Below are 72,089 nucleotides of genomic sequence, written 5' to 3' on the forward strand. Positions count from 1 at the left end.
ATGCACATAAGAGCAAAAGAGTATAAGAGCTACGAATACAAATTAAGAACACAAGTGGAGAAACACAAGGCCACCACAGCAGTTTCAAATCAGTTTTTGTACTTATAGGATAAGGACCGGGATTAATGTTCTCAACTATGTGAAATCTTTCTCTTCCTACCTTCTCAAATGTAATCCTAGGAATTTTGTCTATAAACAAAACATTTCTGGGCCAGAAATACTTTCTCTCTTTATAACAAGTCTTCACATTATATTGAGTGCTGCAGGTTCCATCATTTTAAAAGGACAGAGACATAAATGATAAATAATGATATATAAATTATTACAATCAAAAATATTGTTTATGGAGTTTGGAGTTTGGAGCTTCAAGTATTGATTTCAGGTCCAGGCTCTGGATTTGTTTGGAACATGTGCAAAGTTGCAGGGCTGTTTCAATACGCAATCACCCCATGTTTCTCAAGTGAGAAGACAAGTCAGTAGGGAATGAGACACTGACCCATCGAATAAAACAATTTAGGTATATATGAAAAGGTTGAAACCTTAAATCTCAAAGTATCCTCTTCCTGTTGACATAGTCCTCTTCTGCCTAAAAGCCTTTAAATGACACACAAGTTATTACTGACCCTCCTTAAGACTTAGCACCACTCACTGCCTCCAAACCAATAAAAAACTTGGACAGAAGTAAGCCTACTTGGGAGGAAATAGTTTATAATTCAAAGAGTTTTTTAAAAATCTTGCTAATAAGTATTGGCAAGAACCTGGGGAATAAATGGACTCTACAGGTGTTATACCAAGAGAGGAAAATAGAAAACAATGTTGCCAAATCCATTCATATTGATATGGGTATCTTTGTCCAATACTTGAGAAGTAATGGGTTGGCTTAAGGACCTGAGAATGACACTATGTTGGTGTTATGGACTGAATGTTTGTGTCCCCTCCAAAATGCATGTTGAAACCCTACTCCTTACTGTGATGGTATTAGGAGATGGAACCTTGAGGAGATACTTAGAATTAGGTGACTAAGTGCGAAGATGGAGACCTCATAAATGGGTTTAGTGCCCTTATAAAAGAGACTCCTAAGAAATCCCTATCTGACAATGCTGGCGCCCTGATTTGGCTTCCAAATCTCCAGAATTGTGAGAAATATATGTTTGTTGTTTAAGCCATCCATTTTATGATATTTTTGTTATAGCAGCCTGAAAGGACTAAAACAGTTGAATAGTAGTAGTCTGGGCTCAATGATGACCTACAGTTAATAGAGTCAACATGCTGGAACTTAACTGCCATACTATATAGTATGGATTTCAAAGTTTCAGTAAGTGGGGATGTTTGGACTGGATCTATCGTGTGAAAGGCTCAGAAAAACAGTCCTTTCACCAAGTTAGTAAGGCATGAAGAAATCACTGGTAAGGGGGCTATCATTGTCCTTGGTGGTGATGGGCTGCAAATATGCAGTTAGGTTTCCTTATTTCAATGTGAATCATGGGATTCCAGAGGAGTATGGTTTACATCTGTCAGAGACAAGGTAGACAATAACTACAATAAACCAGAGGAATGGAATGGTATAGAAAGTACAGTAAGTCCCCCACATACAAAAGAGTTCCATTCCAAGAGCATGTCCAATTTGTTCATAAGTCCAACAAAGTTATCTTAGGTACCCAACTAACACAGTCAGCTATATAGTACTGTACTGTAATAGGTTTATAATACTTTTCACACAAATAATACATAAAAAACAAACACAAAAAATAAAGGAAACATTTTCAATCTTACAGTCCAGTACCTTGAAAAGTGCAGTAGTACAGCACAACAGCTGGCATCCAGGGGCTGGCATCGCGTGAACAGGCAAGAAGAGTTACTGACTGGAGGAGGGAGAGGAGGTGGGAGATGGCAGAGCTGAAGGATCCTCAGCAATAGGAGATGGAGGGCAAGCTGCAATGTCACTCACACCTGACGTGGATGGCACAGGTTCAGGTTCCTTGCTGGATTCAATTCTATCTACCCTCTTGAAAAAATGATCCAGTGATGTCTGGGTAGTAGCTCTTTTTTTCTCATCATAGATGACAGGGTAGCACCAGATTGTATTCTGAACGGCTGCTGCATCCTTCATGTACCGTTCTACGTTTGGGTCCTGTGCCTCAAAAACTAACAGTGCTTCCTCAAATAAAGAAAACCCCCTTGCCATTTCCTGTGTTGTGAATCTCTTCAGTTCTTCAGTTACTTCTTCTTCCTCTTGTCTCTCTTCATCCTTTCTCTGGGCCTCCAATTCCATCAGGTCTTCATTAGTGAGCTCCTCGTGTTGCACCACAAGGAGTTTAATGAAGTCGTCCTCTTGAAGATCTATCTGCAGCTTCTCACTAAGGGTCACTAAGCTGCTGAAGACCTCTTTGGACTCCTCATTCACCTTCCCAAATCCATGAAAATTGTGAACAAACTGCAGGCAAAGGTTCTTCCAAACCCCATTCATGGTGATGGCGGTAACCTCATGCCAAGCAAAGTCAATGTTTTTTATGGTCCTGTAGATGTTATAGTTGTTCCAAAATTGTCACAAGGTTATTCCTGATTCATCACTCACCTTTACTGCCTGATGAAAAATGTGACGTAAATAATATTTCTTGAAAGTCGCTGTAACTATGACATAGTATATACTATACCATGAGTGACATAGTATTTGGTGGCAGAGGCACTACAGCACTTTGACTTTGGGATGAAAGTCATCCATGAATGTGGGGTGGCCTAGTGCATTGTCAAGCAGCAAAAGACTGTTGAATGGAATGTCTTCCAAGCAATATTTCTCTACCTCCAGGATAAAGTGGTGAAAAAACCAGTTCTGGAAAATGGCCTATGTAACCCAGGCTTTGGGGTTACTCTTCCACACAACAGGAAGAAAGCCCTTGGCTATGTTTTTTTTTTTTTTTTTTTTTTGGCTATGTTTTTAAGGGCTCTTGGGTTCTCTAAATGATAAACTAAGAGAGGCTTCAGCTTCAGATCACCAGAAGCATTGGCACCAAACAACAGTTAGCCAATCCTTTTCTGCTTTATAGCTTGGCATCAACTTTTCCCCCTTACTGATGTAACTTCATTCTGGCATCCTCTTCCAGTACAGTCCTGCTCATCCACATTAAAAACCTACTCAGGTAAACTTGCCTTCATCAATAATTTCTTAAACCATTTCAGGAAATTCCTGGACAGCTACCATATCCACACTTACTGTCTTGCCACTTACTTTTACCTTGCAAATGTTGGCTCTAGCCTTGAACCGATGAAACCAACCATGGCTTGCGTTAAAAGATGAGCCCTCTGGGGGCTTCCCTGGTGGTGCAGTGGTTGAGAATCTGCCTGTCAATGCAGGGGACACGGGTTCGAGCCCTGGTCTGGGAAGATCCCACATGCCGTGGAGCAACTAGACCCGTGAACCACAACTACTGAGCCTGCGAGCCTGGAGCCTGTGCTCTGCAACAAGAGAGGCCGGGACAGTGAGAGGCCCGCGCACAGCGATGAAGAGTGGCCCCTGCTCGCCACGACTAGAGAAAGCCCTCGCACAGAAACGAAGACCCAACACAGCCAGAAATAAATAAACAAATTAATTAATTAATTATTAAAAAAAAGGCTGATGCTTGCTTTAAAAAAAAAAAAAGAAAAGATGTGCCCTCTGATTCTTCGCCACGTTTCATCTTCAAGTCTTCATAAAGGCTTTTAGCTTTCTCTTGAATCAGCATTAAACTGAGCAGGACTCGACACTGATGCTGATCCTGCAACCACACACTGAGAAGTTTCTCCATCTCCCCCATCATTTTTCCACACTTCTTGGATATTATTGTCAACATCATCGGCACAGCAGACTTCACACATTCCACGATCGTGCCCTTGTTCTTTAGAATCGTGCCGATGGTTGAACAACTCATGTTATAAGAATGAACGACATCTAATATCCTTTTGCCTGGCTCCACTCTCTCAATTATTTTCACTTTTGTTTCCATTGTTATCACTTGGCACTGGCACTTCTCAGCAGTACCTGCTACATCACCACTGCTTTTATGCCTGCTTCTAGACATCTGTGCTGGAAATAAAGATACTGTACTACTGTACTCTATACAGTACTGTACAGTAAAGTACACAAAGGCACAACCACTTGTACAGGATGCACGCTCATGACAATGTACACCAGACACGTGAACTAACTTAACGTGATTGGACACGCAAAATCATGTTCGCATTTTTGAAAGTTTGTAACTTGAAGGTTCGTATGTAGGGGACTTACTGTATTTTTAACTCATAAAGATTTGTTGTGATGACATTTATTGTGAGGTCCCTAGAAGTGAAACAAATGGCCAACCTTGTAAGGTATTGCTTGTATTATATGGAGGATGACTGGGAAAAAATACGACAGCCGAGGAGGTGTATAACTTGAATTTCCCAAGCAAAGATTTATGGCCTTTTACCCATTCTCAAATCTAAGCTGGTTCTCTGTTCTGAAGTACCGTTACTAAGGAGATGGTCAGAGGGCCCTGAGGAAGAGCCATGCAATGTGGTCTAAGGATGTACTGTGAATTTCCCCCAAACTATTACTGTCTTGCCCCAGGGCCTTGGCATCTCTTTTTCATCTTGTCATAATATAGGAAGAGGAATCTTGATCATTTAGATATCCCATAGAACATCACATGGGTCCATTACACTAATCATATTATAACCAACTGAACCTGGTACACGAGATGTAGAAAGCACTTTTGATCCCTTAGTAAAACATCACATGCTAGAATGCTGGAAGTAAACCCTATGAAGGCTCAGAGAAATATCACGTCAGTGAAATGTCTGGGAATTCAGACACTTAAAATATCCAAAAGTATCCAATCTAAAGAGAGGTATATGTCACTGTACCTTGTGCTACCTTTTCCAAACAAGAGACACAAAGCTCAGTGAACTTCTTTGTCTGTGGAAGTTTTGAGTGGAACATACGTCCATGACTCAGCAGCCCAATGATACTGGAGGTGACTGTTGCCAAGGAAAATGTTGTATAGAACCTATGCTAGGCCCCAATAGGAAAATCATGGCACTGATCCCACATATTTTGGTCCCTGAAACAACTATTTGAAGTGAAGCTCCTGGCTTACTACTGGTCCTGTTAGAAACTGAATGGCACACCATAGGTGACCAAGTGACTATACTACTCAAATTTTTTTTTTTTTTTTTTTTTTTTGCGGTACGCGGGCCTCTCACTGTTGTGACCTCTCCTGTTATGGAGCACAGGCTCCGGACACGCAGGCTCAGCGGCCACGGCTCACGAGCCCAGCCACTCCGCGGCATGTGGGATCCTCCCAGACCGGGGCACGAACCCAGGTCCCCTGCATCGGCAGGTGGACTCTCAACCACTGCGCCACCAGGGAAGCCCCCATATACTTCTCAAATTTAACATCATAACATGGGTAATATCAAAGCTACCAAACCTTCTATGTGTATAATAGCATTTCATTATAACATAGAAAGTATATATATAAGATAGGCCCAAGCATGTCCAAAAGTCACAAGATATCTGTAGAACTGATTTTTCTGGCCCTGAGGGAGACACCATACAATACTTCTTTCCTAGCTTCTGGTGGTTGCCAGCAATCCTTGACATTCCTCGGCTTATAGAGGTATCATTTCATTTTCTGTCCGCATCTTCATATCACTTTCTCGGTGTGCCTCTGTGTGTCCTTTTCTGTCTCTTATAATGGAACTCTCATTGGATTGAGGGCCTACTCTAATCCAGCATAATCCCACTTTAATTCTTGCCTAATTACATCTGTAAAACTTCTATTTCCAAATAAGTTCACAATCTGAGGTTCTGGGTGGATGTGAATTTTGAAGAGACACTATTCACCCTACTACATCACCTAAAGAGGGGATACATTTTATGACAAAAAAAGTGCATCAAAGATCTCAGTTCCATGGAATTCACCACTCTACCATGTATCCGACCATTCAGGAACATCTGGCTTTATAGAAGGGAAAAATGGTGTCACAGAGATGGCTAATAAGGAACACTCAATCTATTGAAGGGGTTATCTACAGGATTTGCTATTTGCTATCTCTCACATATCCATGATGCATAGGCCTGGGAAACAGAACCCTGTTAATATTATACCTAGTAACCCAGTGGATAGATACTTGATTCATATCTCTGTGACCTTGGGCTAAGTGCATTTTTATAGTTTTGGGCCTAAGGAAAGATTGATTTTATCAGAGACTAGAGAAACTGTTCCAATGAATTGAAGATTAAGACTGCTAGCTGAACTTTTAGGGCTTTTCATACTTCTTCACCAATAGGTACAGAAAGAGATTATTGTCCTGGTGATTAAGTTCAATTTCTAGGAGGAAGTGGACTTCTGTCACACAAAGAGCAAGAAGGACTATGTGTAGATCCCAGGGGATTCTCTGGGACACATCCAGTACTCCTTGTGATGGTTAATTTTATGTGTCCATTTTACTAGGCCGTTGGGCCCGGTTATTTGGTTAAACTTTCTGTGTGTGTTTGTAAGGGTGTTTGTGGATGAGTATAACACTTGAATTGGTAGACTGAGTAAAGCAGGTTGCCTTCCCCATTGTGAACAGCCCCATTCAATCCTTTGAAGGCTAAATAAAATTTTTAAATATCAATACAGTTTTCTCTCTGAAAGCCTGTCTCTGACCGAGGATATCAGCCTTCTTCTGACTTCAGACTCAAGCTGGAACTTCCAACATTAGACCTTCTGGTTCTCAGGCCTTTGGACTCAGAAAAGATTATTTGCTCTCCTGGGTCTCTAGCTTTCTTAATTCAGATGTTGGACTTCTCTGTCTCCATAATTGTGTAAGCTAATTTCTATAAAAAAAAAAAGAAAAAAAGAAAAAAATATATAAGATTTACCAATAGAAAGCAGGTAATGTTAGAGACATAGCTATAGACATAGATGTAGATATAGACATCTCCTATATGTTCTGTTTTTTCTGGAGAATCTAGATTAATACTCTTTCATACCCTATAATCCTATATAACAAAAAAGCTTAATAATCCAATAAAGATAAGACAAGACCACCAAGGAGGCATATCCTGCAGGGTTGAAGATTTTGTTCAGATGAGGGGCTCACAGAAGGCTAGGAAAACCGTGACATTGGTGGTGGAAAAATATCACTATTATTTTCAATTAGGCCTTGTTATCAACTAGAGAGAGAGAAAAAGATAACAGCCTGTATTCATATGACTGAATTGTGTCCTTTTCAATTTTTTCCTCTATGTGAAGACCACAAGTTGTATCAAACATTTTAGGTTTTGTGTGAGAGTGTGACTGTGAACTGTCATTATCTCATGCTTTGGAGACCTTATGCATCCCCTGTGTTAGGATCACATTTTCACCCTTGTGATACAGGACAAAGGTGGGAGCTGAGGAACAAAATATATACATTGTGCCAGATATCTCTCATTTGTCCTTCCATATCCACTCTCTACCCGTCTCTATTTTCCTTGTCGCCTTGCAAGATTGACCTATATGGACATCGTTGCCTGTGTGGCCTGACTTCTAGTTGTGTTTGGCCAGTGGGGATTCCAGGCAGAAGAGTAGAGGAAGGAGATTGAGGTCAGAATGCTTGTTCTTTCCCTGGGAAGGTGCCTTAAGTTAGCTGTGTTTATTGACATTGATTACTTGTTCTCAAGGTAGATACCATGTATGGCTCTCTCTCCTTTCTGTCTCCAGCAATTTCTCCCTCTACTCATCCTTTTGGGACTAAGGGCAGTGACAGTTCTGCTGTTGCTTCTAGCCCTATGTTCCTCTAGTTCTGCTACACTGTCCCTTATGGTTCACCCTCACATTTATAATGAATCTCTTTTAAATAAACCCTCCACAATAATGTTAATATGATTGTGCCCTCTGTTTCCTGTTAAGACCCTGACTGATAGAACTATGTTATATCTTAGATGATGTTGAGACTTAAACCAATGAAAAGACAAACAGGCTGGGAAGTTCTGTTTTTTTCCAAGGTAATGTTTCTGGCTTCTAATTAACTTCATCTTTACACTTAATAGTGTATCACTGACAATAAACAGGGTCTTGGCAATCTTTGCAGTTCTTTATCTCCTAGGAGATAAATGGACCCCTCCAATTTAACTTCCAATGGAAGTTAAAAAAAGACCAGGGAATTCCCTGGCGGCCCAGTCGCTAGTACTGGCGCTTCCACTGCTGGGGCCAGGTTTGACCCCTGGTTGGGGAACTAAGATCCCACAAGCCACATGGTGCAGCCAAAAAAAAAAAAAAAGGCATGGGAGGATAACAAAGACAGCAGGAGGTAATGGTGGTGGCTGACTCGCAAAAGTAATGCAATGGACAGGGTAATAAAATGGCAGAATAAACTATTAGACATGAGTAGTGCTTGTTGGGGCAAAACATATGAAAGCTGAAGATTTGCTATGTGGTTAAGGCTGTCGCTTCCCAAGAAAGAACTGTGAAAATAAAATATAGTCTGTATAATTATGTCATGCCCTCCCCACTCCTATCTTGGGAGTTTTGTTGGTTGACATAGCATTGTATATATATATATAATAAAATATATTATTCACCATTAATTCTTTAAATAGATGGAGATGTCAACTCTTTATATAACCATCATAGAGATATTGTCCAACATTAAATAATTCAAAATGCAATAAAGTATGTTTTCCCTTAGCAATGTTGTACTAGCTTGTTTTAGACCATTTTTCCATCTGAAAATAAGTAGGTAGGTAACATGAAATAATGCTAAAATAATTTTGAAGTCACTGGAAATCTTCAAAGGCAGTGAGGCCTTCTGATTCTGTGGAGCAAGAGTGCTGAGAATTGAGCCAGACATTTGGAGTCACTCATCCCTCAAGGCATTTACCAGTTTGAAAGGAGTGGTTGAGAGACTAGAAGTTCTGCAAAGCTCTCAGAAGAATTATAGGGCTGGATGAACAAAAGCCAGATTCAGGACTGACAAAGGAAGAATGGCTCTAATAGATACACCAGAATTTTAGTGAGGACCCCAAAGGACTGTTTGCTAAGAGTAGAGTAAATCAGAAATTGGCAAGACCTATAAGGAACTGAGGCCCAGTTTCCAATTCCTGATTGGATTAATATTAATATAATCATAGAACAAAATAGAAAACATAATTACAGACCCACATATGTATGAACAATTGATTTATAAAAAGATGGTACTGGGAGCAGTGGGCACAGTATGGTATTTTTAGTAAATGAGGATGGTTTCATTAAGTACCATAGGAGAAAGAAATTAGCAGTGACACAAACTGAACCATACACCAGAATTCATTCCAGATAGAGTGTAGATCTAAATGTGAAAAATAAAACAAGAAAATTTCTAGCAGATAATTTAGGAAAATATCTTTATAATCTTGAGTTACAAAAGACTTCTTGAACAAGATCAAAAATAAAAGCACTAACTACAAATTAACAGATTAATAAATTATATTAAAATAAAGAAGTCCTCTTTATTTGTAAACACTATTTAAGAGAGTGAAAATGTAGGTATAGGGTTAAAGGTATTTGCGATATATGAGACAGATTATTTGCATAATCAATCAGAGACTACTATAAACCAGTAAAAAGTTAAAATCAGACCACCCAATAGGAAAAAAGCAAGAAGCATAAGCAGGCATATCTAAATGGCCAATAAACTTATGATAAGCAGTTATATCTTAATAATAACAGATAAATAAAAATTAAAACCACAATGAGATACCATTACTTACCAGAATGACTAAAAAAAAATGAAGAATTACAAGTTTGGGGAAGGATATGAGAATTAGAATCCTCATAGCTGTTGGTAGCAATGTAAACTGGTACAAACACCTGGAAATATATCCTGTGATCTAGCAACTCTACTCTTAGACATGTACTCAATAGAAATTCATTGATGTGTACACTGAATGACATGCCTGAGAATGTTCACAGTGGTTTTATATGTTTGTAGTAATCCTAGTACAGGTTGATTTGTGTCTCCCAAAAAGAGATGTTGAAGTTTTAAACCATAGTACCTCAGAATATAACCTCACTTGGAAATAGGGTTGTTGAATATATAATTGGCTAAATTAAGATGAGATCATACTGGAGCAGAGTGGGTCCTTAATTCAATATGGCTAATGTCCTTATAAGAAAAGATATATAGGGAGAAAATGGCCATGTGATGATGGAGGCAGAGGTGGGACTTATCCATTTACAAGCCAAGGAAAGACAAGGCTTGCTGGCAAACATCAGGAGCTACAGGAAGCAAAAAGTCTTGTCTTCCATAGGCTTCAGAGGGAACATGGCCCTGCCAACACCTTGATTTCAGACATCTAGGCTCCAGAACTGTGAGCAATAAATTTCTATTTTTATAAGCCAGCATTTTGTGGTTATTTGTTATAGAAGCCCTAGGAATCTAATTTAATGCTCAAATATTCATCAAGAGTAAAATAGATAAATAGATCATGTCATATGCACAAAGTGAAGTACTATCCAACAACAAAAATAATATTGCTACATGCAGAAAAACAACCATAAAGTTGAGTGAAAGAAGCCCAATACAAGAAAGTATATACTATATGATTCCATTTATTTAAAGTTCAAAAACAGCTAAAATAAATCTATGGTGTTAAATGTCCAGATAGTGATTATATTAGGAGATGAAAGAGGGTATAATGATTAAGAAAGGGCACAAGGGGGCTTCCCTGGGGCTTCCCTGGGGCTTCCCTGGTGGCGCAGTGGTTGAGAGTCCGCCTGCTGATGAAGGAGATGCGGGTTCGTGCACTGGTCCGGGAAGATCCCACATGCCGCAGAGTGGCTGGGCCCGTGAGCCGTGGCCGCTGAGCCTGCGCGTCCGGAGCCTGTGCTCCGCAACGGGAGAGGCCACACCAGTGCAAGGTCCGCGTACCGCAAAAAACAAACAAACAAACAAACAAAAAAGAAACGGCACAAGGATGACTGATTTCTGATGTTTCACTTCTCCACCTGGATGATGATTATGTACGTGTTCACTTCGTGAAAATTCATTATATACGTTTTATACGTTTGTACATTTATATTATATAATTCAATAATAGGTTAGTAAATAAACTTACAGTACATTTGAAATGTCATTCACTAAAGAAAATAAATAAAAAGCTTGACAAGAAGAAAGACAAATGGTTTTAATTATCTAATGCCCCAGAATTTCTCTCTTGTTGCAATAATAAGCAATCATACTACTGAAGTAATAGAGAAGGCAAGTTTGGGGCCAGAAATGAACTCTTTTTTGGCTAGTCCATCCTCAGACGATACTACACACAATTCCTACCCCTTGTCTAAATGAAGTATTCCAGTCCTCCTCTTAAAGGAGCGGTACGGGGGCCTCTCACTGCTGTGGCCTCTCCCGTTGCAGAGCACAGGCTCCGGACGCGCAGGCTCAGCGGTTATGTCTCACGGGCCCAGCCGCTCCGCGGCATGTGGGATCTTCCCGGACCAGGGCACGAACCCGCGTCCCCTGCATCGGCAGGCGGACGCTCAACCACTGCGCCACCAGGGAAGCCCAGTGATGATTTTTTTGAAGTGTGGTTTATCAGGCTGAGCTGACATTCTGGCCTCATTACTCATCAAAGAAAAACAAGTTTAAACAGCAGTTTAAACTTGAACTATTGAAGTCTTTCATGAGTTTTGTAAAAATTTTCTCTAAATAAAATAGTTGGTAGATATGACTCACACAACCCTGAAATAATTAAGAGTTCTTATCACAGATTGTGAGGCGGAACTACTGAGGATGATGAGGCTATCCATTATTGGATTGTGGTTAAGAGCAGAATCTAGAGCCAACTTTCCTTGGGTTCCGATTCCTGTTCCACCACTCAATATCTATGTGAGTATAGGCAAGCTACTTAATTTTTGATGGTATCTTAATATAAAAAATCTTCCTTTTAAGGCTTAAGTAAGGCTAATTAGTTCACATAGCAAATTGTGTTGACACAGCTGAGATTTAATGCCAGAGCAATTTGAATCTGAAATGTGACCTTTCATATTGTTATGCAGGGTACAGCTCAGATATTACCTTCTATCATATGCTTTCCCTTGATCATCCACATCTAACCGCCTTAAGTATTGTGCAAATTTATGTGATAGTATTTCTCATGCTATTTTGTTATTTACGTGTGACTGATACCACAGATAGATATCAGCATCCCTCTGTGAACCCCAATAAACTGGGAGATCCTTCAGGGTAAAGGCCTTTTATATGTACATCCCCAGTCTACAACTGTGTGTCTGCACAAAATGATCAAAAAAGATGGAAAAATTGAATAGACTTGCATGAGTTAGATGTTTAGAAATCAAAACATATGCTCTATGAATCTGAAACATATACAACTCTGTCATTATGCTATGTTTCTAGGAGGTCTATGAATTAGTACCCGATATGTGAAAATAGTTTGTCTCTGGCAAGAATTTGATTCTATGATACCTTCTGTTTTAAACTGATTACTCATTGGCAGAAATGATTGGCCAAAATTTTCACAAATTCCCAACAAGTCTCAAGAACCAAATAATCAGTGGAGAACTATATGGTACACACATTATTTTAAAAGAAAATCTTCAAAGCATGAGAAGATGAAGTATATATTTTTCAGGGAGTTGTGAAAAGAAGTATGGCTTCTAAACTATTTTGTTTATGAAATAATCAAAAATACCTTTCTGATGTGAGTTATGTTGGAATTGTAAAGTATTTCAAATATGAGGTAAAGTGTTCATATAAAGAATTAAAGAGGATGGTTCTGAAATGCCATATAGTTCTGCATTTTTAGTGGTTCCTAATCAATGCATTCACTTTGATTTTACATCTATAATTTCGTTTCTTTCTACCAAACTCCAATTTCCAGAATGATGAGAACAACCTTGGTGGTGCTTTCTACTTTTCAGCTCTCATGATAACAATGCAAAGTATTCCTCTAAATGTTCTATAGTTGAACACTTATCTAAGCTGGTAATTCAGTAGTCATAAAACTATCCTGAAAGTTGAAAAAATTCACTAATTCTAGTCTAATACCTTTAGAGTTATATAGGATAAATAATTTAAACAGTTTCATTTGGGCCCTACACCAGAACTATAGATTCTACAAAGGAGTAATGACAAGATCACTGATCCAAACAGCTCTAAATCCACTTCTCCTTAAAACAGTTTTAAATCTCTTTAAACTAATCAGCCAGTAACTCAAATGAATTCTAAATATTGTAAACATGAATAAGCCAACAAATTGTTAATGGAATTGTTTACCATTTACTAAATTTGCACTATAAAATAATGTATAATAAAATTTGTACAAAGGAAAGTACCCCGATTTTATCATCTTTAGGTTCTTTGCTCTAAATTAATTGATAGTTGCAAACCTGAAGGTGAAACAAAGATTTTTACTTAATTAGATGATTTGTCCTGAAATTTTCCTATTATTTCTGAATGTATATATTTTTCTGTTGCTAAGAGGTTGGATCCACAAAGATTGGAGCAAGCCAACTGAATATATTTTGAGATATTTTGTAAATATCTAAGTATTTTAACCATTTAATTGACTATGTGTATGTATGTGTTTGGAATCGATTGTAATGCCAGTAATTGTGGGATATAATAATTATAAAGATTAAAAATAATGACAATAGGAGATAGTCATCTCTCTTTAAGGTTGACTTAATTGAGAAAATTTCTAAGAAGATATTAATCAACCAAAAATCATTTCAAGAAAAATAAAATTAAATAAAAAGATTTTAAGATCACTTTAGTTATTACCATAAAAGTAAGTAAACTTCAGACCTTATCTTTTAGCATAGATGTCAGTCTTGGTTCAAGTTGAATATGCTATTAATATTTAGTATCTAGTAACAATAAAAGACACAGCAAGCAAGAAATTCATAATTTCAGTTTGATTAAGTAAAAGTTGCTAGAATCACGACTTTAATTAAGAAATCCAGATGGCTCCAGATTTCAGGCATTGCAACATGCTGCCACCTTGAGAGGTGTCATCTTGGGTAGGTTTCCTCTTTTAAAATTATCACAGTTGTTCTCTAATAGAGAAAAACACCCCTGGAGCACAACTAATGACTTATGGGAAATTCAGTTTCTGATCGGACATTCTATTAAGTTCCAGAGCATGGTCTTAATATTATTATCTAGTATGTGATTTAATTATTCAGAAACAATGATTTCTGATAACCTGAACCTCATAGCTTATTGACCTATTTTTTCAAGAGCATTTCAACACTACACAGACTTGTCCTCTTGAAACAATAACAATAGTTCTACAAAGACAATGATTAATTTTCTCATTTTGGGGAGAGAAAAGTGGGGAGGCAAGACAGGGATATGGGATTGAGATACATATTACTATGTATAAAATAGATAAGGATAAGCAACAGGGATATCCACCTACTGTGGGTGCACTGGTAGGTGGGGCTGGACACTGGCCCAGCTGGCTGTGAGCCTGTGGTATGTGCGGTAGCTGTGGGCCCACTGAAGGGCAGAATTGGCTTCGTGTGCAATTAGTTGTGCAGCCCGGGAATTCTGCAAGCCTGCTGGTGACCAGGGATGGATTCACACGCAGCTGTTTGTGCAGCTCAGGTGGGCATGGCTCAAGTGCCAGCCTGTTGGACGGTGGGGCTGGGTCCCTGCACACCTGTCTGCTCAGCTGTGGGAGGGTATAGGGCTGCTTCTGGCCTCCCAGAGGATAAGCTGGAAGGAGGATTCCAAAGTGCTTGCCAAGGCTCATGTTATTCCAGTAGAATGAGTTCCTCCAAATGGCTACTGCCCTCAACGTTCATAGCAGCACTATTGACAATAGCCTAGACATGGAAGCAACCCTACTGCCCAACCACAGATGAATGGATAAAGAAGATGTGGTATATATATACAATGGAATACTACTCAGCCATAAAAATGAATGGAACCTTATTTGTGACAGCATTGATGGACCTAAAGGGTATTATGCTAAGTGAAATAAGTCAGAAAGGGAAAGAAAAATACTGTATGATTTCACTTGTATCTGAATATTAAAAAAAAATCTTAAAAATCAATAAACAAACATAACCCCACAGAAACAGAGTCATAGATACAGAGAACACACAGGTGGTTGCCAGAAAGGAGGGAGGCAGGGAGAGGAGAGAAATAGGTGAGGGGGATTAAGAGGTGTACATTACCAGGTGAACAATAAATGAGTCGGTGCTTTGTGACCACCTGGAGGGGTGGGATAGGGAGGGTGGGAGGGAGATGCAAGAGGGAGGGGATGTGGGAATGTATGTATAAGTAGAACTGATTCACTTTGTTATAAAGCAGAAACTAACACCATTGTAAAGCAATTATACTCCAATAAAGATGTTAAAAAATAAATAAATAAATGAGTCATGAGTAAGGAATTTACAGTGTAGGGAATATAGTCAATAACTATGTACTATCTTTGTATGGTGTCATATTATAACTAGGCTTATCGTGGTGAACATTTCCAAACATACTAGAAATATTAACTCACTATGTTGTGTAACAGGAACTAACACAGTGTTTTAGGTCAATTATACATCAGAAATAAACACGCAAATAAACAAACTCATAGGAAAAGAGATAAGATTTGTGGTTACCAGAAGAGGGGGTAGGGGAAGGGGAATTGGATGAGGGCAGTCAAAAGGTATAAACTTCCAGTTGGAAGATAAATAAGTACTAGGGATGTAATACTCAGGGTGTAATGTACAACATGAAAAATATAATTAACAATGTTGTATGTTATTTATGAAAGTTGTTAAGATAATAAATTCTGAGTTTCTCATCACAAGGAAAAACATTTTTTTTCTATTCTTCAGTTCTCTATATGAGATGATGGACATTCACTAAACTTATTGTGATAACCATTTCATGTTGTATGTAAGTCAAATCATTATGCTGTACACTTCAAACATATACAGTGCTGTGTCAATTCTATCTCAATAAATCTGGAAGAAAAAAGGGAAAAAATTATAAGGTGGTGACAAAGACATCACTGAATACTGAATGAATACCACATATATTTATAAATATCAATGTTTTTTAAAAGTATTAAAACATATTATTACATCTTGATTTCTCTGTTGTTTTTTTCATATCATCAATTACACAGGTAATGTTTCTTAGTGCTATTCAAGAATTTTACTTCATACAATATTATATTATTACATTGTACTCTGTTTTAATTTTTTAATTAAACTTTAGAATTTAGCTCTGTGCACTGAATTTTATAGCACTGTATTTAATCAATGAATTTCTATACCCTTTTAAAAGCACCTATACATTCTCAGAGTATGTGATGAATAGAACACATAGCATGATTCTGTACTAACAGTTGTTTTCAATAAATAAGCATGTTTTGACTATAAACTTGTGTTTTCATACTCTAAACAAATAAAACAATGCAATATAAATTATATAACATTTTTAAAAATGCAATTTGTGTCAGGATGAAAGAAAACTGGAATTTAAATAATAAATATAACGCGTAACATATCAAAAGGAAAAAATTCAGCAGATTTTATTGGAGTGAAATGATGCAAGTTTTAAATTGGGACAGCAGGAATGAAACGTGAATAGGTTAAGATGTTTCATCACCTTACAATGGTAAAAAAACCAAATACCTTTGGAATGAAATACCAAGGAAGGCTTTCCTTGTGATTTACACCATTCTATTTTTCTTTCCCTTGTTTTCTGGGTATGATCACTGGAATCACAATGTGAATTTCAACAGATGTAAAAACAGTATCAACCTGTCAAATAATGCGTGGAGGAAACCTGCTTTGGCAATCGACCTTATAGAGAAAGTTTTGAGGTTTTCAATGAACTTAAGATCAGTCTGAACAAATAATAACATCATATGATAGCTTTTAAATGGCTAGCAATCCCTTTAGCTGAATTAAGGGAACTAGAGCTCTACGGGATTCACATTAATTGAACTTTTCTGTTCAGTAGCAGATGTAATGTATTAAGAGAAGACCTGGAAAAGAAGACTATATTCACAAATCCAGAGGAAGGTGTTCATGATGATGAGGGTTCTAGTCATCATATCAGGGAACACACAAAGAAAAAAGTAAAACTTAAGAGATTGTGATATCTAGCTTGAAAAGAACCATCTTCTAATATCTGAATGGCTGCCAGTGTTTTTGTGCAGTTTTGCTTCTAAAATAAGAACTTCAAAAGTTGGGTGGAAGTAATAGTTGTCAGCTCACAATATATATGTGTGGTAGATTCCATTTTTGTTCCAATTCTTCATTCCACACTATATCCACACCCTTATCATGTGACTTGACAGTTTTTGTCACCAGAGGCAGAATATATTTCCCTGCCCTATTGATTTTGATCTTGTCTGGACAATGGAATTTGGGTGACTATGACACTTAGGCAGTTGAGAACCTAGGAACAGAAAGTTCCCCAGATGGACAAGATTGTTGAGGGATCTCCGAGTGCACGCTGGGGGGCTTACCAAAGTGCTGGCAGAAGTGTCGTGATGTCCCAAATTCTACTTTTCTCCTTCCCCAAAATATTTTCTCAGAGTGGGAGGTCTGGACCAGTGTGGGTAGAAGGAGAGGGGTATGTTCTCAAGGCAAAGGTGGCCTTGGCCGCTGCTAGGGCAGCTTCTCTCCTATCTTCCACCCCTACTCTGGAACTCCAACTACCTAGGCAGCAGTGTGAGTATAATCCAGGCACAGCCCTATGGGATCCCAATCCAGCCTCCATAGAAGTCCTCAATCCCTCTACTGTCCCAGAGGAGTCTGGCGTGGAGAAAAACCTCAGAGCACCTGATCAAGCTGAGGGGCCCTACAGGACTGACTGCCCACAAGTCAATCCTGGATGAGCCCCCCAAATTTTGTTGTCAAAACTCAATACCTGATCACCAGTGCAGAATAGAAATGTGGAGACGGAGTTTTAGGTGAAGTAGAAAAGAGTACCTTTTAGTCCTTTGCCAGGAAAAGGGGGCCACAGTGGGCTAATGCCCTCAACACTGTGCATCCCACCCTGGAGGGGGTAGTGAGGCATCTTATAGTGTTCAAGGAGCAGGGTGTGATCAGCTCGTGGACATTCTTCTGATTGGTTGGCATCAAGGTGAAGTTTCAAGCATCATCAACCTTCTGGTTTCAACCAGTCTAGGGTCTATGTGCTTGTGGTCAGCAGCTTTCATCTGATGGGAATCTACTTCCTGTAAAACAACTTGGGAATGTGAGTCAGACCTTTATCCATACCTTTCAGGGAACCGTGAGTTCGGTGGTTCTGCTATGTGAAGTATTTATAGTCTAAAGTGTTACCAGTTCCCCAGCCCAACAGCTATTCTTTGTTTCTCTATCTTCACATTTCCCAATTATTAACTCTTGAGTCAGCTTTTTACTTCAAAAGACAAGGACACACTATTTCAACACCAGAACTTTGCTCTTAACCAACAAGTTATACTGCTTCCATAGATGAGATTTGAGAATATTGTACACTCTTACTCTCTAATAGTCTCAAGGCATATGCCTTGCCAATTAATTATAATAAAACTGAAATCCATTACTAGGTTTAAAGGGTGAGATTGTCAAGAATGGAGAGAAACTCAAGGATAACCTTGAGGATAGGACAAGTGTGATTTTGTGTCCATTAGTTACATTTTTCAAACTGCAAACAATTATCCACTTAAGGTCACGAAATAAGTAATAATGTCACTTTTTGGTGGAGATTAACCGCAACAACAAAAGCATGCACGTATTTTCAAGAGAATATTTTCTTGCCAATGTTGGGATTTAGTTTGTGTCTATGGTATATGTTGACTTTAACAAGACTATCCTCATATTATTTATTTCAATGAGCTAATGGTGCATTGTCATTTTGAGTGATTTTTTAAAATTAATTTTATTGAAGTATAGTTGATTTACAATGTTGTGTTAATTTCTGCACAGCAAAGTGATTCAATTATACACACATATATATATATATTCTTTCCCATATTCTTTTCCATTATGGTTTATCACAGGATATTGAATATATAGTTCCCTGTTCTCTACAGTAGAATCTTGTTGTTTACCCATTCTCTATATAATAGCTTGCATCTGCTAATCCCAAAATTTCAGTCCATCCCTCTCCCATCCTCCCTCCCCCTTGGAAGCCACAGGTCTGTTTTCTATATCAGTGAATCTGTTTCTGTTTCATAGATAAGTTTATTTGTGCCATATTTTAAGTTCCACATATAAGTGATATCATATGGTGTTTGTCTTTCTTTTTCTGACTTACTTCACTTAGTATGATGATCCATGTTGCTGCAAATGGTATTATTTCATTCTTTTTTATGGCTGAGAAGTAGTCTATTGTATATATATACCACATCTTCTTTATCCATTCTTGAGCTATTTTTACAAGATAAATACATTTAATGACAATAATTTTTATGTAAACCAATACAGTAAATATTGAAAATAAATTATGTCATTTGATCTTCACAAAAATCTTATGAGGAAAACATTAATCCTTACTATAATGAGGGAATAGAACTTAGAGAAATTAGGTAACTTATTCCAGATAAAACAACATATAGGTGTCAGCCAGGTAGTATTCTAGCCAAGTATATCACCTGTTTCTTAACCAATGATATCTCTGCCAATAATACAAACTACTGCAGTTTATAACATGAGGAAAGAGCATTTGCTTGAGATCTTGTGCCAATGCTATCCATGTAAGTAGTGCCCAAGAGTGGCCTTCAAAAAATATATAATATGTATTGTGTCTTTTAGCATCGTCTTGTGCAGCAAGGTGGAATTGCAAAAAACTTGAAATTTCCACCAGATATTCTTATGTATCTGAAAATGACATTCATAAAATTAGTGAATTTTTAGCTCATCAACAAATAAAATTATTTTTATTTAGAATCAGAATAAATAACACTAATAAATATGGCCTTACTATTATGTTTTTCAGTATTTGAATGAGAAAAAAACAAGGATTTCTTAGCTGGTAGTTTCTATCCCACAAACATCAAAAAAGGAAATATAGTCTAATGAATGAACAAAGAAAAATCTTGCGGACATTGTTTGGTTAGAATCTTTCACATGTAATTGCAGACTACTTATATGCCTGTAGTTCTTTACCAGAAGAAAGAGAGAGAAAGAAAGAAAGAAAGAGAGAGAGAGAGAGAGAAAGGAAGGAAGGAAGAAAAAGAAAGAAAGAGAGAGAGAGAGAAAGGAAGGAAGGAAGGAAGAAAAGAAAGAAAGAAAGAAAGTAAGAAAGAAAGAAAGAAAGAAAGAGAAAGAAAGAAAGAAAAGGTCACAAAAGGAAAGTGTAGACTTTGATTGAATTGGCTCCCTGGGAAGCTGATCTAAGGTAGGCACATATATGAGCTTCACGTGAAGGCAGTACTCAGATCAACTCTGGGGAGAACCCCAGGAAAGGCAAGAGAGGGGAGTGAGGCAATTTACTAACCCTGAAACAGAAGGCACAGTGATGGTTTTGTGGATATTTATAGAAAGAAGACAAGAGTCGCCACATAGAACCTTGTTCCTTCATCACAAAGACCGTATTTTTTTCTCAAAACTGAGATTCCAATTGGGACTTGCCCACCTGAAATCCAGGAGGTAGACAAGCATATTTTCAGTTCTTCCTGAACTCACCTACTCTATCTATCATCACTTTTGGTCTCACCCAGGACATTTATGTCATCTGCTGAAGCATCTGTCCTCAAACCTGTCCTCTTCCTCCCACTTCCCAGGAAATCTCTATTTGTGAGTTTTCTTTTTAATTCTCTAGCTTTCCTATAATGGTTTTGGTTTTTAAAAATGCTTACTTATGGGGGAGGTGGGAGGAGAGAGCATACCAAATCCTCAGAGACTGAACTGCCCTTGAAGACGGTGGACATTTGATCTAAATCATCAAAAGTCAAAGTTGTATTTGAAAAGTCCAAAAAGAACTCTATGCTCAAGCTCATCAAAAAGCAGTATTAAAACTCATTTAAAAGCAGTTTTCAAATTAAACATTTAAGAATTCAAGCTCTGAAATTATATGAAAACAACCACAAATTCTCCCACATGGAGAAGGGATGGGCTTGAGTTATGTCTCACAAGGGCAGATCTGAGGGCAGTTTTTTGTTTTGGTTTGGTTTTGGTTTATTATTGAAGTGTAATTGATGTACAATGATATGTTACAGGTGTACAGTATGGTGATTCACAATTTTAATACTTGATTCATTTACAAGTATTATAAAATATTGGCGCTATTCCCTGTGTAGTACAATATATCCTTGTAGCTTATATTATACATAGTAGCTTGTACCTCTTAATTCCCTGCCTCTATGTTGCCCTAATCCCCTTCCCTCTCCCCCCTGGTAACCACTAGTTTGTTCTCTGAATTGGTGAGTCTGCTTTTTTTTTTGCTATATACGCTAGCTTGCTGTATTTTTTAGATTCCAGATATGTGATATCGGACAGTATTTGTCTTTCTCTGTCTGACTTATTTCACTCAGCATAATACTTTGCAAGATCATCCATGTTGTTGCAAATGTCAAAAAAGAATAAAATTTTGCCATTTGAGGGCAGTTCTGAGAGCCAAAGGAGATGAGAAAGCTTAGGTAGAGCGAAGGTGACCTGGGAGACTAGAGGTATTCAAACTCAGGCTGGGTGACCACCTGACATTGATCTTGTAAAAAGATGTCAGCTTTCAGAACCAGGTTGCCTTGGATGACCTTAGGATTTATGTCATCTGTCTGTATGCAAACAGTTACATTTAAATATATTCAATTAGAAAAGTATATACGCCTTTGGAAAATTACAAAAAGAAATAAGTGTTTAGGAATGCTTGGATACATGCCTTTTTGGTCTACTAAAATCCAAGTTTTATTTACCAATCAGACCTCCCCTGGCCTTTCATCATAATTTATAGAATCACACAACAAATATTCATTCATGGAGGACATGAAGACAGCCAGCATGAGTGAGGTGCTAGCTCTGCTGGCTGGTGACCAACAAAGTATGAGACCCTGACCCGAGATGGCAAATTCAACAGGAAGAATGGAGGTTCATGCCCTGAAGTGTGACTGGTAATGAACATATAATCAGCCACTTAGTTACAATAGGGAAAAGTGCACGAGCACCAAAGACCCAGATCCTAAGAATGTGGAACCTTCTTTGAAATCTTTGAAAATATTATGAAGGCTGTAGTTAACATGGATTCGGAAATCTGAATGCAATATTTTGAAATAAGGCTAAAGCAACTAGGGGTCCAGGCTTGGTGAAAGCATCAGATGCCCGTAGAGTCACCAAAAGTCTGGAACAAAAAGGGATAAACAACAAGTTGTAGCTTTAGATGCTGAATTTTGATGCTGAAGGTTTATATTCCCTGCGTTGTGTTTGGGGTCAGTGGCTTTGGTGTAGGCAGGAAGAAACAGAGTCCTGCCCAGATCGACAATGACCTCTGAAAGTTTCTTATTTAAACACACACTCAAGTGTATACTCCCTCTCCCACACTGTACTTTGGACTACTTTTCCTCTCTCTGTTGCAGCCAAAGTAAATACTATAGTAAAAGTCCATATGATCATTCCCAAACTGATAAGAAGAAAGAAATCTATTTCCTTTTTACAGTATTTTCTAAGCACTTGTAGTCAATGAGGGGGAAATTTTAAAAACAGCATCACTATTTATTTATCGCATTTTGTTATTGAGTTATTAAGAGTTCTGCTTGCTTTTCCCTCAACACTCTCCTTGTTTGTCAATTTGTTCTTGGTCTTCTGCAGCTAAACTTTAACTCTTTATCCATAGGGTACCCGGTGTATTTTTTTCCTCTGCTAGCCTATTATCTGTATACATGACGGCTTTAAATGCAAAGACCTGGACCAGGGAGACAGATGCCCTCTCCATATCTAGCAATTTGAACTTCAAGGAAAGCCTCTGATTGGTACACAGGATCATTCACAAAAGGACCCCTACCTTCCATGATTGCCCAAAATGAAGGAAACTGAACTTGAACATCGCCTTTATAAGGTACATTCATGTAACTATCAAATCATGTGAAAATTACTTAACTAGACGCAGGTCAATCTCAAAAAGCTAAAAAAACCCCACTGTGTGTCCAAATCAGTTCTCAGGACTCAACCTTCATGCTGCCTGCAAGATAAGTGCTGACCCACATACACCTGACGAAAACCACTGCCTAAAAATGAAGGTAAATTAAACACAAAAGAAAACACACACACGCACACCTTTCTCTAAAAGTAAGTTTTCAACATAATCTTACTTTCTGGTGTATTCCCTCATGGTTTTTCAGAGAACATTTTAGAATGTCTTCCCCAGACTTACTAATGACCTGTTAATGAAGTGACACAGACTGCACTTACATAAATTATGGAGTTGCTGAACCTAGCGTTAAAGTTTGGTACATTTCAAGGATATAAAATCAATCATCCTGATATTAATAACTGTCACTTATATGCCCTTTACATCTGTGCTACTTCTTGGTCCCTCCATCTTGATGAGTGTCATAGGTGACTTTGGAAGCCTGGACATTCCCATACCCGATTAAACTATTTTCTCTGTGCACTTTTCAAAACTCAGTTTTCTCTAGGGCAGTTATTTTTGGTTAAAAATGCCCAGGTGTGCAGATCACTGTGGTCAGTGAAAACCAAGAAGTAAGGAAAAAGGGGAGCTGCTCCTGAATAGGCTATAGCTTCTGAAAATGAAGATGGTAGCACCACTTGTCTGACAACCTAGAAAGACAGTCAAAGGCATTGCAGAACTTGTTAAAACCTGACTTGGCCATCTTAATCCTTCAGTTCCTCACAGACTGACTTTGGATTCTCTCTCTCTTTCTCTGTCTCTCTCTCTGTCTCTCCCTCTATCTCTCTGTCTCTCTCTCTTTCTCTCTCTCTCTCTCTCAGTCTCTCTCACTACCCTTTCAGAATTGCATATGAATAAATGTACTAATTAATTTTTTGACTGGGCAATCAAAGAAGGGCTGATGAATTGAGATCAGAAAACAAAATTAAAGTGAGGCAGTGAAACCTGCAAAGAAATTGTAAAAAGGAATGCATTTTATAGTTTCTGATTCCTCACCAATTAGCAGTAGAGCCACTTTCAGTACCATCCCTCCACATCCAACCTATTTTCATCCATCTCTCTAACCTCACCCCCATCCCCTTCTTTAAAACTAGGCTTCACTATTGCTCCTAAAGTTTATATTCACTAGTCATCTCTATGCATCCTCTATCTTCTTTATAATGCCTTGGACTAAAAAAACCGTTCAGGAATTTTATATGAAACTTAGCAAATTGAGTAACAGCCCACTTGCCTATGAAAGTAAAGAAAGATGTTGGTGCCAAGAGAATACAAGGCTTCCATCCCAGGAGCGTGCTGGGCAAGATGTGGTGTGACAGACATTACACATACACAAAAGCCAGCGCAAGTGCACAGCCATGGGCTTTCCAGGTCTTGCTATCCAGCTTTTCTCCTGGTATACAATCACATTGACAAACAGAAGCAGTAAATGATGAAGGAAGGTCAGGTTTTATGTGAAAGAGGGCAGTCAAAGTACGAACCAGCTGGCTGGTGGAAAGCAGACAAAAGCAATGTTGCTTAATTATTAAAGTGCTAATTCTAGTACTATAATACTGTTTCAAATCCTTGTTCTGCCATTTACTAGCTGCATGACCTTGGGCAAATCACTTATAACTTTATGCCTCAGTTTCCTAGTCTGAGAAATGGGATTAATAGGGCCAACTTTATCCTTGTGTTATGAAGATTAAATGGTAAAAAGTGTTTAAAACTTTAATACATAGTTAGGTCTATATCAGTGTTTATTATTTTAACATATGAAGCTAACAAACATGTAAGTATATTTGAAAGTTCTTAGTGTATCATTTTATTTCAGCTCAGTAAAATAGCTATGCTCTTAATAAAGGCCCTGAGTATTAAGAGCACATTAAACAATGGTTAGTATCCTTTGTTTAATATAGTGGGATGGATATAATTATTTTAGAACCATTTTAGAAGTAGTTTCTCAAAAGAGAAGCGTAAACAAGGAATACTATTTTTCACTCAGAAGATATACTGATTTCCTTTGGGGGGAAAATAACTTATAAAGCATAGCTTATTTCCTAATGTTACAAGAATAAGCAGTGCTACATATGAAGATATAAATGAGAGAGAGGTGGAAATATCATCACTGCCAAACTGATAATGCACTGAAAAATGTGCTTATATTTTGTAGGATATATTGGGGTAGCTATATGGAATAATGATCCTTTACAGGGTGAGAGTACATTGTGAACTTTATTTTTGCAGACTTCAAGTACTTATTTGCAATCAATTAAAAATGTATTTGACATCAGCTGTGAACTAGATGCTATGTGGAGTGCTAGGGATACAAAGATAAATAATATATATTGATACAGTCTGTATTTAAGGAACTGTCAAGCTGGTAGGGAGGAAAGACCAAGAAATTGTGATACAATGTAATAATTATGAAAATAGGTTTATACTAAGCACTGCTGTAACACAAAGGAAAGAGTAAGCAATTCTTCTGTAGAAGCTGGCAAATTTTGATAAAAGATATACTGTATCGAATAGTGTCCCCCTCAATTCATTACTACCTGGAACCTGTTGAATGTCATCTTATTTGAAAACAGTGTCTCTACAGATGCAATTAAGATGCAAGTTAAAGTCATATTGGATTAGAGTGAGCTCTAAACCTAATCACTGGTGTCCTTATAATGAGACACATGGAGACACAGAAGCACAGATGCACACAGAGGGGAGACGTCATGTGAAGACAGAGGCAGAGATTGGAGTTATGCTGCTACAAGCCAAGGAATGTGAGAAGTGCCCAGAAACTGGAAGAAACAAGGAAGTACTCTCCCCTAGAACCCGTGGAGGGAGAGTGACCCTGCTGATACCTTGATTTTAGACTTCCAGCCTCTGGAACTGTGAGACAAATAAATTTCTGTTGTTTTTTTTTTTTTTTTTTTTTTTTTTTTTTTTGCGGTACGTGGGCCTCTTGCTGCTGTGGCCTCTCCCGTTGCGGAGCACAGGCTCCGGACGCGCAGGCTCAGCGGCCATGGCTCACGGGCCCAGCCGCTCCACGGCATGTGGGATCTTCCCGGACCGGGGCACGAACCCGTGTCTCCTGCATCGGCAGGCAGACTCTCAACCACTGCGCCACCAGGGAAGCCCATTTCTGTTGTTTTAAGTCACCCAGTTTGTGGTAATTTGTTATGGCATCTGTAGGAAACTAATGCAGATAGGCTTGACAGAGTAGAAAGGATTTGAGCTGTTTGGGGTACTTTATATAGAATTTTTTTCATATGAATGAAGGGAGAAAGGTCATTGCAAGAAAGGAAATAGGATGTGCAAAGCTTGCAGGTGAAAGTAATGTGGACTATTTAAGGAACCATAGTGTCTTGACAGAGGTAAGACCCAGAGTTCCTAGACGTGGGGTTCATAGAGGTATTTACTTCACACTTGTCTCTTTACAGGGAGGCTGACTGCACTGAGACTTGCCTCAGGGTGCACATGAAAGGCCCATCAAGGGTGAGAGCTACCTCCTTTATCTTCTAATTGTCCACACAACATTTGATTCACCCATATTAACCATATCGATTCCCTAACAGTTTTGTTTTTCTTTTTTGCATGAATTTCCCCTAAGTCTATAATACCTTGGATCCTCATTTAGCTCTTGAATGATTTTAGGACCTCCTTTCAAGATATCCTTATCCAGATACTGCCTTCCCCACTAGATTCTGAGCTAGTACACACATATTCACATGTGTAATTGAGAAGTATGTCCCATATCCTAGTTATACAGAAATCATACCAGCAAGACGAGTTCATCCTAGAGGTATATTAGGCAGGTAAAAAAGAGAGTTGTACGACATATGATGAGGGCCTTCTATTTCAAGACATCAAGAGTTAATCATTTTCATCCAGGAAGCGGTTTAAACCAAGCTAAATAACATTAAATTCTGTGATCTAGAAAGCCATCCTTCAGAAGGAATAGAATTACTCTAGGGGCTGAAGGAAATGAAGTGAATGTCAATTTCATCTTCCACTTTTGGTCCCCGGAGGTTCCACAGGTTTGTTGTTTGTTTTTTACTATTATTTACATACTTATCAGTAGTTTCTCTCTTTGACTATTTGAAGAAATGAGTCAAAGAAGAAATGGATTGTGAAAAACTTTATTTGATGACCAATTACATCTTGTCATTTAATCACCTAGGCTGCCAACAGTAATTTTAATTAATAATTACTTTTCAGATTTTGCTCATACCAATTCATTTACTATCATTATAGGTGAATGGAACATAAGTTCATTTTTTTTCAAGAATATTCTTACTCTCTGGGCCAGTGCTCTATATTTCCTGATGTATTTGGCAATAAGGAAACTCTAGGTGTCAATAAAGGGTTAATGTGGGATAAAAAGACAGAAGAACCATATCCAAAAATTCAAGTTGATCAAGTTAAAAAAAAAAAAACTAATTTCTTATATTTTGTTGCTTGTTTATATTGCTAAGGACAGAGGACCAGGGAGAGAGACCTTAACAATTCGTCTCGCATAGACAGTGCTCTGACCTCTCCCTCTGTCTTCTCCAAACCTTCCTTGAAAAGGCCACCCACAGCAGACCTCTGTTAGAGGCATACTGGGGAACAATGCACAGGTTAGAAATCACACATGGGAGAATGCAGAGAAGGAAAAAGTAACAACTGCAGGAAAGAACACAGTAATGGGAATACAGAGGAACTTGAATGAACTGTGAACACAAGCACATCTAGAAATGTTTAGGCATCTTGGGAAGGACACCAGATTGAAAGTAGGATGGTAAACCTGAGTCTTTTTAATTAAAAATTAAAGTTTGAGATACTTCCAAAAAGACAAAGAACTCACAGGTGCTGAAGCTATATATGGATAATTTTATAATGCAGAAGTATGTAAAAAAATATTAGGAATTTCAGAAAACTATTATCTTTCAGAGAGAAACACATTAAAACTTTTCATCTTCTAAATTTTTATATTTCCACAATTTTATGCAATAAGCCATAATTTTATAATGAAAAAATGTAAAAGAGGTCTGTTACAACTTCAGGATTCCCCTTAAATTGGACTGTGATACTGTTAAATTATAATTATCCCTATGCTTTGCAATGCAACAAAACATCTTCATTTATATAGATTCATTAAGAGAAAAAAACAAAAAATTAATGCACTTATGTCTTAGCATTTAAGTGATCGTCAGACATTCCTGGCTTTAGCAAGCCAATCTGAAAAATTCCATAGCCTCCCTCACTCTCTGGATATCTAGTTCCTCAGCTTGAAGAGGAAATGAAATAAACATGAAAACCCTGTGAATATCCCTGCCAAGGCCAGCTCCCTTTAGAAGATAAGCTAACAATATCTACCTGAATTATTCTATTTTTCTGTTGTTTCTCAGGTATCTTGACATTTAAAATACCTAAATATCTGTGATCAAGTGTTGTGATATTCACATCATCTGAGAAGAGGAAGGACAAGAGAGAATGGGTAAAGGACAAGTGTGGAGACAGAAACTGAAAACCAGAAAATAATACAAATGATAAAAGAAGGCATATGAGAAATCTATTCATAAACTAAGCCCATTAAAAGTGGTTAGTGGGGCTTCCCTGGTGGTGCAGTGGTTGAGAGTCCTCCTGCCGATGCAGGGGACACGGGTTCGTGCCCCGGTCCGGAAGATCCCACATGCCGTGGAGCGGCTGGGCCCGTGAGCCATGGCCACTGGGCCTGTGCGTCCAGAGCCTGTGCTCCACAGTGGGAGAGGCCACAATAGTGAGAGGCCCACGTACTGAAAAAAAAAAAAGAAAAAAAGAAGAGGTTAGTGGGGGACAGAGATAAGTGTGTTTGAGGGTAGTGTTATTATTGTGTAGTTTTTACTGAGCTAGATGTTATTTTACAATCCAACCTTGTTCTTATTTTCTAAGAACCTGCAGGGAGGTCTATTTGCCCCTAATCGTCAGAAAAGTCACTTGAAACTTTAGGCACGGTCTCGCCATCTAGCTGCAAAAATAATCCCGAGCATCTCTGTAGCCATCCCTGAGGGATATGCAGGAGCACTTAGAGCCTCCTGGCTCTGCCCAGGAATTAGAATGAATCCTCATGACTTCCTGGATGCAGTGCTATGCTTGTTCTTTCTCACAACTCCAGAAACTGCTCTCCCACATCTTTATAACCTGCCTGACTCTGTCTGAGGAGATTTCCCACATCTAACCTCATTCCTGCTGGATCTTTTGTACTCAACATTCCATCCAGATCTGTCCAAACTCTGAAATTTTGTTCTAAACCACAGTCTCCATGTTCATTCCTGTCCTGCTGCTGAATAAGTCTTAGTAAGATCTGGAGGAAGAAACAAATATTTGCATTCCTTTGGAAAATCGACATAGTCTATATGGGCAAACCAAGGGAGAATACAGAAATTAGAAAAATAAAATAAAATAATATAAATAGATATAAAGGAAAATTTCCAATTGTGTTTTGGCAGGAAGAATTCTGGCGATCTCTTTTTCTTAAAAGAATCCCATAGTTTCTTTTTTAAAGTATTATATTTTAAATCTAAAATGCATTCCAAAAAACTGAGTCCTACTTGTACTAAAATTTTGCAACAAGTCCTCAAGAAACAAATGTAACCTAATCCTAGGTTAAGGACAGATTTATTCATTGCTTTTTATTTGCTTTAAGGTTGACTGTATGAAGCCCAAAATGTTAAGGGAAAAAAATCAAATATTCAGGAATTTTAATCCACATTATCAAGAAAATTATTTAATTATTTATTTTAAGTAAGATTAGTCAAATCCACTAACAAATAGGAACTCCATATCCAAGATCATCATGGTAAGAACTATCTAAGATTTTAAAGCATTAAAATTCTTCATTTTTCTGTATTCCATTTCTATTTCCCCATTGGTGGTGAAACTCAGAAAATGCAAAGAGCCTGTGTGCATGTGTTTCGGGAACAGCAGCCAAAGCATCATGGGATGAGGGGATTGTATACCATTCAGCAGTTCTCTTAGGTTACCAAGTATCCCAAATGACAATGTAGTGGTTAGGAGGCTAAGAGTTGAGACCCGTAAGCTAAGTCTCTTACTTGTTCTAGCAACGAGGGGTTACCATAGATTAATCTAAGTTTACATATCTAATATAATGCTAGAAGAGACCCAAACCATTTCCCTCAACACACACGCCATGGAAGAATCTTTATTATTAGCAACTCTGGACAATATTCTATCTAGACCCTTAAGGAATATTTTAGAGCTATGTAAGATGCCCCAACTTAAATCTGTCTTTGTTCTCATCTCTTTCTCAAGAGCTCCCTCTCCATTTCTTTCCTAACTTCAACTCTGTCTAAACTAACTTCATCAGTAAAGAGATAGGAAAGACTGAACTGCAATTTTTATGTTTGCATATTAGATTCTAGCTACCTTTATTTCACAAACGATGTGTGTGTGTGTGTGTGTGTGTGTGTGTGTGTGTAGATATGACTATTGTGCCATTCACTGAGGATTAATTGGCACTAAAAATTGACATTTTATTTATGTTCCCCCACTTAAAATATACTGGGAAACAAAGAAGTTCTTTTTAAAAATGTATCTCTCCTACCAAGGAACCAGATTTCAGATTTTATTCTCTCTTTTTTTTTTTTTTTTTTACTATTCCGGTATTACCACATAGTTACCATTTTTCCAACATTTTTTTTAAATGGGTGTGAGCTAAGAATAATACAAACTGTCTGAAGCTTAAAAATCACATTACCCTGAACACTGCAGAATGATTGCTAGCAAATATTTTCCAGTATGTTGTTACATAATTTGACATACAAGTTAGATGTTGTGTAATGCATATATCAGGACAGAACCCTATGTTCACAGATTTTGAAAATATAATGTCTAATTTCAATAGAATAGAAACAAGATACCTATTTTCAGAGTATAAATTCATTCTGGAACACTGACAGAGTGATTGATATTAAAATGAGTCCTGTATTCCAAAGTGACAGCCTAGGCTAACATGAAACTTTCAAAGTCAGGACAAATCACTAGGAGATACAGACAATGTTTTTCTTCTTTTCTTTTCATTATTTCTTCCAGTATGTTCTGCATGGTATTTTCTAAACCAAATCTAAACTAATTCTAAACCAAATCAACCTGACACCAAAGCACATGATTTTTATGCTATTATTTTCATACTGATCTTAGTAAATGTAATAACTCAACAATTAATATATACATATAAGCTTTCTTATTAGGCCCTGAATTATACAGACAAGATAGAAAACCCTGCCATCAGAGAGCTTAACAAACTGTTTTCATCAATTCAGCATACTTACTGTATGTTTTTAAAAATTTTAAATGTGTTTATTTTTAAATTTCCAAACATGAATAGCCCTTATTTACCATTATTCTGAAACTGGTAATTCACATATTAACCCTCATAGAAATTAACATTGATCCAACCATTCCAACACATTTTGAATTTGAATACATTTATTAACATAAAAAATACATGGAGCCCCACATCACAAATGAGCGCAATTTCCCATTTATTCAGCATGTATCTTCAAAAAATATTCAGAGCTCTTTTCCCAGGATTATTATTGCTAGGCAAATGTCTTCCATCACTGTGCTCAGGGCTGTGTTAGTAATTATTTGTGAGCTCTCTGTAACAAACTGATATCATTTATTATAAATTTTTTAAAATGTAATTTTCAGGTGAGATGACCACATGTTTATGGATATTTGGATGTTTCACTCCATTTACCCTAGCACATTTAATAAGTTAATATATATTAATGTATATCTTAATATATAGATATTTTAAAATTTAAATGCACATATATAAATAAATATCATTATGTGTATTAATATATACACCTAAAATATACACATATTTAAAAACTTGAATTGTCATAAAAATCTACACATAAAAACCTACCAGGGCTTCCCTGGTGGTGCAGTGGTTGACAGTCCTCCTGCCGATGCAGGGGACACGGGTTCGTGCCCCGGTCCAGGAGGATGCCACATGCCGCGAAGCGGCTGGGCCCGTGAGCCATGGCCGCTGAACCTGCGCGTCCAGAGCCTGTGCTCTGCAACGGGAGAGGCCACAACAGTGAGAGGCCCACGTACCGCAAAAACAAACAAACAAACAAAAACAAACAAAAAACCTACCAAATAGCAAAATCTGGAAGCATCTGTGCTAATAGCCATCATAATAGCATTGGATTAATACAAAAACAATCATAAACTCCGGGCACCTTCCAATTTTCCTTATCCCTCTCTAGAGCAAAATCCGCAAATATTCAGAACCTAGATCTGTGACCCACTGTGAAGTACCTTGGAAAGAATGAAAACTAATATTTTATTAAATCCAAGTCCACTTCCAAAGCATGATAAATCAACTCTAAACAGATATTTCCTTCAGTGAGAATGATTAGACTATGGAAAATTTCTTAACACAGGGAAAGACCACAGAATCCATGAATTATTCTAATTATATCCTTAAAAGGGTATTTGCATGAGGATTGAGAAGAAAACATTAGAAAATATCTCTGATTTTTGCCCTCAGAGAGAGCCAAGAGGACATAGCTTACATAAAAGTATTTCCAGTAGACATGAGAAAGGTAAAATCATAGGAAAGAACAAAATTTAGAGACACAGAAGCCACACAAATGAATTTTTTAGACATTGGAAAAGCTAAATTCTATAGATTATCCAAATGATTAAGTAAAGGATAAATTTGAAAATTTTATGCAATTCATGAAATGATAAAAGATTTCAAAATATCAAGGAAGAATATAATTTACATGGAGGCCAAATGTTAGGGTTCAGCGCAGTAGATACTAAGTGTTCCTTATAAGAAGTTTCAAAATAATAAATGCTCACTGAATCTTAACAAACCTAATAAAAGTGATACCCGTCCAGTCATTTTAAGCTAGAATTGTAAGATGCTTATACATAAAGGATTACTCACTAGCCTGTTGAAGAAGAGAAATGAAGTTAAATCTTAACTTTGTCCATGGTAAATTACAAAGGAATTACAAAGGACTACAAACTGCAGAGATTTGAAGGAAAAAATGTGATATATTTTAAGAGTTAAAACTCAGTCAAACTTCAGTTGTGACAGAAAGGTAAACAAACAAGCAAAACCTTATAAATGCAAGTGCTCAAAAATAAACCAAATAATGCAATTCTTGAATAACATTCTTGTGTTAAATAAGAGAGTAACAACCAAAAGGGTATTAAAAGAAATAATTATAAATGTTTTAAATAGCCAAAAATCAAAGACATATAAAATTACTTTAAATAATTGGCTCAGATTTTTTTTTTTTTTTTTTTTGCTGTACACGGGCCACTCACTGTTGTGGTCTCTCCCGTTGCGGAGCACAGGCTCCGGACGCTCAGGCTCAGCGGCCATGGCTCACGGGCCCAGCAGCTCCACGGCATGTGGGATCTTAACGGACTGGGGCACGAACCCGTGTCCCCTGCATTAGCAGGCAGACTCTCAACCACTGTGCCACCAGGGAAACCCTGGTTCAGACTTTTAAATTCCTTTATTAAAAGGGCCAATTCAATTAGACAATTTTTTAAAAGAGATAGAGGAAAATGTCAGTGGCAATCTACTTCTAAAAATATATATATTTAAATATTTGCAATGGTAGTGAGCAGGTGGAAAAAGGATTAAACTACTTTTGCAGGCTAAGAATAACAAGAAAGCTTCCAGTTCAGACACAACAATTATTTTTCTCTTCTCCCTGGTAAAATTCCACTAAAATTATATTAAATGATTGAATTTAATTTTTTTTACCAAAAAGATCTAAAAAAGATGAGCCATGAGTTGCACATGATATTTCAATAAATTTATAGCAGAACAAAAGATAATAAAATCTTTCTAAAATGAAATGGAAATGAAGCAGTAGTCTGATAAGAACCAATATTCCTTACAGAATATCTGGAGGTTTGGGCAGGCCAAAGGGTGGATGGGAGTGAGAAGCTGGGGTATGCGTTAATTCAAAGAAGTATGTTTAATCACTGTGCTAGTTGTCTCCCCACACTAACCTACAACTTCTCTGCTTACCTCTTCCTGGATTTCTAAGTACATTTTATTCTAGGTAAAACCAGATGATTATTTTTCAAAAAAGCAAAAGCATCTACACTGAAGAGAATTTGATAGTTTAGATGTATGAAAAATATCACCAAGAGGTAGATATTCAATCAAATTTCACTCATATAAAAATATTATATATATAAATATAAAGAAACATACCTCTCAGTTACTAATAATAAATAATGTTCTTCAAAGAAGTTTTCAAGTCAATACAAGGTTAAAACATAATTAAAAACTCCATATCAAAGGAACCAGAGCTCCTTCGGATGGTTGGACGGCGGTGGTTAGGATGGTTGGTAACAACTGAAACCTCTGAATCATATACCTAATAATAAGAATGGTGTCATAAGTCAGGGCAGGGTAAGGGTGGGACCCCCAAATCTTAGTGGCTTAATACATATAAGTTTGTTTCTGGCTCACAAACAGATGAATGCAGGTGATTGGTGAGTGACCTTCTGTCTTGTGACTTCATGTAGTAGGAGCACAGAACTTTCTGTTGGGTAATCTGTTGGATGATAGGAAAAGATCAAGACTGGTGAATCACATGAATCTTTTTTTGACCATACCTGAAATGCTTCTATCATATCCATATCCATTCTATTTGTCATAACTCTCATTATTACACATAACTTGGAAATGAAACCTACTTCTGTGCATAAGAAGTAAGCAAAACAAGGTTTGTTAAAAAAGAGTCCAGTTTCTGCCACAGTTACAAAAAAACAAAATTGTAAATATCTTTAGTAATTATTGATTTTTAAGATTAGTAATAATACAAAGTAAAAAGCTGGGCATAAAACTGCAATGTAAACCAGCATATATTACTGATTAAAATTAATTGTTATCATTTCCTTACATTATTTAAGGAGAGACCTTAACATTAATACCTTTCTATTTTCAAAATTAATCATAGAAAGAAAGAAATTTAAATAACCAAAAGCAGAATTTTAAAAGCAAGTATAATTTTCAAGACATGATAAAAATAATCTATGCAAAACAGTACAAATGAGAGACAAGAACAATAAAATATAAACTAACATTAAAAAAACAACACCTCAGAATGCTAAAACCTGAGAATTCAGGAAGTAGTTCAAGACGGTGGCATTGAAGAGAGCCTGAAGTAACTTCCTTCCACAGACACAACAAATGCACAACTACATTTGGATCAATTCCCTCTCAAAGGAACCTGAGAACTAGCCAAACACCTTTTCCACAATGAAGGATGAAAAGGACAACATTGACAGGGGTAGGAGGAGCTGAGAAACATTCTCACCAAAATCCCATGCCCCAGCATAGTGGACACATGATAGGGAGGGATCTTATCAGATGGGCACTTCTCCCAGAGGAGCAAAGGGATTGGTGTCCCACATCAGGCATCCTGATCCCTGGGATCTACACCAAAGAGATGAGCCCTAAACCTTCTGGCTTAGAAAACCAATGAGGCTGATGTTCAAGAGTCCCAAAGTATTGTAGGAAATTAAGACTCCCCTCCAAAGGACTGGCATGTGGTTTTACTTGCTCTGAGACCCAGCAAAATAACAGTACTTTGAAAAGTTTCAAGATTATATGTAAAGGAGAGACATTTGCAAATCTAAAATCATCTGCTGGAGGGGCAGGGGTTACTGGAGATGCTCCCCCAAGATGCAGGCACTGGCAGACACCCTAGCTACATTCCCCACCTAACCTATTAGCACAGGCAGGTGAGCTCTGATGGCGCCAAGGGATCATGGCACTGGCCTGCTGCACTGCTAAAGCCAGAGAGCTCTGGTGGTTGTAGCACTTCCTGCGTCCTTGCTGGGACAGGCACAAAAGGCTGCAGGATTCTCCTGTTCCCTAGCTAAAGTCTGTGAGTGTGGGCACCTGCAACACTCCCCCTCCGCCTGGCAAGCCAGACAGCAGACTGAAACACATCCCCAATCTTCCTGTGAAAAAGGATTATTTGCTTAGCCTGGAGCTTCACCCTGAGGGGTAAGCTTCAGGTTTCCTACACATCTACAGGATAAGGAAGCCCTCCCAGGGGGATGTAAGCAGGGAGACACCATCCTTGTATCTAAGACAAGGGCTAAGAAAGAGAGGCCAGAGCCCTGATCAAATCATGCTAGGCTACTTTTCCTTTGTCCCTTTATATCATTTTTGTCATATAAATTAATAATCATCCTTACTGGAACACTTTTCTCTCATAATTTGAGTGTAATAGCAATGGGATACAAAGAGTCCATGGTCAGGTAGACTTAATTCCTTATCCATGATGTCCTCATGCATTTATATCCTACTGTTATGGAGTGAATATTTGTGTCCCCTCAAAATTCATATATTGAAACCAAACCAGCCCCCACTCTCTCTCACACTATCCCACCAAATGATGGTGTTAGGAAGTAGAGCCTTTGAAAGGTAATTAGGATTAGATGAGATTATGAGGGTGGAGCCCTCATGAATGGGATTAGTGGATTAGTGCCTTTTTGGTCTCTGCCACGAAGCAGGTTCTGCCTGGAATATGAAGAACCTCAAAGACTGTTACACAAATGAGTATGTCTCCAAATTAAGTCATAGAGAAATAGCCCTTAAGACCATGATTCTTATTTTGAAACATCCTTTTCTTTGGCTCTATAATTCTTAGCATTCATTCAGATTACAAAGACTGACTCAATAATTTTAGTCAGTTTCTTTGTTCCACATAATAATAGCTGACGGGAAGGTCCTCTTCTTTGAAAAAAAGAATCTCCTCTGGGCAGCTAAGAAACAATACTTGAAGGGTAATGTTTGATCATGAAACAATAGGGTTGAAGTTAAAGCCAATAATTCCATGACACCAATATTTAAATGTAGAATGTAAATTGTCAGACCTGTTTCATTTCATCCTTTTCAATAGGAGTGAGCAGGCAGGTGTTAGAGTATTGAAGCAGAGCTGCAGGGTTTTAAAGGGCACAAAATAATCAGTTGAAATAACAAAAGAACGTCAATTGACTGGGTGCTGTGACTATAAACAGATGATGATGGTTATTTTTGTTTAATGATTTTGATTCACGTGGTTAAAAAAATATAGAATCTCAGAATTATCTCTAGGCACTAACATAGCTCTCTCTTAGCTGATATGCTGCCTCTTCTATAAGTGGTCAATGAGTTTACATTCAAACACCACTGATGAGGTCACATTATCTCTTGAAACACTGCATTCTATTTTTGGCCAATTCTAATTACAATAAAATTCTTTAAAATTTTTAACTAAATTTTATCATCCCATAAGATTCAAACATTCATCCGATCTTTATCCCTTTGAATCACAAAAAGCAAAACTAATGACTCTCTTGGACAATATCTCCCAAATATAATTCCCAAAACAATTCTCCAAGGTAATCATTATTCTTATTTTGTACTTAAGTACACTAAGTCTTATAGAAATTTTAAAATTTACCAAGTCTATACATCTAGGAATTGTCATGCAGATGCTGGGGCCTAGAACTATCAGAATTGTTAGCTGAATGCATTCTAACTGATTCAAAAGGTAAGAAAAGTGAACTGCTTTGACTTTTCCTTACTCATTCTGTCTTGGTTATAGTAAGAATGTGTATTATTTGCCAGGCACTGTGGCAGTACTGGGAACTCCCATAGAGACTCCAATACAGAGATAGAGAAGGATAAATACAATTGCACAGTTAAACATATAAACTGTTGGGAGAGAAATTTTAAAAAATAAGGGGCTCAGGAGGGCCTGTAACATGATTAGGTGATCAATCTGAGGACTCAGGCTCTAATCAGGGGGTAATCTTTTTTAAGGACCCGTGAGTTCTAGTGTTTGAAAATAAGAGGTAAAGGCAGAGTGGTTCAAACTGGGTGAAAACACAAGACTCACAAGCATTGTTAAAAAAACATTGGTATTTAGAACAAGAATCCACTGAATTATTTGAATGGGGTCGGTCTTTAGAACAACAAGCATCTATTGAATTATTTGAGTGGGGTGAGGTGACACGATCATGCTTACATATCCAATGTATCACTGTTGTTGGCAGATGATTTTAATGTGTTTTTCTGTTTTATTTTGCTTTGTTTGGCTTGTGCTGTGGGGGTGGTGCTGAATTATGTGCATATTAACAAGATCTACAGATAATTCTGATTCCTGCCAACACTTGAGACCCACTGAAGGATACTTTTAGTTAGCACATTTGGTTCTCAGTCCTGGCTGCACATTAGAATCATGAGGGAGCTTGCTGAACTCACTTTCAAAATTTATCACTAAACCTATTTAATTGGTCTGGAGTGGAACCTGAATATCAGTACACTTAAAAACTGATTTTTAAAAGTGTAGACAGCTTTGAAAACCACTGGATTAGCCCATTAAGGAATTGACTCTAATTGACCCAGGGAGAAGGATTTCCTAGCCTGGGAAGACAAAGAGGTGATAAATTATGGGAAGTGCATGCAGTTCCCACTCAAATTCTTGGCACATGGCTGGATCTCAGAAGGCATTGATGCCTGGACACTCACTGAGAATACTACAACCTTGGTAGTAGATGAGAATATTCCTGATGGCCAATGCTGTAGGAGAACTGGGTCTTTCGAGATTTTCTGCATTGATGTACTGAGAGCTCTGCAGCACATGGAGATTAGAGAGGGAGTGATATCCAACAGTTGCAGAAACAGCAAATGTGGGTCTACCACAGGTATGGACTAAGGACCAGGCCCTTTGCCCATTCTGACATTGTACACCTTGGGATGCTCATGCAGTCTCATTAGGGCAAGGGAAGGGCCAATTCACTGGAATTAGATAGCCCATAAGCCAAGAGCCTAGTTCTGTAGTTTCTAAAATCAGGGTCCAGAAAATCAATTCTATGGCTTAATAGGCACAGTGTGCAAACTTACAGAGAAGGAGAACGAGTCTAAATGGTTGATTAAGAAGCTATAGAGAACAGACTTGTGTTTGCCAAGGGGGAGGAGGGATGGAGGAGGGAAAGACTAGGAGTATGGGATTACCAGATGCAAACTATTATATATAGGATGGATAAACAAGGCCCTACTGTCTAGCACAGGGAACTATATTCAATATAATGTGATAAACCAAAATGGAAGAGAATATGAAAAAAATATATATATATGTATAATTGAGTCAATTTGCTGTACAGCAGAAATTAAACACAACATTGTAAACCAACTATACTTCAATAAAAATTAAAAAAAAAGAAGTTATCTTGAATATGCTGCAATATAACGTTGCTAAATTGCAGTATTTTAAAGTTAATATTTAAGCATTTTTGGTTTATTTATGAAAATCTTGTATAAATTTATTTGACCAGAACTTCAGAAGCAAACAATCAAAAACATTTTTATCTTTTTATGGCTGAGTAATATTCCATTGTATATATGTGCCACATCTTCTTTATCCATTCCTCTGTTGGTGGAAATGTAAATTGTTTCCGTGTCCTGGCTATTGTAAATAGACCTGCAATGAACACTTTGGTACATGACTCTTTTTTTTTTTTTTTTGCAGTATGTGGGCCTCACTGTTGTGGCCTCTCCCATTGTGGAGCACAGGCTCCGGACACGCAGGCCCAGCGGCCATGGCTCATGAGCCCAGCTGCTCCACGGCATGTGGGATCTTCCCAGACCAGGGCACGTACCCGTGTCCCCTGCATCGGCAGGTGGACTCTCAACCACTGCGCCACCAGGGAAACCCACATGACTCTTTTTGAATTATGGTTTTCTCAGGATATATGTCCAGTAGTGGGATTGCTGGGTCATATGGTAGTTCTATTTGTAGTTTTTTAAGGAACCTCCATACTGTTCTCCATAGTGGCTGTATCAATTTAAATTCCCACCAACAGTGCAAGAGGGTTCCCTTTTCTCCACACCCTCTCCAGCATTTATTGTTTCTAGGTTTTTTGATGATGGCCATTGAGTTATCTGTAGTGAGGTGGATGGACCTAGAGTCTGTCATACAGAGTGAAGTAAGTCAGAAAGAGAAAAACAAATACCGTATGCTAACACATATATATGGAATATAAGAAAAAAAATGCTCATGAAGTACCTAGGGGTATAAAGACACAGACCTACTAGAGTATGGACTTGAGGATATTGGGAGGGAGAAGGGTAAGCTGTGACAAAGTGAGAGAGTGGCATGGACATATATACACTACCAAACGTAAGGTAGATAGCTAGTGGGAAGCAGCTGTATAGCACAGGGAGATCAGCTAGGTGGTTTGTGACCACCTAGAGCGGTGGGATACGGAGAGTGGGAGGGAGGGAGATGCAAGAGGGAAGAGATATGGGAACATAAGTATATGTATAACTGATTCACTTTGTTAAGAAGCAGAAACTTACACACCATTGTAAAGCAATTATACTCCAATAAAGATATTAAAAAAACAACAAAAACCCCCATTTTTATCATCATAGCCTACAGAAAAATAAGAACAAGACAACCGTGATATTTATGTTTTATTTAGTGCTTATTTTCCTTCAGGCGATGTTCTAAATGCTTTGAAGCTATTATCTCATAGCAATCCTGCTATTATGATCTTATTTTAAAAATGAATATTCTTAAGGAAATGACAAGATAAATAACTTGCCTAAGATGCCTGAATTAATAAGCCATAGAGACAGGATTTTAATCCAGGCAGTAAAACAACTAAGCTATCACTACGGGTTCATATAATATTCTAGATAGATAGATAGAGATATGTGTGTGAGATGCATATTAATTTGATCATGAAAGAAAGTAGAAATATAAAATCATGATTCAAAATACATATATTTATTATGAAAATAATATTTATTTTAACTTAAGTAAAATTATGTTAACAGACCTAATTCAAAAGTTGATATTTAGTGAATAAATAATATATTTTAAAGGAGTATATGCAAAGGCTTTAGCACTGGCAAAATGAGTATATCTGAAACTAACCCAGCTAAAATGTATAACATAGCTAAATATTAATTAAAAGACAAGGATATATTAAGAGATTCCAATATTTATTTTACACGATTTTGTAAAGAAGAATATGGCGGGAATGGAGGAGAAAAAATATCTGAGCAGCTAATTATTGAGAAATTTCTAGAATGAAAAAAATTGAAATCTGAAAAATAAGCAGCATATATGTTAAAAATACTCATCTTAGTAAAACTACTGAAGTTGATGAATAAAGACAAAGTTAATTCTTTCAGAGAAAGAAACAAGATTCTTTCCAGTAGCAGTAAGGTCAACATATACACACTACTATACATAAAATAGAAAATCAACAAGGACCTACTGTATAGCACAGGGAACTCTGCTCAGTACTCTGTAATAACCTATATGGGAAAAGAATCTGAAAAAGAATGGATATATGCATATGTATAGCTGAATCACTTTGCTGCACACCTGAAACTAACCCAAACTTGTAAACCAACTATACTCCAAAATAAAATAAAAATTAAATGAAAAACATACAATAAGGTCAATGATACATTTTCACTAGCAGCAATAGAAGCCTTCTCACTGTTGTGGCCTCTCCCGTTGTGGAGCACAGGCTCCGGACGCGCAGGTTCAGTGGCCACGGCTCACGGTCCCAGCCACTCAACGGCATGTGGGATCTTCCCGGCCCGGGGCACAAACCCGTGTCCCCTGCATTGGCAGGTGGACTCTCAACCACTGCGCCACCAGGGAAGCCCACACATGATTGATTTTTAAAAGCCATAATATTTTTGTATATTTTTTAAAAGGGATAAGGCAAAAAGTCTACAGAACAATAGTAAAGTACAAAGCAGGAAATGAAGCCTTTTTATAAACTGAAGATCTTCATCATTGTCAAAGAATAGATATAACAATGGATTTATTTGAACAAACTTATTACAAATGCATCTTAAAATAAATGTAATCACAGAAACCAAAGAAATGTAACTAATAGCCTAGAAATCAGGAGAAGGAGAAAAAAAGTCTCAAAAACAGAAGGCAGAGAAAACATTAAAAAGCAAGAAAACAGATGGTAAAAAGAGAATACAAAAATAAATGAGTAGAAATTTACTTCTGTACTAGTAAACACATTAAATGTACACGGATTATTGAGTTAGATAAAAATAATATAATGTAAAACTAATTTTGCAACGTTATGTGGCTTACCATATACTCATCTGAAACAGAACTGCACAGAAATGTATATAAATAAGAAGAGGAAAATGATGGAATAAAGATATATTAGCTAAATACTAATTACAAAATCAAGAAATTAGGATGGTATATAAATATTGGAAAGAACGTAAATTAAGGCAAAAAGCAACAATTAAAATCAAGATAATCCCTATAAAACAATTAAGAGAACAATTTATCAAAATGACATGAAAATCTTATACTGATATGACATATATAGTCCTGAAACTCTATACAATAATAGTATTTCAAGGAAAAATTTTAAATTCCATAATTATAAGAGTATTTTTAATGCATTTTTGCAATAAACATATAGATCAAGTAACAAAATTTAGGATAAAATGTGTTGAACAATAATGAATTAGCATGATGTAAAAGATGGATAAGTCTTCATATAAGATGTAGAGAATGTATTATTTTGCTCCATGTTTTGTACAAGATTTCACTGAACTAAGTATTTGCTAAATGGAAAGGAACTCCCTCAAATATATTGGAAACTTCTCATTTTGTACCATTATTCTTTTTTTTTGCATGAATGTATCCTTTGGAATTAATTCTTTATTCTTCAATTTGTTTTACCTACTAGTATTCACTGAAATATAACAAAAGCGTTATACACAATCTGTTCTAGATGAAAATACTAACCAAGAGCCTACTTGCCATCATTTGAAGCATTAGAAATTAACCCCCAAGCTCCCAACAATTTCTAAAATAACACTGAAACACAGAAAACATTTGTGCCTGTATGTGTGTAATCTCATTAAAAAAAAAAACATGCTTTACTTCCATGTTTATGTTTACTTTTGTCTTCATAATTGGAGATTCATTTTAATACTGAGCATTTAGCAAAGGCTAAATTTGAGACATCCAAACACAATCTCCCTTTAATGGCATTGAATTCAAGATCCCTACAGATGATTCTATTGTCCTTTCTCCTCATATTTGGAATGTTACTCAAACATTTTCCAAGCTCTTCATTCTCTTAAAATGTTTTATTGAGAATATGGGGCACAAATATACTTCTTTCCTGTATAAAGTGTGTAAAGTTTGGATATTAACAACCAGAAAGTATTCTATAGGCAAACATTAGAAATTCTAAGTGATATGCCTCTAGTAGTGTTTACAAATACAGTACAACTTGTATCATATTGTATATAATTTACTCAAAAATGTTTCAATATTAACTGCTACTAATTGTTTTCAGTTTATGATTGCATCTTTATTAAGTGGTCAGGAGACTATTGTAGCATATTCATATTTTCTACATTTAATGCACATGCAGAACTTATATCCAATGTGATTCTTATTTAGAGAAATGATTTCCACGTCAGCCAATATATTTCCCATTAAACCATTTAAAAATCGCTATTGGGTAACTGGTGAAAACAATATGAATTTTTAAAAATTCCTTATAAAATTGACTTATATGCATGCAAATATTCTTTCAGTTCAAATATGCATTTTAAATATGTATGTATCCAAAGCATTGAGTTTTGTATTTAAATATCACAGGTTAAACACACACATGTTTCTCTGCTCCCTCCATTAATTCCCATTGAAAAGACAGCAGAAGAATCAGCTGGACAAATCAGCAAGGACATAAGAATTTAGGAGAGGATGGATGGCAGATAAAAAAATGTCAAAAAAAGTTTTAGAAGATGAAAATTGGATGGATAAGTAGCAGCAAACTTGTGTTTGAGATGTTCCACAGAGTTAAGTTCCTGTGGCAGGATTAACAGCTAATCTGTAGACTTTCCTCTAGCTTTAGGGATGCCTGAGGGTTTGACCCTTAGATAAATCCTCTTTGAAAGACCAAGTAAGCAAAGTATAGGAGTCCTCTGTCCTCAAGATAAATGATGAGGCTGCTGAGTTTGCTCTGTACCAGACTAAGCCCTTGTACCTTGTTGTCGAGATTATTTATTAAGTGACCTGTTATTGATGAGTAACCTGAAATTGATAAATAAGCTGTAATTGAGGAGTAATGTGCAATTGATGAGGTGCAGTTTCACCAGGGAATGAGAGCTAGTCAAGGACCCCAGAGAGAGCTGCATGACTAATGAGGTCTAAATAAAGGCATCACTGAGAATGGCTTTCCTCAGTCTCATCTCACATGATGACTTGGATTCTATGGGGAATGACAGGGATGTTTGAAATCTCCTCCAAGAATCCTGAGAGATCTACTAGCCGTTGCTATGTTTGTTCTTCTCTCTGTCTTATATTCTTTTTCAAACTAAGTAAACTTAGTACTAGGTTTACTGTGTCTCCAGAATTTGATTGTTAACCTCAACCTAAAACCATTGTGACTTGCCAAGCAGAGTTAATGTTAAAGGCTAAAAGAAGGAAGGGAGAGCAGAGAGGCTAATTTGTATCATAGACCACCAGAAAGTCCAACAACTTGGAAATACTGCCTTTGGGAGTAACAATAAAAAGGCTTTCCTGAAAAACTTTTAACGAGTACATGTATCCCCATAGTTTACAGCAACTATCCTTTTCTTAACCCTAGAAAAGGCCTACAGGTTTGCTTTGTAGAGACAATGCATTTGGTTTATATAGCACAGTGTCTCTCCCCTGGACTCCAGAAAGAAAACTGAGACAGAGAGGTTCAAGAGAACTTGTTGGACTTTGGGGTATCAAGGATGACCAAGGGGAAGAATGAGGCACCATATTTAAAGCAGGGAATTTGTGTAAAAACCTACACCCAACTGTGTACTCTAATTTTCCTTCTTCGCTCTTGAAATGTAGGTTTTGAGATGACACTAAAAATTGGAGGATAGATAAGCCATCTATGCTTCTGGATATTTGGAGTTTCTTCTAACAAAATAACCACATCTTTTGAGAACATCTCATTCTGTGGCCCAATAGTTGAGGAGCCCTGCCCATGCATAGAGAGTTTTAGTCACCCTCACATTAGAACTGATAAAATTTGTCAGATATGTGAAAAAGACTTTACTAAGAATAAAGACTCCCACCACCCAAAAAAGAAGATGCTGATCAATGGAATTGGGGAGTTAACTGAAGAAGAGGAAGTCATGAGGTCAGTGGAATAGGACTGGGGGTCAACCAAGGAGAGAGGAGAGGGAAATCCCCAAGTTGAGGGGGAAAGATGTTCTGGGATAAATGCTCTGCTTTGGGCAGAAAACAGTCAGCACCCACTGGAGGAGAAGAGAAGAGAGAACCTAAGGAAAGTTCTTAGGAGAGAAATCTAAGGAGAGAAGATTTCAAGGAAAAAAAAGAAAATTAGTGCAGATAATTGACCTGATGTACTGAGTGATATTAGGATGAACATTCTAGTTGAGAGTCTGGAGATAAATTAGTGACCACTAAAAAGGAAAGGAAGCCAACAGTATAATTACTTAAGTATTGAGTTGAGAAAAAAAACACAAAGTTAATAAAAGTAAATTTCAAGCTATGATATTAATATAGTTGTATGATAAAGACAGTAATATCGATTTAATGAAAACTGTAATATAGCTACAGTGGAAGGACAAGAGATGAGCATTTATTATTTGTGGGAGGTCACATGAAGCTCAGTCCAAATACTCTATAGTAGAAAGTCCATAGATAAAGCTATGATCTTATTATTTGAGAATATGGAAGTAAATATAACATAAATAGCTAAATAATTTAAAAATGATTGCTTCTGGGTGGGGGCACAGAGGTGGAAACAGTGAGGAGTCAGGAAAAAGATTTTTACATTAGATAGCATTGTCTTATTTTTTAAAAAAATATTTTTACTTGATAAACATAAAAAATTAACAAGTTCACTTTAAAAAAATTGACAGATTTCTAAAAATTGAATGCTTCCTCTAATCCTTCCTATAGAGATAACCCTTTTTAACCCTTTGCTGTAAATTCTTTACCCTGTCTAGATCTAAATCCAGTTTATCACTTAGTGTCCTTAGGCTAGTTTTTAATCAGTTTCCCTATGTGCCCATTATTTGATAAACATACTGTTGCGAGGAGGTCATCGGGAGGATGTCATAGATGGTTTACCCACCAGTGGGGCCCAGGCAACCGGAGGCTCCCCATCTCCTCCCCTGTCCTTGGAATGTACAATCCACCTACTATTCTTATACTAGAAGCCATTTCAAGGACACAGCCTTGAGAGAGCAATGTGATGTTGGGACCATTTGGACTGAAACCCATCAAGGCCTTTATATAAACTTTCAAGATTCTGGTGGGCGAGTGGGTGGGGACATCTACTCATCTTGCTGCACCCAAGACAAGACTCATATGTAAATTCCCTTGCTCATTAAACCTACCACCTGCCAATCTGGAATGGTCTGCCTCTTTGTTCTCTCCTTGCCATCCATGTACAGGGGCCGGTTCGTGAGCCAACACACACCTCTTAGCATTGTTATGAGGATCTAATAAAATCATACACAGTGCTGCATAGTGCCTAGAATGTTTCCATTTTATCTTCACAAAGATTATAGGTTTGTAACTTCTTATATGGAATCTTATAAAACATACTGGTTTGCTTTTTGCTTTTATTTAACTAAATATATAAGGTGAAAATAAGTGTACTTTTAGGCATATTTTCTCTGTCAGTAAAGATATAAATCAAGTTTTTTCAGTCTTGGTGCTACTAGCATTTTGGGTGGGATAATTCTTTGTTGTCCTGTGCATTGTAGGATGTCTAACAGCATCCTACAGTCTAGTGGCTCTATCCACTAGATACCAGTAGCAGGACCTCCATTTCTCAACTGTGACAACCAACAATGTCTCCAGACATTACCAAGCGTCCTCCAGGGGGCAAAAATTTTCACAATTTGAGAAACACTGATACACATCTACCTCAATTTCCCCAATGTCTATATGTATCTCTGATCGGTGGATGTTTCTTTATTTTTGTAATTTGATAAAAAATGCTGAATGAATATCCTGGTTTAAAATTTATAATCAAAATACTGTGAACATTATTGTACACAAACATCTGGTTATGTCTCATATAATGTCCTGTAAATAAAACAGTAAGGCATATATAATTAAGATTTTAAAATTAAAATTTTAAAAGTTATAGTGATTTTAAAAATGCATATATATATATAAATACATGTATATAAATAAATATATGTGTATATATATACATATTTCATTGTCCCTAAAACCATCAGATTCTTTACAATAAATCTCATCCAAATAAAAATAAAACCATTTGCCATTATTCCAAATGTCTCATAAACTTGGGAGCAAGAAATTTACTTGGAAAAATACTGTCACCTGATTTTCAGGTATCTGAACTATGAAAATGCTCTTGAGAATATTTTTCTCTAGAAAAAGAAATTTAGGGCACATACTTTTGTACCAGTAGAAAGCTGCATATTTTTCCCTTTTCATAAAGGTCTTAGGAGACCATTAAAACATACTTATTATTTATGGGAGGTTCATATATCAGTTTGGAAAATACATCCTTCAGGATTGACATTTACTTGGTTTCTTGAGGCAAATAGATGTGCTGCTTACTTTATAAAATTAAATTTTTGAGGTGTTTTATGTATAGGAACAGTTATACCACACGTTACTATCAATTTGCTTATTCCAGATACATGATTAACAATGTTTTTAAAAACAAATAAATATAAATAAGGGAATATAATAATACAAGAGATGGACAGAAACAGCCCAAAGAGGAAAAAACAACAAAAGCATTTATTTTTCATTGCTTTGGTGATCAGAAAGTTCAGATATTTTCTTTCCATTAACAGAAAGCTGACCAGATGCAGAGAAACATAAAAAGCAACATAAAGTGTTAATGAGATTGAGTAGGTACAGGTAAAAAGTCTCCATCCTGAATATTTCATGATCTGTCACCATTCAGAGGGTGTCAGGATTTACCTTCCTTGTAGCTCAGTCTTCAAAGACACAATAAAAACAAGCAAACAAACTTCTGGTGCTTGACGACATCTTCAGCAAAAATGTCCCAGGGATCTGTAATGCTTTAAGAATCTATAAAGAGAATTATAGTTGGAGCCAGCTGTATGTGTACTTTGGTTTTGGTTTTGGTTGTGGTTTTGTTTTTTGCTATTTATGAACTGTGATTTCACACATGTCCAAATGCTTCCTTTCTATCCTCTCTAAATAATCTTCATACAGCTTTCCACAGCATCTACTTAGCCCGGCACTCGTCACAACTTTGTATAATTAAAGCAGTCTCTGAATAGGCTAATGCATTATACAGGAATGATATTTTGTGTTCAATAAAATATTTTTATTACAATAATATGTTTTGCTTTGCATAAACTTTGAGAACACAGACCACTAAAAAATTTTTAAAACACTATACTTCCATTACCAAGAGACCATCACTTTTCTCATTTTTTGTTATATCCTCCCAGACAATTTTTAGGCTTATAAATGCATTTTTTTACTAAAATAAAATTATATTCTACACGCTGTCTTATAACATGTTTCTTCAGTTAATGACCTTCACTTTTCCATGACGGTATATTTTTATCTTATATTACACTCAGTTCTACAAACAGATTTCCTCAAATGTCCCCAAAATGTCCTTTACAATTGGTTTGTTTTTAAGAGAGTTTATTTCAGAAGCACATATTTCGTTTGATATTCATGTTTTCTCAGCTGCTTTTACCTTAGCAAATCACTTTTAATGGCACTCATTTGTTGACAAGACCTAGCCTGATGTCCTACAGGAGGTCAATCCTTGTGTGGTGTTCCCTCCTGGTATCATTTGTTTGTCTCTTGAGGATCCTGTAATCTGAAAGTTAGACCTAAAATCTAGAGGATTTAAGTTAACCAAGTTTGCTAAAATATATCTGAAGTGATATTATGTACTTTATATTCCATCTCATCAAGAAATTTATAATATCTGTTTCTCCCACCATTAATACTGATAAGACTCACTGTTTATTAGAGTGATGGCAAACTGAGCCCTCATTGTACACAAACATTTTCCTCCTTTCAACTAGAAGCTAAAACTGTGGTATAACTTTGGTATTCCCATATAAATTTCCAGTTTTCTCATCAACCATGTGTCATCCGTCCATAATCCTTTTCTGAATTAATATTTCATTAGAGGCATTTGTGGAACGATGATTTGTTGTTGCTGATCTGGTTACTTCTCTAAAGTAGAGCTATCCCTCACCAACAGGGCTTACTTTGTTATAGTTACTAATTCAAAATTATGATCCATGCTTTATCTTTCCCCTTTAGTTATCAATTTTGAAAGGAGTGGATTGGGTTCATTGCCACCTCAAATGGCAATTTCTAACTTTCTCTCTCTCTTTGTAACATTTTGGACTCTTGAATGTTCAGTGGTTTATTGTTTCAATTGGCTAATTTTTTTATTCTCAAATTTTTACAATTTGTACAGTGTGATACAAAGTTGATAGATCTCTTCATGTTTATTGTTGTGTCATTTAACTTAACTCAGTTGTTACTATTTCTTAACTTCAAATTGTGAATATTTTAAACATGTGGAAAATAGAAATTGTAGAATAAAGAATCCCACATTACCCTGCACTAAACCTCAAGAATTATGAACACATGTTCAAACTTGTTACTTCTATATTTCCAACCACTCTCCTGTCTATATTCTTTGGAAGTGAATTCCAGACATATACTTTATTTCATCCATAAGTAATTTAGTGTACTTCTAAAAGACAAAGACTCTTAGGAGAGTTACCGACCATTATATACCTAAAAATCTATTAACAATGATTTCTTAAATATCATTAAATATCTTGTTAGTGTTTACATTTCTCATTGCTTTTTAAATGTTGTGTGTGTGTGAGAGTGTATGTTTAAGCTTTGCTTGTTTGTTTGGATCAAGATCGAAATAAAGTCCATGCATAATAATGGATTGATATGCCTCCTAAATCTTTTTAAATCTACAAATTCCCTCCTCACAATATTTTCCCCCCTGAAATTTTTTGTTGCTGTCTAAGAAATTAGGTCCCTTGTCCTGTAGAATTGCCTATAGTCGGTATTTTGTTGATTTCACCTCCACAGTGTTAATTGATCAATTAAGGTTCAATATAAGTGTTTGTTTTTTTTTCCTTAGGATGCCTATTAAATGAAGATTGTAAAAACCCTTCCCAGTTGAGCAACTATTTTCAAATTAGCCTGCCATGTTTTCCAGTGAGCACATGCCCGTGATTTTAGGTCTATCAGACACATCTTTGCTTCTTCCTACTTCTCCCATTAAAGCTTCAACAAAATGAGTCTTAGGCACCCATAAAGACTTATGCTCCATTTGCTCGATCTTAGGTTAATGAGGATACATTGTTATACAGTCTTGTTGGAGATGCCTATTGGTCTTAGTTTTGCTATTGCTGATTGCTCTATTTTTATTGGTGGATTTTTTTTTAATTTTATATAGTGATTAAATCACTATTTATATAGTGATAAAATCACTATTTTATATAGTGATTCAGTTACACATATACATGTATCTATTCTTTTTAAAACTCTTTTCCCATTTAGGTTGTTACAGAATATTGAGCAGAGTTCCCTGTGCTGTACAGTAGGTCCTTGTTGGTTATCCATTTTAAATATAGCAGTGTGGACATATCGATCCCCAAATCCAAACCTACCCCTTCCCCTCACCCTTCCCCCCGAGTAACCATAAGTTTGTTCTCTAAGTCTGTGAGTCTGTTTCTGTTCTGTAAATAAGTTCATTTGTATCATTTTCTTTTAGATTCCACATTTAAGCAATATCATATGATATTTGTCTTTTTCTGTCTGACTTCCTTCACTAAGTAATGATAATCTCCAGCTCCATCCATGTTGCTGCAAATGACATTATTTCATTCTTTTCAATGGCTGAGTAATATTCCATTGTATATACGTACCACATCTTCTTTATTTCTTCATTTGTCAATGGGCATTTAGGTTGCTTCCATGTCTTGGCTATTGTAAATAGTGCTGCAATGAACATTTGGGTGTATGCCAGACAATTAAACACATTGTCACTACTACCATCTTCCCTGAGTTTCTCCATTAGCTTTTAAAATTCCCTTGCTTTCTAGTACAGTTGGATACCTCAGTCTTACTTTGCAACTTTCCAAAACTGGCACTGGCCATTTTTCAAGAAGGCTTATTTTTGTTCTAATGAGGACTTATATTAAAGACCAAATCTGGGCACTAGTGGTGCTCATTGCTAGAACTAGAATTTTTAACTTTTTAAAAAAATGATCAATTCATAATAATATTTTCAATTCAATTTTAACATTCCAGTGATTTCACTTAGTTTTTGACTTTGTATGTGTATTTCTTTTCCCTTATATTGAAAAAACCTTGAGTCTTAATATCATTAATAAAATAACTTCTTTGACTTATCAGGCAAAATAAAATAGTTTAAAAATAACATACTACTAAGAATAAACCTTTGAAAGGAAGCTTAAAATGCCTTTTTTCTTTTAATGCATAGAACATTTTCCACTAAGGTGGTAGTTATAAAAGCCATTATAAAGCCATTGAGAACAATACTTTCTGGGTATAAGTATGCTAGCAGTTTTGGACCAGCTCTTAGGAGAAGGCCATATATAGAGAGAGGGTGGCTTAGGATAGCTACCTGGTTTCTCCCTCAAAGGGCTACCTCTACTTTTGCTACAATGGAATGGAAATTTCTCTGAGCTGTGACATTATCAACATTGTTTTGCCTAACCTTTTCTCCTCTTTTTTCCATCTTTTCTAGCATCCATGCACTATTTGTTCTATAGATATGCCCACAGGATTGTCCACAGTATAGATCCTCTCCTTCTGGCAAATGTGTGTGTGTGTGTGTGCTGTGTTCTCTAAATCCTGCTTTCTCCACGTCCGCCCCCCTCCAATCACTTCTGGATCATCTCCATTGTATCTGTCACTCCACCACTAGCCCACTGTATTGTTGTTTCTTTTTTTTTTTTTTTTTTTTTTTTTTTTTTTTTTTTTGCGGTACGCGGGCCTCCCACCGCCGCGGAGCACAGGCTCCGGACGCGCAGGCCCAGTGGCCACGGCTCACGGACCCAGCCGCTCCGCATGCAGGATCCTCCCGGACCGGGGCACGAACCCACGTCCCCTGCACCGGCAGGTGGACTCCCAACCACTGCGCCACCAGGGAAGCCCTGTATTGTTGTTTCTTGTTCCAAGTCCATTGGTTTGGGGGAAATTTCTCCCAATTTATACTTTATTTGGTTTTTGTGACTTCTTTGGTTTCTCTCTCCTCTTGTATCAGTGAAGGTTTAAGTTACAGAGCTCTCATTTATGCTTCTGGTTATTTCAAGGTTTTAGAAGGAGAAACAAAGAGATCTGTGCTTGAGCTTGTTGCCATGTTCCTATTAGAACTCACGACCCTTAGGTTGCTGCTGCAGCTGAACCCAAATTCATTTGTTGGATTATAAAACGCCCCGAGTTTATACCCAAAGGTGATGATTTAAAATATAAAGGAGGGAGAAAAGACCTCGGTGTAGTTTGCTACTGTGTACCTCAGGCCCTAGGGTCTCTGGGGAGTTAGTAATAACAATCTAAATTTCCATATGCCTATGAAGCATCTTCCCTTGGCTGAAAAATGAATACATTTCGGTACATTTATGGGGTATTGACTATTGAACCCTATTTTTTAAAAATTAAGGATGGTAATAGGCAGGACATAGAAGACAATTTGTGTTAACAAACATTTGATTTGGGTTCTAGTTTAAGTCTCTGCCAGTGAGGGAAAAGATAGGCAGGTATTATACCCATGATGATGGTAAACAAAAGATCCATTTTATTTTATCCTCATTAAATTTTTTCCTATAAAATCTGAGTAATTGTCCTTTGAGCAAATTTCTTCCAGGAACACCTCAGGAACGTTACAATCTTTGTTAGCACCATTACTTTTTTTTTTTTTTTTTTCGGTACGCAGGCCTCTCAGTGTTGTGGCCTCTCCCCTTGCAGAGCACAGGCTCTGGACGCGCAGGCTCAGCGGCCATGGCTCACGGGCCCAGCCGCTCCATGGCATGTGGGATCCTCCCGGACCGGGGCACGAACCCGCGTCCCCTGCATTGGCAGGTGAACTCTCAACCACTTCGCCACCAGGGAAGCCCTAAAGATGTTTTTGATGTGGACCATTTTTAAAGTCTTTATTGAATTTGTTACAATATTGATTCTGTTTTATGTTTTGGTTTTTTGGCCACGAGGCATGTGGGATCTTAGCTCCCAGACCAGGGAGCAAACCCGCACCCCCTGCATTGGAAGGAGAAGTCTTAACCACTGTACCACCAGGGAAGTCCCAGTACCGTTACTTAATCTCATATTATATTCCAGACAAAGACATATTCTTCTTGCTGAGCAATTCATGTACTTCAAATTCTAATGATTTTATATTTATATATTTGCAAAATAATATATATAAAATGTTTCTAAATGTAATTTGAAAAACTCTTATAAAGTATATTCCATACATATATTATTTAATCTAATTTTTTTCTCCAGGTTTGAATAAAATAAAAATTTCCCTGATCATTACTACTATCACCCCCCATGTTACTTTTTATTTTAAAAAATTCATGTAGGCATTTTAATACAATCTTCCCGCCTAGTAACTTTGCCATATATTTTTACCATTTTCAAATATATTTAGATTTTGCAATTGATAAATTGCAATTTCACTTTAAAGTATGTTTTTTTAATACATAGTTTTTTCAACAAATTACATTTCCTCTATCACGATTAAAGTACAGCTACATCATGCCACCTTAAATATAATTATTTTACAATAGAAAAGCAAATCAAACAAGAAAATGATATTTTTTAGCTAGCAAGGCTACAGCAAGGGCCATTTGTCAAGGAGGGCAGAACTGATCCTGTCACTAGAGGACACTGTGTTTCTAGGGAACAGAAAAATAGTTTGTCAAGAAGGTGAGAGGGATGACATTTAAAGAAATAGATAAATATCACATACGCCTTCACAAAAACTGGCCACTTTATATCTCACCTTTGCGAATTCCCATTGAACTATACCTGCTATAAACATTGATTGTTTTTTTCATTACAAATATATTTATCATATATTTTTTCAAAACAAAAGTAATACAATCATTGTATAATATTTAAAAAACATAAATAAGCTAAGATAAGCAAATGAAAATTGCTACCATCTCACAAATCAGTCATAGGTACTGTGAACATTTTATATGAGGTTTTTAGTGTGTGTGTAAATATCTAAAGATAGAGATTTAAGAGTTTTTTCCCCCACAATATTATATATAGTTTGACTGTCAGCTTTATTTGCTGAAATATTGTAAACCTTAGTTTAGTATATGAATAATATGGGCACACATTGATTAAGTTATCTAGTCCACTATTATTAAGCAATTACTTTGCTTCTAGTTTTTCCCTTTTGTAACTACTGTTTTGATAAACATATTAGTAAAGGTTTTTAAAACGTATATCTTGGGAGTTTTTAAAGATTAATTCTGAAAAGTCATATGGAGATACTGATGGGTTGGGTATGTATAAACTTTTGAGATGATGACAGAGACTGCTAATCGTCTGCCCAATATGATGATCTGTTATAAAATATCTTTACAAATATGTGGCTGGCCACAAGCCCTTGTTTGCAGACTGCCAGGTGATACAGCTCTGGCAGTAAGACTTAATTGAAGTCGGAACTCTGGAAAAGTTCTTTAAAAGGAAGGCTGACCCTGTTATCATGGTTCCCTTTTGCCTCTAGCATTGGAGTATGACTCGGAGAACATCATCTCAGGGTTGGAGTTTTAGCAACCACATGACAAAAACAAACAGCAACCTAGGAATGTCTGGATGCACACAAAGAAAGTATGGGAGAGTAAGACAGACAGACACAATTAGAATGAGATTATGTCTTTATGGAACTGCCATGCTATCCCTGGATTTTCCACCTTCAGTTTTCTCATTATGTGAGAAAATAAAACACCATTTGGTTAAGTCACTATCACTTCAGCTTTTGCTATGGACAATTTAATTCCTAATTGATAAAATAGCTAAATGCCTTCCAGAAATGTACAGTCCCACCAGAGACATATTAAATAGCCTGTTTCACTGTGCTCTTACTATCACTGGATATCTTGTGTTTCAACTATTTTTTCTAACTGACTAAGGTACAATTTTTTTTAATTTAAAATTGTGTTTCTTTGAGTACTACAGGTATTACATTTTTTTCAACATTATTGACAATTTGTATTTTTTATTTTGAAAATTATATGTCTTTTGTCTATTTTTCTACTGGGATATTTGCTTTACTTAATTTATAAAGTTTCTTTGTAAATTGAGATTATGAACTTTTGATTTTCCATATAAGCTATGCATATGATTTTTCTTTTTTATTAAATTATAGTTGACTTACAATGTTGTATTAGTTTCTGGTGTACAGCAAAGTGATTCACATACATATATATATATATATATATATTCATTTCATATTCTTTTCCATTATAGTTTATTACAAGGTATTGAATATAGTTCCCTGTGCTGTACAGTAGGACCTTGCTGTTTTTTTATCTGCTAATAAAAAAAGTAGTTTTTATCTGTTAATCCCAAACTCCTAATTTATCCCTCCTCCCCCCTTTCCCATTTGGTAACCATAAGTTTGTTTTCTAAGTCTGTGAGTCTGTTTCTGTTATGTAGATAAGTTGATTTGTATCCTTTTTTTAGATTCTACATATAAGTGATATCATATGGTATTTGTCTTTTTCTGTCTGACTTACTTCTCTTAGTATGATAATCCCCAGATGCATCCATGTTGCTGAAAATGGCATTATTTTGTTCTTTTTTTATGGTTGAGTAATATTCCATTGTATATATGTACCACATCTTTATCCATTCATCTGTCAATAGACACTTTGGTTGCTTCCATATCTTGGCTATTGTAAATAGTGCTGTTATGAACACTGGGGTGCATGTATCTTTTTGAATTAGAGTTTTCTCCACATATATGCCCAGCAGTGGAATTGCTGGATCATATAGTATCTCTATGTTTAGTTTTTAAGGAATCTCCATACCGCTCTCCATAGTGGCTGCACAAATTCACATTCCCACCAAAGTGTAGGAGGGTTCCTTTTTCTCCACACCCTCTCCAGCATTTATTATTTGTAGGCTTTTTAATAATAGCCATTCTGACCAGTGTGAGGTGATACATAAATGTAGTTTTTATTTGCATTTTATCTAATAATTAAAGATTCTGAGCATCTTTTTCATGTGCTTATTGACCATCCATATGTCTTCTTTGGAGAAATGCCCATTTACGTCTTGTGCCTATTTTTTGATTGGGCTGTTTGAATTGTATATGCTGTTTGTATACTGAATTGTATGTGCTGTTTTTATATTTTGGAGATTAAGCCCTTGTTGCTTGCAACATTTGCAAATATTTTCTCCTAGTCTATAGGTTGTCTTTTCATTTTGTTTATAGTCTCCTTTGCTGTGCAAACTTGTAAGTTTGATTAGGTCCCACCTGTTTATTTTTCCTTTTATTTCTATTGTCTTGGGAGACTGATCTAAGAAACCATTGCTACTAATTATGTCAGAGAATGTTTTGCCTATGTTTTCTTCCAAGAGTTTTATGGTATCATGTCTTATGCTTAAGTCTTTAAGCCATTTTGTGTTTATTTTTGTGTATGGTGTGAGAGTGTGTTCTGATTTCATTGATTTACATGTGGCTGTACAGCTTGCCCAACACCATTTGCTGAAGAGACTGTCTTTTCTCCATTGTATATTCTTGTCTCCTTTGTCGAAGATTAATTGACCAAAGGTGGGTGGGTTTATTTTCTGGGCTTTCCATTTTGTTCCCTTAAGCCATATGTCTGTTTTTGTGTCAATACCATGCTGTTTTGACTATTGTAGCTTTGTAGTATTTTCTGAAGTCTAGGAGGGCTTTGTTCTTTTTCCTCAGGATTTTTTTTTGTAATTCTGGGTCTTTTGTGGTACATATAAATTTTAGGAGTATTTGTCTAGTTCTGTGAAAAATGTCATGAGTAATTTGATAGTGATTGCATCAAACCTGATTTTTCTATTTTGTTATTCATACTTGTAGATTACCACAATTTTTATCTTGAAATTTTTATTTTTGTGTGTTTTTTTCTTTTCACTGTGACTTCTGTTAGTATTTCAATACATAGGAAATCCTTGAAGTCTTTCTGTACTTCAAAATCAAATATTGACCTTTCTATCTGATTGTATTTTAATACCATACTATTTCATTTAAATCTTCAGTATAGCTAAAATCTATTTTCATATGAGGAAAATATCCAACTTAAATTTTTTTCTGTGGTGAACTATTTATCTCCATATCATTTATCAAATAGCAATTTATTTTATCATTTATCTTTAATTATTTTACATGCTATTTTCTGTTTCTTGATCAGGAATATAACAATATTGTGGATATCTACTGTGTACCAGAATTACTATACATAGAGTGATGAATCAAGCATTCTGTCCCAAGAGAATTAGCTAAGTATTTTGGAAATAAGTAAACAGTTTATTTCAGTAAGATATGATCAGGACTGGCAAGACAGATCATCTCAAGGTACTCTGTATCTTTTTCCTTCTATTTCTATACGGAATCACATGTTAAAATAATATTTGACACACTTCATTTCTAGATTATTCTAGAAAATGTATATATATTAGCCAAGCAGGTAGGGGGACACACTATGCTTGGTGTGTGTGTGACATTACTGGTTGAATTATGAGGGCAGTGCCTTCTACTATGACCTACCTTCATGGGAATGTAATGCTTTGCTTTTAAATGTCACCCAGCTCTGCTCGTGGTTCTAGAATGCAGACATTCTCACACTGTCCTCTGGAATCCTCAGAAGAATTCATCCATATGCCACTAGTTTAGCTTGGTCACCCCACAGAAACTCCTACCATATAGAAACACCTATATTAAGTCACCAGCAGGAGCTGCCTTGAAAGGAATGACATTCCCCAGAGGAGGAAAATAACCATGCCATCAAAGGTTCTCTACAGGCTCAGATTTTCAGGCAAGATACAGTATCTGACAAACTGTCAGAAACCCAGCATGAAATGAGCCAATATGAAGCCAAATCACAGTGCCACTGTCAGAGGGGAACTCAACTGCCCTATTCTTTTCCTTGAAAATAAACAAAAATAAAATGTTTTGATACTGTTGCTTTATTTCTTGACTCCAGGGGTGACAGTGTTTTCTCTGATGATCAAATGAAGTTAAATTTTATTTTATTTATTTTTTATTTTATTATTTTTTTTGTGGTACACGGGCCTCTAACTGTTGTGGCCTCTCCCGTTGTGGAGCACAGGCTCCGGATGCGCAGGCTCAGCGGTCATGGCTCACGGGCCTAGCCGCTCCGCGGCATGTGGGATCTTGCCGGACCGGGGCACGAACCCGTGTCCCCTGCATCGGCAGGCGGACTCTCAACCACTGCACCACCAGGGCATCCCAAAATTTTATTTTTAAAGTGAATTCTGTGTTTGTTTGATTTTATATTGACCTCTGGAATCATGTGGGCCACCACTTTGTAAGCTAAAACTTGAAGACAGAATAATGTCATGATAGTTGCTCTTTGTAGAAAGTAGTCTCAAGCAATGATCACAGCATCAGGGTAATCTGGGAAAGATTTCCATGTTGAATCTCAGAGAAAAAGTTAAAAATTAAGACTACAAAATATTGACAGGTATCTGTGATTCTGAAGGTGTTTCAGGTCTCCAGTGCAAACGATGATTTCAACAGACCCCTGAATTCTCAGATTCTCTGACAGCTTTCAGAGGCATACGTATTTATCATAGAACACTACCATGAAGTTTATTTACCTGGTGTTTGCCCTGAAAGTCTGGAACTTTACTATCCTGTTGCACCAGGCTGTACCACACACAGGTCAAGAATATGCTCTTCTACTTTTCTACATTCAAGGCTGACTGTGTGTGTATGTGTGGATCTGCTTCCCTGGACATAAGCCATATGCTGATCACGGCTCTCAGGGATTCAAAATCCTGAAAGCTAAAGGGAAAACAGAAATAAAAAATCAAAAAGAGTGGGGCTGTTTGCCAATAATTCTGCTGCATTTATATATTCTTCCCACTAAAAAGGGAATCTCCTAACGCTGTGGCCCAGGTGTCTGCTAGAAATACGACTTAATGGCTCCAACAAAGATGCAGTCTCACACTGTAACACCTGAGAGGCAATGCTTGAGGAAGCCAGAGTTCCCCACTCTATGTTGGTGGGGTTTAGGCCCATCAGAACTCAGAAAATGAAAAAGAGATAAAGAAATTCTTCAAGGACTTGAGACTTAATTGAATTGGATCTATAGGTCATGCACCCCAATTTTGTAACATATAAATGATAACAGGAAACAAAGTTTTAAGGAAAAAAATTAAGTGATTTCTTTTTATTTTTTATTTGAGATTTTACTTCAGTGTGCATGAGAGCCAAGTTCCTTTTGATGGATATGTTGAATGGTTAATATTTAGGTGTAAAGTAGACACTTCTAAAAAGTTTCTGAGGTAGACAGGATTTGACATTTTCTAAGTGTGTCTGTGACTATCAACACCTTTTGGAAACTAATAAATATTGCACAATGAATTTATATCACAGATGTTACATCTGTTCCTCGATGTTGGCATTATAAAGAGATTATAGTGGTTCTTATGTGATGGGAAAGTCACTTATGTCCTTTCTTCACCTTTCTTCCTTTAATATAGTAATTAAAATTATCTGAGGTATTAGCTATTAAGAGAGTCTTTGTATGAATGGAAATTTTAGGACTTCACATTTATATGATGTCATATGTTTATTAGATAGTTAAAATCTAATTCAATATAACCATTCTGGGCTTCCCTGCTGGCGCAGTGGTTGAGAATCTGCCTGCTAATGCAGGGGACACGGGTTCGAGCCCTGGTCTGGGAAGATCCCACATGCCGTGGAGCAACTAGGCCCGTGAGCCATGGCTGCTGAGCCTGCGAGTCTGGAGCTTGTGCTCCGCAACGAGAGGCCATGACAGTGAGAGGCCCGCACACCGCAATGAAGAGTGGCCCCCTCTTGCCACAACTAGAGAAAGCCCTTGCACAGAAACGAAGACCCAACACAGCCAAAAAAAAAAAAATATATATATATATATATATAAAACCATTCTATTGGGTTGCAAACTCTGGAGCTTCCCAGGTGTCATCTGAAATTAATCTTATACATGGAAGGTCAGGGAGAGACCAAAGAAGGAGGCAGATTGCTCCAGATGGGCAGGTGACAGTTTTAGTGAGCAAGGAAACCTACTTATGAGACTTGTCTTGGGTGGCCTTAAGCTTGTGGTGGCAGCATTATGTGGCAGCTTGAAGCAAGATCTTAGTTCTCTGCCTAGGAATCAAACCTGGGCCACCGAGGTAAAAACCAGGAATCCTACTACTAGACCACCAGGGACTAGTGGCTAGAAGCAGAGCCCTGGCTCTTGTCTTCTTTGAAAAAAAAGAATTTTACAAAGAGACCAAGGTTGTAAAGACCACAGTGTTAATTGGAAGCACAGTACATGTGGGAAAGCACACAAAGAGGCAGTTTATTAAGGACAGAAGCAAAGCAGAGCTACACGCTCAGAGGAAAAGAGTGTGCGTGTCCTCGCTACAGAGGAGCGCTAAAGGGGTAGTTTAAATTGCTTGTATAGAGGTCATCTATCCAGGTCTTTGTTTTCCTCTGGCCAATCATCTTGCTTTGTTCCTATATCTGATCTGACTCAGGGTCCTCTCTGAGGTGCACACACACCTTTTAGCCAAGATGAATTCTAGTGTGAGAGTATCTGAGAGGCTGGCAGAACATATTATGGGCTAGTGCCCCTTCCCTTTTTGACCCCAGAGGAATATTCTGTGTATGTGCAGTTGAGGAGGTCTCCTTGATCTCAAGAATGAAAGATGTGGTCATATCTTTTTACTCAAGCAGAGCTTAGTTCCTCTCCCCTCCTACCATTATTTTTTCATTGAAGTGTCAGAGGGCGACAAGCTCCAACCGTTCAGCCTGACAAACTCCAGATGCCCAGCCTGGGGCCCATCTACCTCCTGCCTCAGCCTCAAGATGAGTAGTTTTCCACACTTGCCCACCAAATCTTAAAACTTTGTATAAAGGCTCTAAATGAGTTCAGTCATGTACATCGTCTGGAGAGTCTCAATACCATATTTCTATATCAAGGATGTGTCCTCGGTGCAGATTCTGGGAGTGGGGAAGGCAAACAGAATATACATTACAAGGACAGGGGAGGGGGTGGGGAGAATCCTATTGCCTGGGTCCAAATCATGGGTCAATCTGCAGTTACATTTTCTTGATGACGTCCCTCAACACCCTCTAATGAGAAAAAAAAAAAAGTTAAAAAAACTACTTCTACCAGAATTCAGATAAGCACTGTCATTATGGTCCAGTCCTGGGCTTGTAACTGAGCAGGACCCTATAGGGCCTTCCCAGGACAGATCTCTCCCCTATATCCTCTGCTGTAGCTCCTCTCTGACGTACCTAGATAATAGTATCTGTTGCACATTTCTTGACTTGTTTTATAGATGCTAAAACCACCACCAAAAGAAATAAATTAACTACTTGATAAGCATGACCTATTGATGCCTGAGGATTGATGTTAACCCCTGTGACACTGCTCTGTTACCTCACCATCAACCAATCAGAGAATTGAGCTGATCACATACCCTGCGAGCACCCTCGCTCACCTGGCCTTTGAAAAGGCTTTGCTGAAACCCAGAGGGGAGTTTGGAGTTTGAATGTTTTGAGCACTAGCTGCCTTGGACTCCTTGCAATAAATGTCCTACAAAAAATGCTGCACTTTCTTTCACCACAACTTGGTTCCAGTAGATTGGCTTTACTGCACGCAGGTGAGAGGACCCAAGTTTGGTTCAGTAGCAGGCTCTTGCCATTAGTGAAGAGTGATCTAAGAGCACTAATCAACTTTTCTTACTTGGTTCAGTCATTCATTCAACAAACCTACTGTAAGCTGGAACGACCAGCCCTCCCACCCTTCCCAAACCATGTCTAGCTCATGCGCCCTTCTCTGTTGTTCAAATGTGCTTTCTCCTGAGCACTGTGGATGGGACAGACACCTTAACAGATTTATAGGGTTCAAGGGGATATTGTTAGTGACTACACCAAAAACAGACACCAGGATGAGATGGGAGCAAGAGTTAAGCTTGAGTGAATCTCACAGGTGGTGCTGAATTAATATTTTCTTCCTCCTGCCCCAATTTGGGTCCTGCTCTGGTCTTTGACTCACATTGGTTTTACTAATTCCTTCTCTCACATTTTTCTAACACTGGAGGTGCAAAGATTACCTCTCCATTTTAGGTCTCAGCCCTTGTTTCTGGCCTTGGTCACAAAGGATCTGAGAGGGCATACTTCCATAGCATTCTGCCTCTGCAACATGCAAGTCTTGCTGTTAATTGTGCCATTTGTTGGTCTACCTTTGTTCCTGGTGTGTCCAAGAATGGCTTGACCTCATTCTTGCTCCTAATTCCATGGATCCTGACCCCCTGGGAAAGTCTGTGTTTGCAATTTGTCATCAATCCTTTCCTTCCTTGACTGTCAGAGATTCAATCTACCCCAACACCCACTATGTCATTTTGATTAGATTTTTCACATCACTGCTATTATTCTTTTTCTCGCTTGTGTACTTGGATGTATTTAACTACATTTTGTCTCCAGTTTTGCTCTTATCTTTTACAAATGATCAGTTTCTGTTGTTTCCATCTCCCTCTTGGTTCTATTCTGGATTTCTGTCCCAAATTGAACTTGAGGTATGACATATGATCCTCCACCTGGGACAGGTCATTTACTGCACATTCTCCTGTAGCCCCGCAGTTGTCCTTTGACCTTTCTTGGATTTATTCCCTGGATCTCTGATTTGACCTTGGGTTTTTTGGTAATTCTCACCCTTGAATACATATCCCAGAAATAACCTATTTTTTCCCTTCATTATCACTACCATTCCTAATCACCAGCTAACATTTACTGAGTACTTACCAACAAGCAGGCATGGTATTAAACACCTAATATTTATTATCTCACTTAGTCTTTCTAAAATCAGTGAAAAGTAGCTAAATTAATATCATCAAATGCCCCCACAGAAGTGTTGATTCATAATAGGCTTCTATATAGTTCTAGGATGAATGATGAATAACTCTTCATTTTACAACCAAAGAACCAGGGGCTTAGGAACTTATTTATATATATATTTACTTACTTACTTATTTACTTATTATTTTATTATTAATCTGGGGGAAGGTGAAACTGTCAGTCACAAATAAAAATAAACAAGGCTTGGGAATATATTCAGGGAAGCCAGAACTAAAAAATGGTATAGCAGATATAAAAAGAAAAAGACTACAGCTATACAATAACCAAACGAAAAACTCAATGGCTGAGCTAAATGGCAAATCAGGCAACTAGTAATTATAAGAGTTAACTTTTATTACATGTTTTTATTAAATGTGAGAGAGTGGCATGGCCTTATATATACTACCAAATGTAAAATAGATAGCTAGTGGGAAGCAGCCGCATAGCACAGCATATAGCTATTGAGTTCCTGATGATATTCCAAATGCTTTTGCCAACGTACTAGTCATTTTGTGCATGTTGTTTTTCTTTTCTCATCATCCCATGAAAGAAAAATTAAAATAGTTCTGTGTTCTTAGAAGAATGTGATCAGGACTATAAGGAAGGAAAAATGTTTCCTCTACCTCCCTAGGCTCTATAGCTGGGTCTATGAAATGAACGGGCTGCAAACAGATAAACAGGAGAAAAGGTGTACTGATTTATTGATTTTAATATCACATGAACAGAAGAGTCACAGGGGAAAGAAAGTGAATATTCTCTCCCCCCTAAAAAGAGCAGTGAGATTTAGGAGCTTATATATCATCTTAATAGAGGAAGGGGAGAGAGAACGTAGGCAATTTAGGGGAGATGAAGTGATTTTTAGGAACGATGAATGAGCCCTTAGAAGAATAGATGGGAGATGTGATAGTTTGTGACCAAGTTTAGGTGTGGTGCTAACTTCTAGTTTCTTCTCCAGTGATAAAACTCTGTCTTCTCTGGTTGATGAAACTTCTGAGGAGGGAATTGATGATAAATGAAGATCCGTTTTTAGGCAGGTAAGGGGAGTTCAGAGAAACACTCTCCCTGCATTTGTTATTTTTCAAATGCCTTCAGCTCAAAATAATCAATATATCAAAGTGGCATATTTTGAGGTGGCATGTCTTTAAATCCTCTGGGGCAAATGGGCAGAAATTTCAGAGAGGTATATATTCAAGGAAAGCAAAACTTTGTATGAACTTCTTTTCCTGATGATTTTCTCCATCAGAAATATATTCAGGCAAAAGCTATGCAACCCCTCCCTAGGGTGCTGTGGAATGAATTCCAGCATATGTTGGGAGTTGAAAAAGTGATATCTGTGTTATCTTTAGCTTTAAAGCATCTATAGCAGGACACCTGGGGCAAAATAAACTTAAACAAACAAAAAAAAGAGATGATTGGGCATTTGGCTCTTCCTTATTAAGGAAGAAAACAAGGTACAGAAAACCTTGAGGGGAGAAATTTTACATAAGTAGAAATTCAGGCGTAGTGTGGAGGCACAGTGATTATTTTCACCAACTACTCTTTACTGAGACAAAAATTTCCACTACTCTAATTGCAGATATATTCACAGAAAGTATTTTTCCACTCAATTTCCTCAAGCATCTTGCCTTAGTGCAACTGGAGACCCTGTTTTCTGTGTTGGTGATTTCCTAAGCTACACAATTTGATTATGTTCATGGCACTTGAATCCTTGAACAAATATCTTGTATTTATTAAAAATTTACTGTATGATATTTGGATCTTACAGTAATTTCTTGGATCAGAAAATATGAGTTTTGTGAACTAGAGTGGATTTGATGCACCTGAATTATAACGTGGAGCCAACTGAATATTATTTCAAAGTTTTTACATACATTAAAATAACAGGTACTAATATATACAATGGACTATTACTCAGCCATAAGAAGAAATGAAATTGAACTACTTGTAGTGAGGTGGATGGACCTAGAGTCTGTCATACAGAGTGAAGTAAGTCAGAAAGAGAAAAGCAAATACCATATGCTAGCACATATATATGGAATCTAAGAAAAAACAATGGTTATGAAGAACCTTGGGGCAGGGCAGGAATAAAGACGCAGACATAGGGAGTGGACTTGAGGACACGGGGAGGGGGAAGGGTAAGCTGGAACGAAGTGAGAGAGTGGCATGGCTTTATATACACTACCAAATGTAAAATAGATAGCTAGTGGGAAGCAGCCACATAGCACAGGGTGATCAGCTCAGTGCTTTGTGACCACCTAGAGGGGTGGGATAGGGAGGGTGGGAGGGAAATGCAAGAGGGAGAAGATATGGGGATATATGTATATGTATAGCTGATTCACTTTGTTATACAGCAGAAACTAACACACCATTGTAAAGCAATTATACTCCAATAAAGATGTTAAAAAAAATCACATGTACTAATTTTCACATTTTCTTTTGGTTGATCATCACAAAGGATGATTAGATGTAAATATTTAACTTAATCCTTTCCTCCAAAAGGATCAGAAGATAAGTCTTCTGACCCAGGTTATGTCTGCAAAGGGTACTCCATCCTGTTTTCAGCATAGCTGTTCCCTTGGATATCTCTAAGGCTTTGGTTGAAAACCAATAGGAAAGGATAAAGTCAACAAAAAAATGAAGCATATTAAATACTGTGAATAGTCAATATGAGACAAAATATTGAGTAGTGTCTATAAATTGTACTTTATACTGAACTTTTGGAATGGAAAAATAAGGCTGATTTTACATGGATTTTTGTTATGAAGTCTAATATTTTACAGATTAGGTCAATTTTCTCCAGAGATAAGCTGCAATGTGTGATGGGAAAAAAACTGGCTTTTGAAGTTGGAGAACTTAGTATGTTCAAGTATTCACCTGCCATTAGGTGACCTGAAAAACTCTTGTTATCTCAATCAGATCACTTTACTCAACTGAAGAACTAGGAAAATGTAATAATACCCAGTCTGTAGGGTTATTATACAAATAAGTATTCAGAATATTTTGAATTTTTTCTTATATTTATTCAAGAAACATTTATTGAGACTGTTATACACCAATTACCAAGGATATACAGGAGAATAAAATGAAGCAGTGGTTTGTAAAATTTAAAGAAATGTACACATTATGTAGTTTTACTCAAAAGTCTTCATTAATACATCACTGACTAATGTATAGTTTAGTCCTGATATTTAACTTTAGTGTTGTAAAATAAACTTAATATATGATACATTGAACAGATTGAATGTGACCGAATTTGCAAAGGAAAATCAGGTATATAATTCTTAACAGTCTCCACCCAACCCTTGCACACATGCCCCCAACACATCTTTTTCTATTAACTTTCAGTGTACAAATTTCCTTCTTGATCTTGCTGTCCTTATGCTAAAACACAACTGTTTTGCTTCCTCAAATTATAGGGAATTGGGGATGTTTCATTGTTGGTTTATTCTGGAACTACACTGCACAATGACAGAAAGACAACAAATTATCATTGTTTTGGATGTTAGAGAATAATTAGATGTTTGCGTATCAGAAGAGGAAATATCCCCAGTGCTTATGATAAATGGTGGAATCAAGCAATTTAGGAGTCTCAACTAACAAAATCATAACACATTTGTTGTGAGATTGTCTCTGTGTTTCTAGCTAATGCAGCTCTACTGATGTTTCGAAGTGCTAAGAAATGATTTCTCAAAATATGTGATATAAAATACATGACATGATGAGCCCCAGATAAGAACTATTAGTTGTCTTTCTTCATTAGTCATTTTCTTCTGGTAATTGGAGATGTCAAACTTACCCTGTGTTTCTCTTACCAAATTTAGGGAGCTCTGTATGTTGCATCTTTAGCATTGTAATACCTAGCTATTATCTTAAAGTGAAGTACTTTGCCAAGGATATGGCCTTTAATATCATAGGGGTCCCTGTGCAGGGCCCAGGATTTGTTGGGCAGGAAAATGCTCAGATTTTCTAGAGGTAGTCATTTAGTTTGGTGATAGTTTAAATACACAATTTTTTATTCAAGCACAGATAGGTTTGCATCTAGGCTCTGCCATTGATTTACTCTGTAAATTTCACCAATTTATTTAACTTTCTAAGATTAATTTCCTCAGTTATATACTGAAATAATGGCAGTCTATACTTTAAGTGGTTATAAGGAGTATTTAAAAACGTAATGAATGTAATAAAATTATTACCATGTCTGATATTTAGTAATCTGTCAATAAATATAAATTGTTGTTCATCACAGTCAAGATTAGAAGTATCCTAGTAGGTTTTGTAACCTAAGGACAATAAAGCTTTTCAATTTGAGAACACAGAGGATTCAGATGAAATCCAGAAGAACAAAACAAAACAAAAGCCATTCGGTTATCAAAGGGAGAAGAAAAGGTAGATGAAATAAACATTTCCATTAATGCCACTGCATGAATGGAAGTTCTACACACACACATTGTCTCATTGAATTAAATCCTAACATAACTTTTAAAAAAGGAATTTTTAGATAACTTTTTTTTTTTTTTTGCGGTACGCGGGCCTCTCACCGTTGTGGCCTCTCCCGTTGCCGAGCACAGGCTCTGGACGCGCAGGCTCAGCGGACACGGATCATGGGCCCAGCCGCTCCGCAGCATGTGGGATTTTCCCGGACCGGGGCACGAACCCGTGTCCCCTGCATCGGCAGGTAGACTCTCAACCACTGCACCACCAGGGAAGCCCCCAGATAACTTATTTTAACAGCAAGAGACTGAGAAATATTGATAGCTAGAGTAATATACCTGAGATTACATAGCTATTGAGTTGCAGAGCCAGCTTTGGATCCTGTGTCTTTTTAAAATTTTTTTTTTCCCACAAGCCAAGATTAAATATCAGGCACGCTCACATTAGGAAGTCTGCACATAACACATATTCAAGTCAAATTGCACAGGTTTGGGATCATGGCAGTGACCAGATTGTATTCGAGAGCAGTGATGTAACTCTGATTCACCAGTAAAGACCATCTCCCACAGGAGATCCTTGGGAACTTCCCATCAGGGCAGGACATGAATGGCTGGGTCTCAGTTCATAGCTTTGTGTTTACAAGTGACCATGGGTAACTGGGTGGGAGATCAAGAAGTGGCGTTGACAGAACATGCCCAAGAAGCAGAGTGCCAGTGACTCTTAGACCGTCTCAATTCCCATGAAAGTAATATAAAATAGATAGGAACTATAATAATAATATTTATTATACCACTATGCCTCTATATCAGGCACTGTTAATAGGTACCTTCATCATACTAATGCTATTTTTTTAAGGAGCCATGCAACACTAATGCTAGTGTTTCCATTTTATAGGTAAATGTAAGGCTCTAAAAGATACAATAATTTTCCCAAGGTCATGTGATTAAATAATGGTAAAGAAACTAAATTGTATTAGAAATTAAGAAGGGTACAGGGCCCGTGAATTCTGTTACTAACCGAGAATCAGCAAAACCTCCAGTAGATTATTTTGTATTTCAGTATATAGCAGCACTATGTGAAGAAAGAGTACTTGACATTGACAGAGGAGTCTTTGTTTTTAATTTTGCTTTATGGTATAAAGTGTAGCCTTCAACATATCATTCAATTAAACTATTTCACCCTCAGTATTCATTGTTGTAAAATATGAGAATAATGTTTCCCCTGTTTATTTCACTGTAAGGAAATCATGAATTGGTACTATATAAATTCAAAGATAATATGCAAATATAACATTATTTTTGCCTATCTTCCTGGAACTACTTTTGAATAAAATGGGTTTAATACACATGAAAATGCTAGACAATTATAATGAAAAATCAAGAATCATTAAGGATAAGTGTAACCATTCCTGGGAGTATATAGGTGTTTGAATATTTGTACATAGAAAGGTCATTACTGTGCTTTCCATTCTCATTATTAATACAATCCAAGATTTTTTTTTTTTTCGCGGTACGCGGGCCCCTCACTGTTGTGGCCTCTCCCATCGCAGAGCACAGGCTCCGGACGCGCAGGCTCAGCGGCCATGGCTCACGGGCTGAGCCGCTCCGCGGCATGTGGGATCCTCCCGGACCGGGGCACGAACCTGTGTCCCCTGCATCGGCAGGCGGACTCTCAACCACTGCACCACCAGGGAAGCCCAATCCAAGATTTTTAAAATCATATTTGTTATGAATCCTATATTTTTTGATATCAAGAAAACAAATCTCAGTGGGGACAGCTAACATGTCCAAGACCATATTATTAGTTAGCAGTGATATTGGGACTAGAATTCAGATTTTGTACTTCACAAATTTATTTTCCCTATACACCACTCTCTTCTGTACAAAAGGACGGATTTTTATACCCAATGGAATGATGGTGCAAGAATTAATTTAGTTACTTCTTCAGAGCATTTGTATTTTGTTTTTAATGTTTGTGAACCAGTAGTTTATTTATTTATTTGGGTGCACCATGGAGCATGCAGGATCTTTGTTCTCTGAACCCATACCCACTGCAGTGGAAGTACAGAGTCTTAACCCCTGGACCGCCAGGGAAGTCCCGAGTATTTGTATGTTAAAAGCCACCTTTGAGCTCAAAACTTTAGAAAAGGGCACTGTAAAGCCGGTTCTCAGTTCTCTGGTGGCTTACATGGAAAGTTCTCTCTGCTGCTTTTATAGAACTTATTTCTGCTTCTGGATATTCCCTTATGAGCCCCAAGATGGATCCCATTTTCAAACTCCCTCCTTCCTTTATCTCCCCAACATTCTCCAGATTCCAAGGGCCCCTTTCCTGGTCCTCTGGCTAGTAAGCCACTTCTTTATTCTCGCCACTCTGCAATGTGGTTCCTGAAGCTAAATTTGGTTGTGTCCAAGTGGCGGGAGGATAGAGAAGTGAAAAACAAGAGAGTTGTCCCCCAAAACTTTCTGGACCACAGTTCCTCTGATGAGAGAGAAGGATTTCTGTATCTCAGTGTTTCAGGTACCTGCATGGTCACTTCTGCCACTGAAATGCAGCGTCAGGAGTTGGAATTGCCTGGGAGCAGGGCTGGGAAAGAAACAAAAAGGTGGGGGGAAGGCAGAGATTTCTCACTGCCTCTGCCCCATAGAGACGTTCCTTCCCATTCACTGGACTCAAAATGAGAGCCTCTCTTGGAGATCTTCCTATCCATATCCGGTGCACATTGCCATGATTTATTTTGCCTTAAAAACCAGTAATGGGGGGAGAAAAATAATAAACGGAAAATCATCATATAATTCATATTTGTGGAGATTTCCTCATATGAATATATTTTACACAGGTCTCTACTTAGCTCTGCTAGTGTAGGAGTATCCCTGAATTAAACAAACTCTGACACAAATTATCAGAAAGCCCAAGAATAAGAAGACTTGAAACTATGATTATTCGCTAAACCATGTTTCCCTGTTGAGACCTAATCTAACGGTCAGCATCCTTCCATAGACATTCTTTTGCTCAGATTCAACACTTCTTTTAATCTTTAAATGTAAATTTAAATCTTTAAATGTAAATTTAATCTTTAAATGTAAATTTTAATTTTTTTTAGCTTTATTGAGATATAATTGACATATAACATTGGGCAAGTTTAATGTACACAATGTGTTGATCTGATACACATATCAATACATTGCAAAATGATTACCATCATACTGTTAGCTGACACCCCCAACAAATCACATAACTACCATTCCTTTTTTGTGATGAGAGGATTTAAGATGTATGGTCTTAGTAACTTTCAACTATATAATACAGTATTATTAGCTATAATTACCTTGCTGTACATTAGATCTCAGAATTTATTCATCTTATAACTGGAAATTTGCACCCTTTGACCAATATTTTCCCGTTTTACTCTCTCCAGCACTTGGTAACCACCATTCTATCTTTTGTTCCTACAAGTTTGGCTTGTTTAGATTCCACATATAAGTGATATCATACAGTATTTGTCTTTCTCTGACTTACTTCATTTAGCATAATGCCTTCAACTTTCAGCCAAGTTGTTGCAACTGATAGTATTTCCTTTTATCTCAAGGCTGAATTAAAGTTCCACTGTATATATATATATATATATTACATCTTCTTTATCCACTCATCCATATACAGACACTAAGGTTGTTTCCATATCTTGGCTATTGTGAATAAAACTACAATGAAAACGGGAAAGTAGATATCTCTTCAACATCTTGTTTTCATTTCTTTTGTATATATATCCCACAAGTGGAATCGCTGGATCATACGGCAGTTCTATTTCTAATCTTTGAGAAAACTCCATACTGTTTTCTATACTGGCTGCAATTTGCATTCCCACCAACAGTGCACAAGGGTTATTTTTTTCATATCCTTGCTAAGACTTCTTTTTTTGATGATAGCCATTCTAATAGGTGTGAGGTGATATCTCCTTGTGGTTTTGACTTGCATTTTCCTGATGACTAGTGCTGTCCAGCACCTTTGCATGTACCTCTTGGCTATTTGTATGTCTTGTTTAGAAAAATATCTATTCAGTGCACCTGCCCATTTTCTAATCAGGTTGTTTGATTTTTTTTTGTTATTGCTATTTTGTTGTATAAATTCCTTACTTATTTTATGTATTTCAGAGCTTCTCCTATGTCTGCAATTTCTCAAAATAATCTTATACCAAAGAGGTATATTCCTCAGGTGGCATGTTCTGCTACTTTTTCACTTTTTTCCCATCTCTCAAAAACATTAAAGGTCATCCCTAAACTGGATTTTTTTTTTTTTTACTTTATTTTTATTTATTTATTTGTCTTGCGGTACGCGGGCCTCTCACTGTTGTGGCCTCTCCCATTGCAGAGCACAGGCTCCGGACGTGCAGGCTCAGCAGCCATGGCTCACGG

Source organism: Phocoena sinus, chromosome 7 (genome assembly GCF_008692025.1).
Source record: "Phocoena sinus isolate mPhoSin1 chromosome 7, mPhoSin1.pri, whole genome shotgun sequence".
Lineage (NCBI taxonomy): Eukaryota > Metazoa > Chordata > Mammalia > Artiodactyla > Phocoenidae > Phocoena > Phocoena sinus.